This window comes from Desmodus rotundus, chromosome 2 (assembly GCF_022682495.2).
Source record: "Desmodus rotundus isolate HL8 chromosome 2, HLdesRot8A.1, whole genome shotgun sequence".
Taxonomy (NCBI): domain Eukaryota; kingdom Metazoa; phylum Chordata; class Mammalia; order Chiroptera; family Phyllostomidae; genus Desmodus; species Desmodus rotundus.
The window spans coordinates 10,755,602-10,824,151 of record NC_071388.1 but is presented as its reverse complement, the minus strand read 5'-3'; the positions used below and the strand labels follow the sequence as shown (position 1 = coordinate 10,824,151).

General features: G+C 55.0%; 3 protein-coding genes and 1 pseudogene across 5 annotated transcripts in view; 3 read left to right on the top strand and 1 right to left on the bottom strand.

Annotated features, from left to right (window-relative positions):
• LOC112308506 (adenine phosphoribosyltransferase-like) overlaps positions 1–276 on the top strand; it is a 957-nt pseudogene extending 681 nt beyond the window's left edge.
• Positions 1–4,528, top strand: part of SPATC1L (spermatogenesis and centriole associated 1 like) — a 23,391-nt gene extending 18,863 nt beyond the window's left edge. For both annotated transcript variants that reach the window (XM_045196685.2, XM_024560047.3), the window contains 2 exons: positions 3,413–3,564; positions 4,006–4,528. In XM_045196685.2, coding sequence (XP_045052620.1) covers positions 3,413–3,564; positions 4,006–4,332 — 479 coding nt within the window. In that variant the 3' untranslated portion in view covers positions 4,333–4,528. The remainder of the gene's footprint in view (positions 1–3,412; positions 3,565–4,005) is intronic.
• A 3,178-nt stretch (positions 4,529–7,706) lies between these two features.
• Positions 7,707–22,956, top strand: FTCD (formimidoyltransferase cyclodeaminase). The gene is made up of 14 exons (XM_024560034.4): positions 7,707–7,862; positions 8,649–8,832; positions 10,224–10,352; positions 11,250–11,338; positions 11,476–11,655; positions 12,796–12,933; positions 13,058–13,189; positions 18,359–18,420; positions 18,770–18,899; positions 19,010–19,171; positions 19,830–19,873; positions 20,082–20,220; positions 21,403–21,498; positions 22,674–22,956. Exons 1-14 carry the CDS (start codon positions 7,809–7,811, stop codon positions 22,758–22,760), a joined length of 1,626 nt encoding a protein of 541 aa, XP_024415802.2. The 5' UTR covers positions 7,707–7,808; the 3' UTR covers positions 22,761–22,956.
• Positions 22,957–26,485: 3,529 nt separating this feature from the next.
• Positions 26,486–57,244, bottom strand: COL6A2 (collagen type VI alpha 2 chain). 2 transcript variants are annotated; one of them, XM_024562510.3, is made up of 28 exons: positions 57,115–57,244; positions 43,823–43,962; positions 43,030–43,628; positions 42,767–42,787; positions 41,943–42,008; positions 41,317–41,370; positions 41,190–41,234; positions 40,862–40,888; positions 40,587–40,613; positions 40,438–40,482; positions 39,818–39,871; positions 39,345–39,407; positions 38,664–38,726; positions 38,315–38,404; positions 37,605–37,667; positions 37,023–37,085; positions 36,738–36,800; positions 36,286–36,348; positions 36,049–36,099; positions 35,679–35,714; positions 35,249–35,311; positions 34,890–34,952; positions 34,673–34,708; positions 34,357–34,402; positions 34,007–34,159; positions 33,373–33,825; positions 33,158–33,196; positions 26,486–27,593 (listed from the first exon to the last, which is right to left on the bottom strand). In XM_024562510.3, the coding sequence occupies exons 2-28, from the start codon at positions 43,932–43,934 to the stop codon at positions 26,995–26,997; spliced, it is 3,057 nt and encodes a 1,018-aa protein (XP_024418278.1). In that variant the 5' UTR covers positions 43,935–43,962; positions 57,115–57,244; the 3' UTR covers positions 26,486–26,994. The 2 variants fall into 2 exon arrangements, with proteins under 2 accessions (XP_024418278.1, XP_045052603.1); XM_045196668.3 differs by lacking the exon at positions 26,486–27,593 and adding an exon at positions 28,816–30,257.
• Positions 57,245–68,550: the final 11,306 nt, after the last annotated feature.

Genomic DNA, 68,550 nt, shown 5'->3' with positions numbered 1-68,550 from the left:
TCCGAAGGGGAGGAAACCTGCCCGCACAGTGTCCACCTCCTGTGCACGGGAACATGGGAAGTCTGACCTGGAAACCCAGAGGGACTCTCTGGAGCCAGGGCAGAAGGTGATAGTTGTGGATGACCTGCTGGCGGAGCCATGTGTGTAGCCCGTGGACTGCTGGACCAGGTGTGGGCTGAGGTGTTGGAGTGCATGAGCTTGGTGGAGCTGACCTTGCTGATGGGCAGGGAGAAGCTGGGGGCTGTGCCCTTCTTCTCCCTCCTGCAGTATGAGTGACCTTGGTAGCCTCCCCCCACGCTAAGTAGAAAAAAGGAGAGGGCCAGCCTCCATGGCTGCAGTGACCTCCACTGGCTGACAGCGGGTACTTGCTGCCCACCTGGACTTTTTTAATAATGTCCATTTCTGCAGTGAGTGACTTTATCCAGTACCCAGGGACCTTCCTGCAGGTTCTGCAGGTGTAAAGGCCTGAGCCAGTAGCCCAGGGCAGAGCCAAGCCCAAGCTGCTCAGGTTCACTTACAGTGAAATGAGAACATGAATGTAAAAAAAATGGGCAAAGAACTTTAATAGACATTTCCCCGAAGAAGGTATATAAATGGCCAATAAGCACATGAAAAGATGCTCCATATCACTAGTTGTCAGTGAAATGCAGCTGAAAACCACACGTCCACATAGACGGCTAGAATGAAAAAGACGGACAATAAAAACTGTTGCAGAGGATGTGGAGAAATTGCACCCCGCTGTGGATAACAGTCTGGCAGTTCCTCCAAAAGCTAAACACGCAGTTCCTGTGGGCCCCAGCAATTGCATTCCTAGGTATATACCGAAAGAACTGGAAACATTTGTCCACGCAAACGTTTTTATGTGAATGTTCACAGGAGCATTATTCATAGTAACCAAAAAGCGAGAACAGCCTAAACCCCTGTCCATACAATGGAATACTGATGAGCTGTAATTAGGAGCGAAGTTCTGATTCACACTGCAGCATGGATGGACCTCGGGAACATCGTGCTGATTGGAAGCTAGACACAAGGGCCACAGTCTGTGTGATCCCATTCATATAGAATGTCCACAATAGACGAATTTACGGGGATAGACAGCAGATGAGCGGTTGTGTGTGTGTGTAGAATTGTGAGTGACTATTATGGGGTGTAGGGTTTGGGGGCGTTCAGTGAAGAAAATGCTTTGGAAATAGATTGTGGTGATGGTTGTACGACTCTGCGAATATGGGAAAAACCACTGAATTGCATACTTTAAAGGAGTAAATTTCATAGTAGGTGAATTACATCTCAGTAAACACCACTGAAGTGACTGGGGAGGCACTGGGCCCCAGGCCTCAGTTCCTTTGGCTGTAAGCGGGGCCCCGGCCCTGGGAGGGCTCACCGTGAGGGTAAACAGAGTCAAGGACAGCTCCAGTGCAGGGCTGCGCCAGGTGAGGAAACCTCAGGAGGTCCAGGTGGAACCTCTCCAGGACCCTCCCTCCCTGATTGAACTCTGAGGCCCGAAGGCTTTGCTGGGAGCTGCTCCAGCTGCCCAAGTGGCCACAACAACACTTTCTCGACACCCTCACCCAGCGTTTCTCCCGGGCCCCGGGAACCTGGCCTCTGCCCGTGTATCTCCTGCTTCCTTGTCCTATGACCTTGCAACCGTCTGCCCCAACCCCCAGCCCTCACAGCCCTCATGTGGCTCTGGGTCCTATGGCTCTGGAGGGGCCCTCTGCCTGGGTCAGCTACTCCCCTGTGGCCCCTTCCTTTCCCCACCCCCACCTGCAGAGCCCACCTCCCCTGAGGCCTGGAGTGTCCCCAGTGTGCCTCCCCATTCAGCACCTGTGAGCAGGACAGGGGCCCTAGGGCCACTCAGTGGCCCATCTGTCAGCAGCCTGCCCAGAAAGGAAGAGGCTGCCGACACCTGGGCTTGATTAGCCTGTGCTGACCAGCTGTCCTGTTCCTGTGTGAGAGTCACTGGGTGGGATCCTGGGATGAGCGGTTCCATGGACACAGGATGGAGCCAAGGGAAGGTGAACAACGGTTGAGGTTGCAGGGAGAGCTGTGGCCCAGCCATGTAGGCCACACAGATTCCTGTGTGGGAAGTCCCCTTGGGTTGGTCTTGTAGTGGCCTAGCAACCCCCGGAAGGCCACAGACCCAGCAAGGGTAGGGGTCCAGCTGACCTTTTTGCATGGTGTTGGGGGCAGAGCCTCTGGTGGGCACAGGTGTGTGTAACAGGACCTGGGGGCTGGCTGTCCTCAGCACAGCACCCGGCCTGTGTACCCACTGCCAACTGTGCTGGGTTAACCCGTGGGGCTGCAGCCAGGCAACACCCTGGGAAGGAAAAGCTCTGGGGTTTTAGAAATGGACATGTTGTAAGCGTCTCCCACAGGGATGGAAGAGCAGAACCTGGAGAGTCTGTGCCCACAGGTTGGGAGGGGGGCTGCCAGGCGCCCACTCCCCGTTGTGTGGCCTTTGGGCTCCGGGTGTCTGACCAAGTCTCAGGCCGCCTTTCCTCACTTTGCATCTTTCAGTTTCGGAGGCATCTCAGTTTCAGCCACTGGCAGGGCGTGTTCACAGAGTGCGTTGGTCTGAAGGGTGTTGACACGCACCACGTTGTGTGATGGTGACTAGTGACATCGGGGCTGCTGTGGAGACGGGAGACTTGGAGGGGAAGGGTGGTTGATGTGACCGGTAATATCCGGGAAATTATTAAAAATAGAATCTCCTGCCAACCCAGCCATCCTCTGCATAAACGTAGGAAGGGAACCTTGTTATCGAATAAACATTAAGCCAGTCTGTGAGGCACTCAGGCTGCTAAGAGGGACAGAATCTCCCCTTTCACCAGCCAGGCAGACTGGACCCTTTACGTGTTACAGACGTGCTCTCAGGTCAACCCTAACCCCGCCCTCAGGTGATGGGAGACCCAGATATCCGTATTCACCTGGTCATAGGGCAGGGGTCTCCCTTGACCCAGGTGAGGGGCAGACTCCCTGGTGATGGGGGGACAAGAAAAACAATTCTGGGCTGTAAAACAGGCTTTTACATATTTACATCGATATCAAAGGGAGGGATGAAGCAAGGACTGAGCATCCCAGGTTTCCCAGGGAACGTGTTAAGAAAAGGGAAGAGAGGAAGGGTCCTTCCCCTTTTTGGCAACAGAAAATTCAGTCTTCCTTTAAATTAGTATTTGCCCTCACAGTAGGGGCTGGAGGAGGGTGCCCCCTACCATGATCAAGACCAGGGCCCCTGGGGAGCCCCCGCCAGAGGCTCCACAGACTTCACCAGGAACCCGCAGAAGCCACTTTCAAATAGGTTCTTTGCCTACAATGGATACTGGAGCACAGGCAGGAGGAAGGTGGGCGGCCCTGGACTCTTTGTGTGGGGGACCCCAGCCTGTCTCACCATCCTCCCCCCATTCCCTCGCAGAGATTCAGAGCTTCACCAGTGCGGAGAAGGATGGCCGCATCGTTGGGGAGATTGCCTTCCAGCTGGACCGGCGCATCCTGGCCTACGTCTTCCCTGGGGTGACTCGGCTGTATGGCTTTACTGTGTCCAACATCCCTGAGAAGATCAAGCAGGTGTGCCTCCCTGCCCTGGGGTCCCCTTTCTACCCTGGGACAGGAGACTGGGTGACCCACTGCCCTTTCACCTGTGGTACCCGTACAGCTGTAGCCCGGGCAAAGCTGAGGTGTGTCTGAGGCCCATATTCCACAGGGTGTGCTGAGCCCCTGCCATAAGTACCTCTGCTCTGTGGCCTGGGACAGTCTCAGGAGTGGCTCCTGGGGCCACGGAGCATGTTGGCTTCCTCCTCGTCCAGGACGGGGCCCTGCTCTTGTCCCTGACACTGGCTGCTGGAGGGGTGACTGGGCGGCTCACTTGCCATGGTGGGGGGCTTGGCTCTGGGCCTGTTTCCCCATCTATGAAGCTTCCTTTATAGAAATCTGGTCACTGTCCCTACCCTGGCTTCCCATGGGGGCTCCTGTGGCTCCGCCCCACCTGCCCATGCGCTGTGTCCCCAGACGTCCATCAAGTCCCTGGATGGCTCTGTGGATGAGAAGAAGATGCGGGAGCTGACACACCGCTACCTGACGCTGATGGCGCGCCTGGAGAAGCTGGGCTACAACCGCGACGTGCACCCCGTGTTCAGCGAGTTCCTCATCAACACCTACGGCATCCTGAAGCAGCGGCCCGACCTGCGCGCAAACCCGCTGCACAGCAGCCCGGCCGCCCTGCGCAAGCTGGTCATCGACATCGTGCCCCCCAAGTTCCTGGGCGACTCACTGCTGCTGCTCAACTGCCTGTGTGAGCTCTCCAAGGAGGACAGCAAGCCACTCTTCGCCTGGTGAGCCCGCGCCCCAGCACCCGCCACGCCTTTCCTGCAATAAACGTGTTTGTTCCAAACCCGGGGGCAGCCGTGCCTCCTGCGTGTCCCCTCCAGCCGGGGGAAGGGCCGTGTCTGCCAAGGGAGTGCCCAGGGCCACAGGCAGGAACGCTGTGCCAGAGCAGGCGCCCCATGGACCGGCCAGGCGCACCTGACGCCCACAGCCCTGCCAGCTGCCCACACCTGCGTGGCACTTGTCACACTTTATTAAATACATCTGTTTACTTGTTTACCTTTCCCTTTGGCTCTTTGAGGGCATGGAGAGCGTCTTGGTCACCCCTGGGGACACAGGAAGTACCCCTGGTATTTGGAGAATGAGGCCTGGACACAGCCCCCAGGGGAAAGGGCTGAGGCTCAGGCAGGGCCCCAGCCCCGAACCACAGACCACAAGAACCTTCCCCTTGAAAGGGCCAGAGGGTCCTGTCACAAAAGCAGAGCCTGAGGCAAGGGTGCAGGGGCAGGCAGGATGGCTGCAGAATCTGTGGGGCCCTGTGCAAAATGAAAACACAAGCTCCTAGTTCAAAGTTAGGAATTTTGAGATAGCTGTGGCAGAGAGTGAACCCAGGAGTGAGTGGGTTGTGCATCTGTGTGGCCAGTCACCCTTGCAGCTGGCCCAGGGCAGGCAGTTTATCTGGGAGATATTTCGGGGAAGCAGGGGCCTTCCACGGAAGTCAGGCCAGCCCCCGGTGTGCTGAGAGGCTCACTGCGCCTGTTTCCTGCCTGGGTCTGGAATGGGGAGTGCTGATCCCTCTCATTGGAGATGGTGATGGAAACCAGGGTCTGGGTGCCAGGTGAGGTCTCTGTTCCCTATAAATGGTGGAGCTTTTTGGGGTCCCCTATTCAGGGACTATTTATAGCACCTACTAGAATGTTTATGGTCTCACAACCCAGCGTCACGCCAGGTCCAATTCCTGCATCTTGAGTTCCAGCCGTGGCCAAGCCCTGGTGTGGGACTGGTTCCACGGGAAATGTACCACTGTTCCTGCCGGAGCCCTCCGGGCCGTCTCTGCTGCAGGCTACAGCGGGTAGGGGACCTCCTGGGCCCTGAGGTCAGGACCAGGGCCTGGTGTCGCCTCCTTTCGGGGGTTTGGCTTCAAGTGCAGGGTCTCCAGTCACTTTGTTGTGGGGACCAGGATGAAGATGTTGGGGTTTGAGGGCCAACCCGACTGTGGGGTTGCCTGCCCCTCGGTGCTCACAGCTCGGTGGTCCTAGACGCCCAGGACCTTAGGCCCCTGTCTCGGTCAGTTTGGGCCACAACAAACACCACAGACCAGGAGGCTTAAACAACAGACGTTCCTTGTCTCACAGTCCTGGAGGCTGCACATCCAAGGTCAGGGTGTCACTGGGCTGGTTACTCCTGGGGCCTCTGGCCTTGGCATGTAGACGCGTCTCCTGTGTCTTCACATGGCTGTCCCTCTGTGTGTCTGTGTTCCAATCTCCTCCTCCTCTTTTTTATTCTCTTCTGAGGATATGTTTATTGACTTGAGAGAGAGGGGAAGAGAGAGAGAGAGAGAGAGAGAGAGAGAGAGAGAGAGAGAGAGATGAGAGAAACGCTGATCGGTTGCCTCCTGTATGTGCCCCAGTTGAACCCACAACCTATGTATGTGCCCTGACTGGGGATCGAACCCACAACCGTTTGGTGTAGGAGATGATGCTCTAACCAAGTGAGCCACCTGGCCAGAGCATTTCCTCTTGTTATAGGGACACTGGTCTTGTTTGATGAGGGCGCACCCTTGTAACCTCATTTTAACCTAATTACCTCTGGAATGACCCTCTCCCCCAAAATAGTCACTTTAGGAGTTAGGGCTTCAATGTATGAATTTGAGGGCCACAATTCATTCCGTAACAGACCAGCATCCTCCCCTCCCAGCTGCTGGACACCGACCTCTGGCTGAGGGGCTCCTACCTCTTGGGGGTTTCTGTGGGTACACGAATGCAGCGCCAGGGGCCTCTGCGGGGAGAGGTGCTGGTGGGCACTTCTGGGCACCCCGGGGCCACAGGCTGTCTCCAGGCGAGGCCTGGCACCAGGGTGAGTTTGGAGAGCTGCCCTTGCTGGGCCTTTGGTGTTTGCCAGGGGGTGCTGAGGCTTGCACAGTCCCTCCGGGGATCCAGAGATGGTATAGTTGTCACCCGCAGTCAGCCGCAGTCAGCCAGGGGAGCCATGGCTGGAGAGGCTCCCCAGCCCCTGACAGTCTCTGGGTTCGCCTGTCTGCTCCAGGGTGGTGGGGCCTCTCCTCCTCTGAGTCCCCTTGAATCAAACAGCTGGGGATCTGAAGATCTGTGCACCTCCACGTCCTAGCCCCGTGGAGACTGCCGAGGTGTGAAGTGGCCTCAGACACTGACCTCTCTAAAGGCTGTGTGGGGTACCTGTGCCTGGGAGAAGGACAGATGGGGTGCAGCCTGCTCTTGGGAGGGGACTGTGGGGCAGCCATGTGATTGGTGGGCCTTTGCAGAATGAAATGCCCACCTTGATTAAAGAGCATCAAAAATTTTGCCTGGCTGGTGTGGCTGAGTAGATTGAGCACAGGCCTGTGAACCAAAGGGTCATGGGTTCGATTCCTAGTCACGGCACACGCCTGGGTTGCAGGCCAGGTCTCCAGTAGGGGCTGTGCAAGAGGCAACCACACATTGATGTTTTGCGCCCTCTCTTCCTCCCTCCCTTCCCCTCTCTCTAAAAATAAATAAATAAAATCTTTAAAAAAATCATCGAGAATTTTAAGACAGCACTGACCTGAGCAGAGCCCTCCGAGTACAGGGCCTTGTGCTGCTGATGGGGGTGCGTTGCCCCTTTGTGGGGAGCCCCTGGCCTGGGGGAGCAGCGGCCACAGCTGGGGAGAACCGGGGCCTGGCCTGGCCGGCCTGGCCCGCCAGGGCACCCACGCACCCGCACACACTCACTCCCCTCCCCCTCCCTTGCTGGGCCAGGCTGCGCTGGCCTCTGCCCGGAGCCAGGCCAGGGATGCAGCCTCACAGTGCCCTTCTTGTCCCTCGGACGCCCTGAGGCTTGGGTGTTTGCATGAAGAAACGGAGGCCCAGAGGGCCACCTGGAGGGTCATGAGGGAGGTCACACAGAGGGCCAGCTCTGGCCACGGGCCCGGTTGGGAGTGGACTCTCAGTGGACCTGAGGTTGAGGTCTGGTGGGGACTTTTCTCCACTGGGGATCCTGGTCACTGATGCTTCTTTCAGGGGTTCCCACCCTGGACAGAGTGATCCCTCCTCCTCCTCCAAAATCGTCAGCCTCACTGTGGGTCCTGGTTCTGCCCCGCCCAGACTGCTTGGTGTTTGCTGGGGGACCAGCCTGTCCCTCTCTCCTCACCAGGGCTGCTGGTTAATGAGCAGCCCGGTGGGGAGTGTAAAGGCGCTGCAGGACACAGAGAGCCCATCCTTCCTCCCCTCCTGCTTCGTGAGAGCAGTGCCCGATCAAAGATCAAGGCTCAGACCATGTCTCGCCTGGTGGAATGTGTCCCCAACTTCTCGGAGGGGAACAACCAGGAGGTGAGGTGCTGGGGGGCAGGCTGGGGGCAGCGCAAGGTGTGGGGTTGGGGACCCTCTCTTCTCTCAAAAGGGACCACCTCCTGTCACTACAGTGACACACATGCCCCGTGAGTGTGGGAAACAGAAGTGACTGACCTCAGGCAGGGGCCTGACCCCAGGTTTGGACAAATCACTTGGCCTCTTGTGAAAATGGGGCCCCCACCCCCCACCTACAGGGCCGTTTGAGGGTCCTCACCATAGTTCCTCCATCTTCCCCTCCCCACAGCTTCTCAGGTTGAGCACCGTTGTTACCCTCGGAGCACCTACGAGGAAACTGAGGCACACAGATTTCAGGCAGGCTACTGAGGGCCACAGAACAGTTCATACACTGAACCCCGATTCTAACCACGGGGCTTTTCTGTCACCTCAGAAGGTTCCAGGCCTTTCATGCCTGCCCTCCGATGCAGCTACTCCCACTGGAGGCCTCTTGGAGGGGCTGGAGCCCTGACCTCTGTGACCTGGGCCTACTGGTCACCTTCTTGGAGCCCAGGCAGCTCCCCTGTCTGTTCTACTTTCTGCCCCAGTTTCTCCTGGAGGGTGCCACTCATTGCCCCCTCCTCAGCAACTACAGCTGGCCGTGGGTCTCCCCAGGCTCCTGCTCTTTTGGGAATTCCCAAGTGCTCAGTGCCAGCTCGCTAGGAACACCTTCGGGTGGGTGGGGGACAGGAGAGAGACAGCCACCTCTGAATCTTCCATTCCCTCTTCCCAGTGGGGAAACCGAGGTGTGGGCCGGGCTCTCACCCCCAGGTGATTGATGCCATCTCCCAAGCTGTGGCTCAGACCCCAGGCTGCGTGCTGCTGGACGTGGATGCCGGCCCCTCAACCAACCGCACCGTCTACACCTTCGTGGGGCCTCCTGAGGATGTGGTGCAGGGGGCCCTCAACGCTGCCCGGACAGCCTTCCGGCTCATCGACATGAGCAAGCACAAAGGCGAGGGGGGCTATCTCTCCCACAGGGCATGGCCTGGGGTCTGGGGGATTGTCCTGGGAGGACCCCTACAGCCTCTGAGGGGTCTCAGACGCAGCCCATGGAACCTGCTGGGCCAGGTGGAGGTGCCTGGTGACTCTGGGCAGTGAGGCCCTGGGGGCAGGGGGTGAGGGCAAGGTGAACACTTGGCCCTGCTGGAAACCAACCTGTCAACAGCCTGCAAAGCCAAACACGTCAGGGTGGCAAGCAGGGTCCAAGGTCTCTGACCGCTCATGGGGGGAGGCCAGGCCCACAGGCAGGGAATTCACAAGTGACCACAGCTGGAGAGGAGATGGGGGCACATCTCAGAGTGAGGAGCTGCCTGGGGGATGGAGAGAAGTGCTGGGGAGTGCGGAGGGGTTCACCATCTTGAAGGGGGGCTGCTGGCTGGCAGAGGGGCTCAGCACAGACACCCAGCTGTCGGGGAGGGAGGGCAGGATGGCCGGTGCTGGGCCAAGAAGGCCCTCCAGCCTGGCCGGGACTCTCTGAGGGCATTGGCAGCCCTTTTGTGTTTCTTTGCGGTTTTTAAGGAGAGGGAAGGGCTTACATTGTTAACCCGAAAGTAAAAGGGCAAAGTGAGAAACACCACCACTCATTTGAGATCAAAGAGTAGTTGCTCAGGCCCTGGCCAGGTGGCTCCGTTGGCTGAAGGGCTGCCCCACACACCAAAGGGTTGCAGGTTTGATCCCCGGCTGGGACGAGTCGGGGAGGTGATGGATAGATGTTTCTCGCATCGATGTTTCTTTCTCTCTCTTCTTCTCTCTCTCTCTCTCTCAAACAAATAAACATATTCTATATTCTCGGGTGAGGATTTAAAAAAAAAAAAAAAAAAGAAAGACTAGCAACTCAGGAGGCACTGGTTCAGGCAGAAGCCCAGATAGTGTTCTGGTTAGGAGACACAGACAGTGGGCCTTTATGAGAAGGGCAGGGGAACTATTTCATCAATAAAAGGAAGTCAGTTCTATTGTGCAGGTAACACAGTGACACTGATTCTAAAGAATGTCTCGGTCCCGTAGTCCTAATATCTGCTTTCTGTTATCCTTGCAAATAGTTGTTTGGGGCACAGTGTTGCTTTGGGCCCAGTCCAAAAAGTTATTTTGCCCTGTTGTAACCTTCCAAATGTGCAAGGCAGTTCCTCTGGGAGGCAGCTCGGGCTGCATTTTGAAGTGGCTCCATTTATGTTATTTTTTACACAACACAGATGCCCAAACACTGGGGGCCTGCTTCTCCCAGGGTCCCAGTGGTCAGTGTGAACAGCCGGGAGTGTGGGTGGTGGGGCAGATGGGGGCCTGAGGGGGAGCCCCTGCCAGGCCCCCAGCTGGGCCTCCTGGTGCTCAGCCCCCATGTCTCTGCAGGAGAGCACCCTCGGATGGGTGCCCTGGACGTGTGCCCCTTCATCCCGGTGCGGGGCGTTGGCATGGCTGAGTGTGTGCTTTGTGCCCAGGCCTTTGGCCAGCAGCTAGCAGAGGAGCTGAGTGTGCCAGGTGAGTGGCCCCTGAGGAGGGGCACCCTGACCCCAGGGGCTCCCCCAGCCAGCCTCTCTTCACTTTCAGTTCCCATCAGCATCTCTCACCCTTCTCTGCTTGGGACTCCTTAAAAATGCAGATTATTCAAAACAAAACAAAACAAAACAAAACAAAACGAAAAACCCCTGCCACCAGTGAACTGACAGGGAAGAATATTTCTGCTTCCTCCATAAGGAGATAAAAGCATAGGGCGCCCCAGCCTCTGGGAGGCCCTGGGGTCTCACAGACTGAGGCGAGGAGGGGTGGGATGGGTGGGGAGCAGAGCAGCCAGTTTGTGATGTAATTTAGCAAGATGCGTGAATGGCCCTATCAATCTGTGCCTCTTAATGGAATCATCTCACTTTGGGGGATTAACCAAGAAAATGACTGGGAACAAATGGGGGCAAATTGGAAACAGAGTGTGCAGTGGACAGGGCACGTGAGCTCGGGGGCACGCCCCGCCCTACGCAGATTTGGGGGTAGCACACACCTGCCACTGTGCTTGTGCGGGCGTTGGGAGTTTGTGGTGAGTTTCCTCAACTTGTGGCCCTATTTATTGTACAGTGAAAATATATTTTAGAAAGAAATATGGATGCCCTCCCAGTAGCATGCCCTAATTCTCCTGGTCAGCCGATGGCTTTTGCAGGGACATCTGTATAGGAGGAGCAGAAGGGTGGGGCCTGCCCTGCCCCAGGGTGGGCAGAGGGGTGGTCCTAGCCCATGCCTAGTGTCCATCAGTGACCATCCACAGAGAAAGGGCACTTCTGGAGAGGCAGGAGCTGCGGCTAGTGAGCATGGCCTGCCTCGGTTCTCCTCTGGGAATGGGGGTCTGGACTGCCCGGCTGCCAGTGCCTGACCAGTCGGGCCCCCTTGCAGTGTACCTCTACGGCGAGGCAGCGCAGGTGGCCAGTCGCCGGACCCTGCCGGCCATCCGGGCAGGGGAGTATGAGGCCCTGCCTGAAAAGGTGCCGTGTTTTTCCGATGGCGGGCGGGTTTGGGGTGAACCCTGCAGGGGTATGTACCCTCTTCCTTCCCCCTCCCCCAACCCTAGCGGGGCACCCCTTCCATGGAGTGCAGCACCCCAGGGTGAGTCTTTCCACAGCTCAAGCAGGCTGAGTGGGCGCCCGACTTCGGCCCCAGCACCTTTGTCCCCAGCTGGGGGGCCACTGCCACAGGGGCACGGAAGTTCCTCCTCGCCTTCAACATCAACCTGCTCAGCACCAAGGAGCAGGCCCACCGCATCGCCCTCAACCTACGGGAGCAGGGCCGGGGGAAGGACCAGGTGAGAGGCAGCCAGGCTCACCTGCCATCACTATGGGCTGGGCTCGTTCCATGGGCCACCAGGGGCACAGGGAGAGGATCAGAGGCTATGTGGCACCATGGGGTGGACCTGCTGACCAGCCCAGCCTCAGAGTCCATGCCATGTGGGAAGAGGCAGGATGGGGTTCCATGTTTGCAATGGGGGAGCATTTGCTTTAAAGGGCATTTTCCATGGAAGCAGGCAGGGCCGTGCCTACTGGTAAAATACTGCAGCTTTTCTGTCCTGGAAGGAGGACAGCTGCTTTCTGTAGTCACTCTCAGATACTACCCTCGGTACTGTCAGGTCCCCCCAGCCACTCCCGTGTGCCCCCAGATACTCTTAGCGACCCCGACCCACCCTGTCTGCCACAGCAGCAGCTGTCTCCGTGGTGGAGCATAACTGCTCTAGAAAGTCTGAGTTGGACACGGGTAGACACAGGGACACCTGGTTAAGGAGGTGGAGGGCAACGCCCTGCTGGCCTGCTGGCCCTACCTCCAGAGGCCCCAGCTCCCCCAGGTCCCCAGCCCACGGACACCATTGTGTGAGCACAACACAGAAGCAGGGAGAACCCAAATCTTCCTTCTGCTCTGAAGTCAAGGTAAGAGGTGCCTCCTCAGATGGGCTGAGTCAGCCCAAGGATGAGGGGCCCAGAGCCCCTCTGGAGCGAGGGGTTCAATGGAAGGAAGGGAACAAATGGAAGTTTGGAGCTGTGTAGGGATGGCCTCAGGCTGGCCCCCGGGGCAATGTGGGTGGAGTGTTAACCAAGAAGCAGGGCCTCGTCTGAGCCTGGTGCCGTGGGGTAGGCATCCTGGAGCCTGGCCCTTTGGGGCCTCAGTTTTCCTGTCTCAGGCAGCCCCTTTCTGCTGGCTCCGATGAGAGAGTGGGAGAGTGGGGAGTGGGCCATGTGTAGCTTGGCCATCGGGCGCACCACACATCTGTGGGGCAAAGTGGGCCAAAGTGGGCCAATGCACCTGCCTGTGTCCTTGCCTGCCTTGTCCAGGCCTCTCGGGAGGAAGGGGACCCCTGGCCAGCTGGGGGATGCAGGGGCAAGTAGCTCTCAGCACCAGGAACCAGGAGGTGTTGGACAGGGCACGGGCTGAGAAAGGCTTGTCTCCTTTGCAGCCAGGACGTCTGAAAAAGGTTCAGGGCATTGGCTGGTACCTGGATGAAAAGAACCTGGCTCAGCTGTCCACGAACCTCCTGGATTTTGAGGTCACAGGGCTGCACACGGTCTATGAGGAGACCTGCCGAGAAGCCCAGGTGAGCAGTGGTGCCCCCTCCTGGTTGGGAGATCCCTCCAGGTGAGCAGGGCGGTGTCCCCACCACCCTCCTGGGAGTTCTCATGCCCAGTCCCCTGGGGGCTGATGCTGGCTGACCTCTGCAGGAACTGAACCTCCCAGTGGTGGGCTCGCAGCTGGTGGGCCTGGTGCCCCTGAAGGCCCTCCTGGATGCTGCTGCCTTCTACTGTGAGAAGGAGAACCTTTTCATCCTGGAGGAGGAGCACCGGATCAGGCTGGTGAGCTGTGCCCCCAAGGGAGGGATCTGCGGGAGGGTGGGGAGCAGGCAGAGGGCTGAGTGGGAGCCGTTGAGTGAACTCCAGGCTGCAGGAGCAGGTCTGGGTGCTGGCAGTGCCCACACATGGGCCCGCAGCCCTGTCCCTGGGGCCCGGACTCACTCCTCCTTTGTTTTATTGTCTGCGCTTAGAAGCTGAGACCACACTATTTGTATTTGGGGGGCACCATTGAGGTTTGCTTTGTGACCTAAAATGTGCTCAGTCTTGTAGAAATTCTGGCGGGAGGACTGTCTTTTGGCCTCCCTTTCTTCCCTGTGGTTCTGGAGCCACCTCACCTCCAGCCCCCTCACACTTCCAGGTGTGGGAGTGAATCTCTGGCACCTGGGTCCACAGACTTTTATGGTTCCACGTGTCCCACGTGACAGCTTTGCCTTGGGTTCCACCAGCCTGGCGCTCCTCCCATTTGAGTGCGTTTCTGACATTGAGCAACGATTGGATTTCTCCAGCAGTTTTTGTTTGGTAGTTAAAGTTATTTTTGAGTATTTGCCAATGTAGCGGGTGTGCCTGGACTTACTTTTGTCCTATTTTCAGGCATGTCGGGGTGTGTGTGTGGGTGTGTCCTTCTGGTTACTGTATATGGAAGTTAGTCTACTTTTTAGGTATGCTGGTGATTACTATTATAATTTAATATACTTACCTCTTTTCATTGAGTTCTTTCCATTTTAAAATTATATCCAAAATTTCAAATGTATTGATTTTTATCAGTACATTGACCACCTTCTATGAAAATGGAAAAATAAACACACAATATTTATTCCTACCTTTTCTTCTTTCTCTATTTCCTGAATTTTTTTGAGGTACCGCATTTTCCAGGGAGGTTCTTTTGGTGCTTAATTTTTTTTTATTATGGTAAAATACGCAGAACATAAAATCTGTCATCTTAACTATTTGTAAGCGTATAGTTTAATAATATTAAATACACTCATAATGCCGTGCAGCCCATCACCACCACCCAGGACGGGCTTTTCTGTGTCTGCAAAACATGTTGTGGGGAGTGTGACGATGCCCCTGAGCCTGAAAGTTGCTGGGTGGCATCGCCATCCTAACAATATGACACCCTCCGTCCGTGAGCAGGGACGCGTTTTCATTGTTTTTATGGCTTTAAATTCTTTCATCAGTGCTTTGCAGTTTTCGCTGTGTAAGTCCTTCCCCTGCGGGGCTGATGAATCCCTAGGTATTTTATTCTTTTGGATACTATTGCAAGTGAAGTTGCTTTTATAAGTTCTTTTTCAGATTGCTCATTGTCTCTGTATAGAAATGCAGCTGACTCATGTGTGTTGACTTGGTATCCAGCTACTTTGCTGAATTCATTTATTAGTCCCAAGTGGTTAAAGTTTTAAGTTTAATAACGTACTTACTCTTTTAGCACTTGGTGAATACTTAGGCAATGTCTGTTGACTTGGCAAAGAAAGACAAGAAGACTAATGCACTGTGAGAGCGGCCAGCTTTGCTCCAGATTTAAATTGTGGTGTTATTTTTACATGGTCACATGTATAGCCTTGACCTTCTGTACCCATATCCATGTAGGTTAATTATATTAAACATCCACAGATAACTAATCTCAGTTCTGTAAGTAAGGTCAACCAGTGCCTCTCATTTCCCGCCAGCCTCCTTGCTGGTCTGTTGGCTGGATCTCACAATAAGCTGATTTTTAATGAAAGGCTCGGGGTGGCCTTTCCGTGGGTTGCGGCATGTTTGGGAATGTCTTTCTTTCTGTGACTTTACTCTTGGGAGACAGTTGGACGACCAAAACTCCAAGTCACTTGTCTTTCCCTGGGAACCTTGTGGTCGTATTTGTAATTACTGCCTTTTGGAATTGGATGTCACTTTGGGAGGTCATCTCCCCGCTCGAGGTGACCTGTCCTTTCTCCTTGATGCCTGGCGGATTCCCCACTTACCCTGGGTATTCAGTAACGCTGTTACATATGTGTTGCTCTTAGTTATTTTATGTCATTTCCCCTTTGGAATGGTGCTCCTTGAGATTTATGGATTTCATTGTTACTTCCTTTCAGAAACACTCTCTTTTATTATATTTTTGACCCAGTTATTTGGTTCTTTTACTTCAGGGACACTGATTATATTGTAGAAGCAATTTCTGTCTTCTAAATATTCTATCTTTTCTCTACTTTCTTTCCGTTCATTTCCCCCTGGATTAATGTGTTTTTCTCAAACTTAACTTCAAGGCACTGGTACAGTTCATGGCCAGTTTATTCTCTTTCTTTTTTTTTTCTTTTAAATTCTCTTTGTAGCTTTTACAAAAGTTTGTGTAACTTTTCATTTTGGTGTGGTTTTGTACTCCCAGGAAAGATGCAGGACTAGTACCAGGGCCACTTTTCTCCCGTCCAGACTCACCAGGTGTTTGCAATTTGCTCCATTTGCTTTATTACTCTCTGTATTCACACATAATCATATTATTTTTTTCTGGACCATTTGAGAGTAGGTTGAAGACACTGTGCCCCTTTCCCGCTGACTTATTCAGGGTGTTTTTCTTAAGAACAGAACATTCCCTTACACAACTGCAGTATAATTACTCATATCAGGAACCTCAATATTAATACAAATTCTAGCATCTAATCTATAGGCTATAAATCAATTCCATCGGTGTCTCGATAATTTCCCTCACAGATATTCATCCTCTGCTCCAGGATCCAGATGACACGGTGCGTTTAGTTGTCAACGTCTTTGTCTCCTTTAATCGGGAACAGCTCCCCAGTCCTCCTGGCTGTTCTTCATTGACCTTGGCAGACTTTAAAGTATGAGCTAGTTGTTTTGTAAAGTGTTCCTCAGAGGTGCGGGCCTGTCGTTTCCCACGACCAGATGCGGTCACGCGTCGATGCAGGAGCAGCACAGCAGGGACGGGCCCTCAGAGCGGCCGGTCAGGAGGCCATGTGCCCGTTATCTCAGGGGATGACTTGCGTCCTTGGTTGAGGTGGCATCAAGACCCAGTTTTCCACTGCCGTCTTTCTGTTTTTGCGCTTGTAATTAGTTAAGTACTCGGTGGGGCGGGACTTCCAGGATCTGCAAACACCCCGTGCGTGACTCCCCAAATTCCAGCCACAGGTATCGGGGCCAGCAGTGGCCTTCTGGCTTCATCCCAGAAACAGCCTTCACCTGTGCCACCTGTAGGTATTCCTTATCGACATGTTTGATGCTCTCTTCTATTTTTTAACGTACTGCTTTCTATGGTTTAGCTGAAAGGTCTGGTTTTGCCCATTGTTCCTGCTGACTCTCCTGTGGTGTTTTGTGATTTTGGGGGAGGGGAGTGTGGGCTCTTTGGGACTTTCTCAGTGGTCGTTTCAGACTCCCGGGTATGATGTCAGTGTTTGCCGGTTAGATGCTTGGGAACACTGCCACGGGGGCCTTTTCATTTATTTTCTTTTTATCATAAAATTTACTTTTTATTAAGTCCATTTTATTCATTATGCTATACAGTTGTCCCATTTTTTCTTTGCCCCCCTCCTCCTGATAGCCCCATTCCCTCCAGAAATCTCCCCCTTACTTCATGTCCATGGGTCGTACATATAAATTCTTTAGCTTCTTCATTTCCTATACTATTCTTAACATCCCCCTGTCTATTTTTGTGCCTACCAATTGTGCTTCTTACTCCCTGTACCTTCCCCCCATTCTCCCCACCCCTCCCTGCTGATAACCCTCCATGTGATCTCCATTTCTGTGATTCTGTTCCTATTCTAGTTGTTTGCTTAATCTGTTTTTGTTGTTTAGACTCAGCTGTTGATAGTTGTGAGTTTGTTGTCATTTTACTCTTCATTGTTTTGATTTTCTTTTTCTTAGATAATGGGCCACTTTAGATGGAGTCTCGTGCTTGCTTCTTTGGATGCTCACGGCTTGTGAGCTCAGTGAGAGCGAGGCCCGCGCCTATGTCAGGGTGGCTCAGGGCCACGGTTTCCAGGAGAGATGGTTTTCTGCTTCCCCAAAGGGAAGGCAGAGACAGGGTTGAGCCCCAGCTGTGTCCTTCAGAGGGTTGCTATTCTGGTCCACGCTTGGAGATGTCGCCTTTCAGGGCTCTGCTGTCCGGTGCCCATTTGTTGAAGCTCAATCCTTCCCTCCTTAGGAGGGGCCACTGGAGGTGCTCAGGTGTCCCTAGGATGGACCCAGCCTTGGGGCGAGCAGGCCTTTCTGGCTCACCTTTCTGGTCCCTACTGGCCTTGAGTGATTTCCTTTACTCTCTGCCAGCTTAGCTGGGTGTTTCCTTTCATTTTACAGATTCGGTCCATCTCTCTGGGGTTTTGTGTGTCAGCAGGGCTTTGCCTACGATGAGTCCACAAGCACACTCTCCAAGGGCCTCTGCGCCTGTCCCCACGTGTTTGGAGACACCTCACGACCACCCGTGGGACCCTGCCGGCTTGTTCCTCCTAAGCAGCACTTGCCACCTTCTATTTTTATTTTTTATTTTTTGTGGAAATGTCAGCCTGTTTGGCTTAGAAAGAGCTGGGCCTTTGTTGCTGGCATACGGCACCATAAAGTGTTTTGAATGTTTTTTAGTGGAAGGAATTCTAATCTTAAGTGGGGATTGTTCCAATTTCATTTTGAGTTTAGGTAAAATTCACTCTTCCTTGCGTAACAAATCTTATGTTTAGGCAAAGCAGGCAGCTGCTAGGCTTTAAAGGCTAGTTAGTTGTTGACACCTGAGGAAATGAAACCTTGTCCAAAGAGGCAGTGCTGCTGGCCCTGTCCGCAACGAGCTCCTGCACCCGGTATCACCTGTGGGACAGGTGGGAAGGCCCTCGTGGTTCGGGATGAGGGCCAGGTGCTGAGGGGTCAAAGGGCCAGCTCCTCTCTCTAGACATCGGTTTCCCTCTGGAGTAACACCCATGGGCAAATGCGTCAGAGGGTCTGGCAGGGACGAGGTGCCTGCTCTGGGCTAGGGTCTCTCCCGGGTGGGCCCAGTGTGGACAGGAGCCAGCAGTGGTCGGCAGGGCCACTAGCAGGCGAGGGTGTGGCCGGCTCATCCTGGACTCACTCCCCCCACAGCGGCCGACCAGGGTGGGAATGCTGCTGTGAACTGTGGTGGGACTGAGCTTTCGGTGGCCTTCCTTATGTGTGGGGGGTGGGCTGAGGTGACTTGTCAGCCAGCAGCCCCTTCTTTTCCAGGTGGTGAACAGGCTGGGCCTGGACTCCTTGTCCCCCTTCAATCCTAAAGAACGGATCATCGAGTGAGCTTGCTCCCCCAGGCCCCCTTTGCCCCCCACCCTGCTGGCCTTCTCTTGGTCACTTATTCTCAGCAAACACCTGGGTGCCATCCGTGGGGTTGGGGGCTGGTTGGGGGGTGCAGTGAGGCCCCAACAAGGTCCCACTCTGTCCTCAGGGGGCTTCCAGGGTGATCACAGCTCCCCCCGCACCCTAGGCTGCAGTTGCTCTGCAAACTGGGACTGTGTCCCCTTTCTCATGTTGGTGAGGATGGGGTAGGGGGTGGGAGTTAAGGACCAGCGTCTAAGCCAGACCTTCCTTGACAGTCTGTAGTTACCACCCAGGCCCCATCCCTGTCCCTCCTGGGTCCCACAGATACCTGGTCCCTGAGAGCAGGCCTGAGCAGAGCTTGGTGGACAAGTCCCTGCATGCCTTTGTCCAAGAGGTGGGCGCCCGCTCGGCAACCCCAGGGGGCGGCTCAGTGTCAGCGGCCAGTGCAGCCATGGTGAGCTCAAGCAGGAGGAAGGGACGGGAGTGGGGACAGGGGTGGTGGGGGTGGTAGACAAGGACTGGGTGGCAGCAGGGGTCCTAGTCCCTCAACTTGCCCCTCCACAGGGTGCCTCGCTGGCCTGCATGGCTGGCCTGATGACCTATGGGCGGCGCCAGTTTGAGCACTTGGATGCGGCCATGCGTCGCCTGATCCCACCCTTCCACGCAGCCTCAGCCAAGCTGACAGCGCTGGTGGATGCAGATGCCCAGGCCTTTGGGGCCTGCATGGTGAGTGCCCAGAGGGGCCAGAACATGGTCAGTGGTGATCAGAGGAGAGAAAGCTGTGTGCCCTTGGACGCATCCAGGCATCCTTCAGGAGGGCAGGTCCTGGACACAGCCATGCTCACAGCACAGGGGGGCACAGACAAGGCGGCCTGTCTGCGCAGCTGTCAGAGAGCTTTGAGCACATTGTGTGGGGAGTGACAAGACTGGTGTGGCCACTCCCAGCAGAGGCACCTTTGGGGGAGGGAGGGACACAGTCTGAACCTTTATGTCTAGACTTTGGGGGCCGTACTGTTGCCTGGGTCATTTCTGAGCAGTGACTGCAGGCTGGGTGCTGTGGGAGGGGCAGGATGCAGGGACCTCACAAGACCCCTTTGGGGTTGGCAACCCTGCCCAGCTGCCAGCCCTTTCTCTCCAGTCCCTTAGTGCCCTCTGTGGGGTCCCTGAGCCAGGTCATCTTCCTTGATGGGGGCCCAACACCAAGAACTTTAAACCACGAACCCAACAGAAGCGCTCTTCCCAAAGTGATGTCTGTGCCATGTGGAAATGCCAGCCAAGTTGGCGATGTGGGCACTCTGAGAGGCTGCTCCCGCCCTGCCCAGGTCCCGTGTGGCCGGATCTGGCTTCCCCTCACCCCATGTGTTTCTGTGCTTTGTTCCGGCAGGAGGCGATGAAGTTGCCTAAGAGCACACCTGAGGAGAGGGACAGGTGGGTGTAGCCCCAGCTACTGTGGGGCAGGAGGACATCCAGGCTCCTTGAAAGGACTTCACTTCCAATTAAGCCATTTTCTGGGCATGCATTTGTGGTTAAAGAATGACTTTCCTATTGTGCGTCTGCTCAGAGCTGCAGGAGTGGGGTCCAGGGTGGGGTTCCTGAATGACCTGGGCTGCAACCCTTGGTCCCCTCTTGGTTCCAGACGAGCAGCTGCCCTGCAGAAGGGGCTGAGACAGGCAGTGGCCGTGCCTCTGGAGCTGGCGGAGACGGTGGCCTCGCTGTGGCCGGTGCTGCAGGAGCTGGCCCTGTGTGTGAACTTGGCCTGCCGGTCAGACCTGCAGGTACATGGTGGAGCCTGGCCTCCCACTGTGGTGGGTCACTGGGCAGTCACAGATGTTCATGGGTGTTTACCGAGTGAGGCCTGGGCGGGAGCCCGTCCCAGGTGGTCTTGGTGTGTTAATCTCGTTTGAAGATGGAGAACTCAGGAGTTTGCTTAAGGTTGCAGGACAGACAAGTAACTCAAGAGTCCACCCCTGACCCTCTCTGTGCCTCCCCCGCTCCCTCCTCCTGGCCTCCTGGTTCTAGGAAATGGGAAGACAGCTCTCGGACGTGTACACATCACACGGTCCGCAGCCCGTGTGCGGAGGGCTCAGGTCTGCGATTTCTGCAGCTCACACTCAGACCCTGCAGTGTGTAAGGTCTTTATAAGTGAGACACTTGTTTTCCATGTCTGGTCTTGAGGCTGCAGAGAAGTGTCCCCTCCTTGCCTGGGAAGGTGGCTGCATGGGATTTGTCAAGAACGGAAGCCACCTGGGCACAAAGGCTGTGGTCACCCCCCATGCCCCCATTCCAGGTTCCCCCGTGGGCATCAGCCTGAGCTCTCCTTGCCCTGTGGGATTCTGTGAACGTCTAACATGTTGGAGCTCATTGGTGAGGCCCCTACCTGTGGCCAGCTCCACCCAGGCCCGGGCACCACGCAACATTTGGTGCATCAGGTCAGGGAGCACTGTGGCCAGTGAGATGTGGGCCTGGGTCAGCTGAGTGTGAGCCTCTGCATGTTGGATGGCACGGGGTCCAGGGACCCTCTGGGAGGGCCATGCTCCTACCAAATGATGGGCCACCAGGTTCACTCCATCCCCCATCACTTCCACACCTGGGGTTTTGATCCAGGAGTGGGCCCAGGCTGCCCTGAAGCTGATGTGCTGGGAGGCTGGACCTTGCTCAGATAAGAGGGGCCTCCATTTCTAAGCTTGAAGGTGGAGAGTCAGCTGTGGTCATTAGCCCTGTCCTCTGGGATGACAAGGCTGGAGCCTAGTCCCTGCTGCGGGATGCAGGCAGGTGTCCTCAGATGGGCTGCCCAGCTGCCTCTGGGGGGCCCTCAGTGATCGGTGTGCTGTCATTGCTGATGAGGTGTGAGGGCTCAGAGGGGCAGGCATGCACCAGGATGCCAGATGCTGCTGCCCAGCCCAGGCCCCAAAGCACAAGACTTGCTGTCCCCTAGCCCTGTCCCTGTGGCCTTGCAGGTGGCGGCCAAGGCCCTGGAGACAGGTGTGTTTGGTGCGTATTTCAACGTGCTCATCAACCTGAAGGACATCAGTGATGACAAGTTCAAGGACCAGGTGAGCTGCAGGCGCTCAGGGCTGGCCCCATGGAGGGGCCTGCTGGAGCCCCTTGGGGCTGTGGTTTGTGGCCATGGTTTATAGCCGTGGGCCAGAGCCTCTGGCAACAGGCCTTCAGAGGAAGTGTCTGTCTAGCTTCCTGCAGGTGGACGAGGCCTGGTTGGAGGGCAGCTGTTGTCCTCTCTAGGGGTTTCTGTGGAGGCAGGTGGCAGTGCCTTTTCCTTCACCGTGGGGCTGTGTCTGGACTTGAGCCAGTCCTGAGTGGGGACTGGGAAGCTGCCGGGATTGGGGCCCCCGTGCCCTTGATGGAGCTGTGGCCTGGCTACCTCGAGACTGCCCACAGTGCCTACCTGACTAGTGGGGCTGCCTGGGCCCAGGGTCCCCTGGACTCTGGCCAGGCCAGACCCTGGCACCCGCAACACAGGGCCTCAAAGAACAGTTGCTCACCGACGAAGTTATCTCAGCTTTGGCATTCACTGTACTTTCATTGTTATTGTTATTGAGGTAAAATTTACAGAACATACAATTTTCCAGTTTAAAATGTACAGTTCAGGGATTTAGCATACTTAGAATGTTGTGAATTCACCACTTCTGTCTAGTTCTGGAACATTGTTGTCACTCCAATAAAGAAGACTCCAAACCCCTTAGCGCCCTGTTCCCCTGCCCCAGCCCCTGCCACCACCAAGTGGTGCAATTTCTCTCTGTGGTTTTGAGAGAATTGTTAAGAAGCTATTTCAAGGCTGGGACTGAGGGCACAGTGGCCTTTTCAGGGCCAGGCTCTGTCCCCATTTGCCTGGTCCAGCCACGCTGATGACGTTGGCCATCCTTAGGGAAGTCACTGTTTATCGCGTGGGCACTGAGTTAAAGGACTGACCACCTGAGCACTGCCCCTTGGGCCTTGGGAACAGAGCCCTACCCTTAGCAGTCATAGCTGAAGTGGGAAGACCAGGATGGGGGGGAGCCTGGGGCCTGCCTGTCCCCAAGTCTCAGGACAGAAGAAGAGCCCCTCCCATCTCCAGCAGGAGGCCTGTGGGGAAGCTCGGGATGGCCTAATCATCTGAGTGGACAGTCCAGGGAGCTTGGGCCAGAGGTGGCTCAAGGAGGTGGCAGGGAGAACCTGGGTCAGCAGGGATGGGCAAAGTTGCAGGGTGCTGACTGGGCCCCTCGTCTGTCAGGTCCGCCAGCGCATTTCCAGCCTCCTGCAGGAAGCCAAGACCCAGGCCGAGCTGGTGCTGGACCGTGTAGGGGAGCGGCAGGAGTGATGGCCAGGAGGGGCCTCACTGGACTCAGTGCCCCCAGCGCCCCCTCTCCCTTCCGATCCAGCTCACCTGACAAGACAGGGTGGCCTTTGGAGACGGTCCTTGTGAGGCCCAGATGGTGGGCATGGGGGTAGGTGGGGCCTGTCTGAGGTTGGTGGGGTTGCCCACCATCACCTGTGGCCTCTAGTAAAGTCACAACACACCACTGCCTGTGTACAGTGTTTGGGGTTTGGGGGAAAGGGCTGAGCCCAGTGGGCAGGGGTGGGCAGGGGTGGGGACTGGTGATGAGGGTGAGCAGGGGAGATGAGAGGAAGTGGGGGCAGCAGCAGCATGAGAAGACATGCTGGCTCCAGTGCCCCACGTGTGAGGTGTGATGGGGCCTGAAACCAGTCAATCGCCACTCCGAGCACCTGGGGCTTGGTGCAGGGTACCTAGTGACCTGGTGAGGTGGTCTTGGGGTTGAGCATGGGCACAGCCCCCATGGAGTAACAGGTTCCCTCTAATTGCGTCACTTCTGATGTAGGGTGGCAGACAGGTGTCTGTGGAATAGGGTGGCTGAGTCCCAGTGACATGCAGGGCCAGTAAGAATGAGGAGCAGCTGGTGTGTCAGAGTTCCTGGGGAGGTGATGGTCTGAGCCCAGAATGAACCCCCTGGGCAAGGGTGGCCCTACTGACCCACAGCCCTCAGCATGAGTGGGGGCCGAGCCCCTGCGGTCTAATGTCGAGCTGCCCTGGCTGGTGCATGAGTGAAATCAGTGCTACCTGTCCTTCCACAGGCCTCTAGCTGCTCAGTACACAGCAGGAGCGGACTCCCGTGCTTCCCAACACAGCCTGCTGTCAAACTCGGGGTTTTGCCCTGGGAAGTGGAAGATGGGCATTAGTGTAGTCTTGCTATCTTTTCTTTCTTCTTTTTTTATCCCAACCTGAGGACATGCTTATTGATTTTGGAGAGGGGAGAAGGGACAGAGAGGGAGAGAAACACTGATGTGAGAGAGAAACATCAGTAGGTTGCCTCTTGCACATATTCTGAATGGGGACTGAACCCACAACCTTGGCATGTGCCCTGACCAGGAATCAAACCTGTGAACTTTTGGTTTATGGGACAATGCTTCAACCAACTGAGCCACACCGGCCAGGGCTCACTATCTCCTCCTAGATCTGAGGGTGACCATCTTTTCATGTCATTAACGATCTATTTTCTTTTCTGAGGCGTATTTATGTGTGTTGCCTGCTTTTCTATTGGTGCCTTCTCCCGACTCAGCTGCACCTGTGGAGGTGGCCTCCTGGCCCCAGAAGGTGCCCGGCATGGCTACCCCTGGGAAGGAGCAGTTTGGAGATATGGGAGCGCCCCTCACACCTTTACTATGTATCTTCTGTGTAGTGTGTGGGGGTGGCAGCAAACATTCGAGGACTACGTCATATAAAACACCCAGGGCCGCTGTGGTTCCTGTGAGTGAGCAGGTCCGTAGGACTCGCAGTGGGAGCCAAGGGGACTTTGGCGTGGGGGTGTTGGTGAGGGAACATTGGCGAAAAAATGTTAGGGTGAGGAGGTTAGTGAGGGGATATGCCACTCTGGGGGACAAGAGCATGGCTGGTCCAGGCCCTTCGTCTTTGCTGGGTCTCCTTCACTCGTGTCCATTCTTCTGTGGGGACAGGATCATGTCCAAGTGGGGCCCGAGGGGGACAAGCAGGCAGAACACAGGGCCCTGCCAGCTGGGGCTGTGGTGGAGGGTCTGAGGGTGTCCCATGTGTATGAAGTGAAGGTTCCTGTATGAAACCATCATAGAACCCTAACTCCCACATCACACGTGACAGGCAGTGTGTCTGAGGGTCCCCGAGGGGCTAAGGGGTGGGCACGTGGGGCTCAGAGGGCAGTCCCAAGAGCGGGTTGGCGTCCTTGCCCTCTGGAAAGGTTGGGTGGAGAGCTGTGGACACCAGGACGGCGAGCACTCTGTGGGGCTTGGAGCTGGCCCGCGCCCTCGAAGAACCCCAACTGCCCACTCAGGGGTGTTGTAAGTCCCTTCCAAAGGGACAGATGTTCTTGCCTCCTGAGGGTCACAGGTTGAATGTGCGTGTGCCAGTGTCAGAGAGAGGGACATGCTTTTCCCTGCAGCGGGGACCCCGGGCAGGGTCCGGTGGGCAGAATAGCAGCTATGTGGGGGGGGAGGGAGTCTCTGCCTCCCACCACCCTTCTGACCCCTGGAAGTTCACAGGCATGCATGCTTCAGTCTGAGTTCTGGGTGGTCGCAGGGTCTTTTCCTTCTCTTGCTGGCAGTTTGTATGGCTCTTCGTGCGGTGGAGAAAAGGGGGTACAGGAGGGGAAAAATGCTTGGCTTGAAGCCCTGCCTCCAGCTGCGGCTATTGTAGGCAGACAATGAGCGATGGGGATGACTAACCTCCAAACGAGTTAATCACCCCACCAGGTAACAAACAAGGTGTCAGCATGTTCTGGGCTGAAGGGTGTCCCCTCCCATTCACACGTTGAAGTTATAGCCCCTGGTACCTGAGAATTTGCCCCTATTTGGAAATAGTCAGTGCAGATGTAATTAGTTAGGTTGAGACCAGTTCATACTGGAGTAGGGTGGGTCCTAATCCCAAACACTGGTGTCCCCATAAGAAGGGGAACTGTGGGCACAGACACGCACAGGGAGAACAGCACGTGAAGATCAGGGTGATGCTGACAAGTCAAGGAGCTACCAGGAGCTGGAGGATGCCTGGGCAGATCATTCCCGGAGCCTGCGCTGGGGCCTCTGGACCAGGACAACCCACTTCTGTTGTTTCCGCCACCAGCCTGTGGTGCGCAGTTTGGGCAGCCCCAGGAAACTGTGAATGGTGAGAGCAGAGCATCTGCATGGGCCCCAGTGGTTTAATGGGGCGCTTCCCGAAGGGGGAGCTTAAAGACCTGGAAGTCTGAACAAGAAGTCACTGAGGTTTCCAGGGAAAAAAAAAAGAATCTGTCCATCTAAATAACCACAAAACAGCCTCATGCAAACCAACAAACATTTTTAAGCACTTTGGCCCTAGTTTGAGGATAGGGGGAGATGTCATTGACCAAGTAGCCCTGTTTTCAGCCCAAAGCTGACTAGACAGGTATGGATTTCATGGTTGACGCTGTGAAAATGAATAAAGGAAAACTCATCAAAATCGGGGTGGGGAAGCCCTGAAGGGGGTGTCCTTATGCAGGACCACCCACTGCCCACCCCACTGCTCTCTGTAGACTCCAGCAGGAAGAAGCTACCTTTAGACCATTTTACTACCCAGGCAGGAGGAAGTTTTTCTCCTTGCCCAGCAACAGCCCAGCCAATGAGAAGCCACCACCAACCTGAACTCTCACTCTCCTCCAGTGGGTTTCTGCTCATAACTGCCCCTCCCAGTTCCTCCTTTTTGGCTATAAAGTAAGGCTCCGCTCCTTTGTTCTCTAGCTGGCCTATGAGTTTACCATAGTTTGCATGTCCCGAATTGCAATTACTCTGCTACTCCCAAAGAAGCCGTTTTTGCTGCTTTTTAAGGTTGACAAAACTGCCCAGTCTGTGCGCTTTGGGACAGGGTGGACAGTCAGAGCTGGAGGTAGCACTTGCTCCTACGAGAGGTCAGGCCAGGCACCATCTCCACATAAGTGGGGGCAGGGGTTGGGAGTATGATAAATGCTGGTGGGCATGGGGACTGTCTGAGAGTCTGGTTGGCCTCTCACGAGTCCCTCGTGGGCACAGACACATGGAGGCTGGGGATCAGCAGGTGGTTCAAAGCCTTTATTGGACCGGGGTGTGTGCATACAGGGACATGAAGGACCTGCTGTCACAGCTCTGATGGAGGTAGGTGACCTCCAGAGGTGAGGCGGAGACCTGGGTGCAGGGCTAAAGGGCTGGCAAGGCTGGCAGAGCGCCTTTGCAGGGTGCTGGGGAGGTGGGCGAGAGTCCAGGGATGAGGCTGGGCTGAAGGGAAAACTGGGCCTGTTGATGAGGGTCTGATGCACACCCCGGGAAGCCTCCAGGACTGGGGAGCGTGTAGGTAGTAGGGCGTCACTGGATAGAGAGGAGGGGCGTGGGCAGCAGTGCCCAGGGCTGCAGGACCCCCAAAGAGCTGGGGATGGGGGTACTCCACTCCTGACTTCACACCCACACCTGGAGAGCTCGAGTCTGCCGCATTCCGAGCTCTCTCGGTGGGAGCTGAATAGCACCACGGACAGGAGGACAGCGCCTGCAGGGCTGGGCTGCAAGCCGGGATGGGGTGAGGGGTGCTAGCAGATCCAGCGGATGAACCTGTCGAAGAAGCCCGGCTGGGACAGGCTCTCGTAGTCCTTCTCACGGAAGATGGCGGCCGTGTCGCCCAGGCTGATCTTGGAGAGCACGTCCATGTCCACATCGCCGCCCACGGCCACCACAGTGGGCACCACGTTCTGCTTGCGCATGGAGTGCACCGCCTCATCCAGGCTGTTGTTGCCCGTGACGCCGTCCGTGAGGAACACAAAGGCCAGCTCGGCATGGCGGCGCGCCCCGGCCCGCGTGCCGAGCACCACCTGGTTGATGGCGTGCACGATGCCTGAGCCCACATGCGAGAAGGAGTTGAGGTAGCGCGCATTCTCCAGCGCCTCGTGGATGACCGTCAGGTTGGAGGTCAGAGGGAAGGCCACCTGCTGCTCGCTAGGGCCCCCGAACTGCAGCAGCGCCATGCGTGCGTTGAGTGGGTCGTCATCCCTGCGCGCCAGCGTCAGCCGCCGGGACACTGCCTCCACAAAGCGCTGGGCCTTGTGGAAGTTCTGCTCCCCTAGTCGCTCGGAGCCGTCCAGCAGGAAGACGATGTCCACGGGCCGCTGGGTGCACTGGGCCACATATAGCTCTGGGGGGAAATAAGAAGGGTGGGCAGGGGCGACCCAGGTATGGCCCCGCTGGCTCCGCCCTGGCCCTGCCAAGACCCAGCCAGGCCACAACCCCACCCAGGTGGTCCAGCCCACCCACTGGAGCAACGTGGACTGCTGCATCTTGGGGCACTGCACCCAAAGTCACTGCTGTTGGGAGCCCCCCCAACAGCCCCTGGGCAGGGGCCTGGAGTTCCACACTGTTGTCTCCTCAGACCCTCACTGGCTCTCCTGGTTATGCCTCTACCAGGAAATGTCCCCAGACCTGACGACATAAGGCCCTTTCCACCCTACAAGCACCGTCTCTGCCTAGTGCCTGCTCCAGGCTGTCCAGGAAGAAAGGGGTCAGCAAAGCCCCTTCACTTGGCCCAAGAACTGGACACCCTCAGAAGAGCCACAGTCTGTTGGGGAGTGGGGGTGGGAGAGGGGCAGGGTGGCTGTTACCATGTTTGCAATTGTGTAAAAAAAACACTTGAAGACCCCGCCCCGAAGAACCCCAGATTCAAGGACCCACCTGTGGCTCTGATCCCCAGAACCCCCTGCCCCAGAGCTGCCTGGCACCAGCCCACCAACCACATTTCTCCTGGCCCTTGGAGCACTGGAAAGAGAAGGAGCCTGTGTCCCCTCTGACTGGACAAGGCTTTGGTGGGCAGTGGGCACAAGTGTGGCCAGACCCCTGCAGTAGCCTAGGTGTCTCACTGCTACCTGAGGAGAGACCCCCTTGCCGCCTTCTGGACGGCTGACCAACCAAGGACACACTGGACAACGTGGGGGCCAGGCTGCAGCCAGGACTGAGGCTGGGCGTCTGGGGGTTGCAGGTACCCGCATATCCTGAAAACCCATCCCCCACACACGTGGGACTACCTGGTCCAGAAACGCAGCCAGGCTCCTTCCTCAACACCTTGCTCGAGACCTCAACCCTAATTGCCACCGGGGCTGGGCAGGGACAGGACTGGTCCTCCCACTCTGGGCCAGCTCCTCAGCCCCATAGGCACCCCTCCTGGACATGGGGCTGGAGAGGACTCTGTTCACAGCCCAGGTCTGCCCATCCTTGGGGCTGGCTGCTCGGGGGTCCCATCAGGAAGGAGGTCCTGACCCGCAGCACCCAAGCCCGGGGGCCTCAGCCCAGAACCGGTCTCTGCCGCGGCTCCCACCTGCGCGGGTAGAGCAGCCAGCAGCAGGCCACCCCAGCACACAACCGACCACAGCAAGGCATTCGCATTCTTTGTTTCTCAGCTTTTATAGAACATTTAAGATGTGCTCACAGCTTCTACAGGACACCCCAGATGGGTGTGTCGCTACAAGGTGCCAGGCGCCAGCAGACAGGATGCTTTTCTAAGGAGCTTATTGAGGACATAGCTTATTTTCATGGCAGTGCAAATGAACAGCAGCTTCTGTTTTAAATGTACACGTTCTGAGCGCTCTGACCCCAAGTCCCACAAGCAGGCAGACGTGTGGGGAGGGGCTGGTTTGGGGGAGGTTTTCCTCAACATGGGCACAGAGGCCACAGGCTGAGCCAGGGCTGTTGGGGTGGTCAGAGGACTCTGCTGGTCCCCTTCTTTCCCCACACTGACCCCTACCCACAGCAGGGGTCCTGTGCAGCAGGGAGGTAAAACCCTGCCTGTGGGAACCGGGCTAGGCACAGACAGGAGTGGGTACAGGGGACCCAGCCCAGGATGAGGCCTCCTCTCTGTTAATTGGCTTCGGGGGAACCAGGCCCCTGGGGCTCTGAGCATGCCTTTGAGATGGGGTGCCTCTGCAGTCCCCCGAGGGCCTGGGGCAGGTGGAGAAGGAGGAGGCGGTGCCTGTGGTCCCTCTCCAGCTTGTTGGCCAGCAGCTATGACAGGTTTGCCTTAATGGGTGACTCTTAACGACCTCAAATGTGTGAGACAGCTCAGCTAGATTGGGGGTGGTGGGGTCGGCCGAATACTGTCCCCCCAAAATGCCTACATCCTAATCTCAAAGCCGGCGAATGTAACCTTATGTGGTGAAATAAGGATTTGCAGATAGGGCTAAATTACAGACTTTGAGAGGGGAGATTGTCCAGGGTTACCTGGTTGGCCCTAAATGCCCCCTGGGTCCTTATAAGGGAAGCAGAGGGAGGGTAGGCGACAGAAGGGAGGCCATGTGACCACGCAGGCAGCTAGGAGCTAGGAGCGGCAACAGGAAGACCCTCCCTGGAGCCCCTGGAGGGAGTGTGGCTCTGCCGACACCTTGGTTTTGGGGTCCGACCTCCAGACTGAGAGATTGCTGTTGTCAGAGCCCCCAGGGCAGGCAGGCAGCCTGGGGAGCGAATGCGGCCCTGTCGGGGCAGCTCTGACCTCTCTGAACATTGGCAGCCCTGTGGCTTCAGCAGAGTGCCAGTGCAGTCTCAGGGTCACCCACGATGTCCCTGTGCACCAGCTTAAAAGTGTCAATGAACAGCTCCATCCATTCCTGCCGCTCGCCTCCTGTGGCGAACTTGGCCCGCTCAGCGGTGTAGACCAGCACGGCCACCAGCCTGGAGTAGGCAGCCGGGTCCTGCGTGAGCTCCGTGGCGTTTAGCAACTGTTGGATCTGGGGGATGGTCGAGGGGAAGGAGGTGTCCGGGCCCTCTTCCGTGCGGAGGAAGGTGACCGGGGGCACATCGCCAGGCCGCGGTCCATCTGCGGGGCATCCAGAGAAGGCTTTAAGGGACGTGGTCGGCGTGAGTGGGCCTCCAGCCGCCCTCCTTGGGCCTCTCTCCTTGGAGGTGAGTTAGAGCCAAAGCCAGGAACGGGGCCGAGGCTCAGCCAGGGGTTGGATGAGGAGACAGGGACACTGTAGTGCCAAGGCTGTGGGGGCCAGCAGCAGGGCACGTGCCGAGGAGATGGAGCAGAAGGCCTTCTCGTCCCCACAGGCCTTGGGAACTAACGACAGGACTCTCGGCTCAGACTACTGCACTGAGACCTGAGCAGATTCTAGTACGGCTGCTGACTGCTCAAGGCCGACCCTGGGATGGTGAGCCCCGCTCCTTACAACCCTCCATGTTGCCAGGAGAACTCACTGCGTGCTGCAGCCCAAACGAGAACAGGGTCCCTCTCAGAACGGTTAGTTTTGAAAGCCTGCAGTTATAAAACCTTCTCTGCCCATCGAGACGTACATTTTCACCCACCCAGAATTGTCCCGTTGGGGACCCGGGAGCGGCAAGCATGGTAAACACTCGGGGACACTCTTGCCCTCTCTCCCAGCCCCTGGAGGTCCGGGTCTCACTTCCGTGGGCACCGGGCCCCAACCCGTACCACTGCCTCCTGTCCTGCAGGGCTGAGAAGTCTCCCCTGGGCCCCCTCTCTCCTGCAGTAGTGATCTCAGAGTGAAATTTGTCTTTGCCGCCTTCACCTAGAGTCCAACTCTTTGACACTCTTGTGGTTCTGGCACAGTCAAGCTGCCCCGGCCTGGTCCAAGCCCAGGCAAGGCTGGGCCTCTGGGTAGGCAGGGCCGTTTGGCCCAGAAGGTCAGGGCCATGCCAGAGGTGGTGGCACTGCCCTCCCCATGCCTGCCAGCGCCTGTTTGCAGCCCCCAAATGCTGAGGACGCCGCCCAGCCTGCCATAGCACAGTCTGCATGTCACGGCACATTCTATAGTCACATCTGCTTTCTTCTCTCTGGTCACGATGTCTGTTTTACTTGGAAATTTCTACTTCCTGACAGGAGGGTGAGCCTGTGAGTTTGAGGGTAGGTAGTAAAGAGAATGCAGGGAGGGGGCTTCAAGGGCCCCATTCCCTTTCTCTGCCAGGTCCTGGGGGATCAGGGCAAGCAAGGTCACTGTGCTGGGGGCCAGCATTACTGTAACGCAGGAACCAGACAAAGGTGTCACAAGAAAGGGAACTGCAGCCTGAGATCTCTCCATGAGCAGATATAAAAGTCAACAAAAATCAGCAAATCGAGTCCAACAACATAGAAAAACACACTCCACGACCAAGCGGGGTTTGCCCCAGTCTGCAAGGCTGGGTCAACATTGGAAAATCAACTACCACGTCCGCCACACCAACAGGCTGAAGAAGAAGCTTATGATCACATCACCAGCCCCAGACACGCCAGCTGACAAAGCCCACTCATCCGCGGGGGGCTTCGAGGGGTGGAGGGACCTTCCTCAGCTCGGGCAGGAGCAGCTACAAAGAACCTCAGCTACCACGGAACGACAGTGAGGTCAGGGCCGGGGTGAGGATGCCAGGCACTGGGGTTTGGGGTCTGGTTTCTGCCCTAGAGGGGCCACGGTTACTGTGGGACCCACCCCAGAAGGCCTGCGGTGCCCTGGGGGCAGGACACAGCCTGTGGGCTGAACGGGTCTCAGTGTGGAGCCAGGGCCCCTTGACTCAGGAGGGTCAGAGCCCTTGGGCAGCATCTCCAGTTTGGGGTGGTTCTGGCCACCACACAGCTGTCCTCAGCTGACTCAGGAGACCCCAGGCCCAGGTGGTCTCTGGGATGACCCCACAGCTTTGTCACAGAGACGACTTCGAGGAGCATTTCCTTGGAAGTTCTCTGTCAGAATAAGTGGGAACCCTGGCTCCCAACTCAACACATTCCTTCCCAAAGATACCTCAGCACCTTTGACCCTGCCTGGTGGGCCCCAGCTGCCAGCCAGGAGCCCAGGAATGCCTCTGGTTTCAGGCACAGACGTGGGTGTCCTCTGCGGATCGCCAGCAGGGCCCGCACCCTCTACTGCGGCCCCACCTTTCAGAGCCAGCTCCGGCCCTTGCCTCAGGGCACCCTGGGCGGATGCCTCTCACTCAGCTGCAGAGGGGCCAGCAAAGGTTCCAGGACCAACAGGGGCTCAGCTCCTGCCACCCCTGGGGCACCTGCATGGGTGCTGTGGCCCCAGTCCCTGTGCAGCTGCAGAGGTGTCAGCACGATCCCAGAGGAGTGACCATGCTGTCTTGCCCCTTCCTGCCTCTGGCAGACTCCTCGCCCCTGGAAGATGTCTTGGAGACAACCTCTGTGCACCCCAGGGCTCCAGCCACGCACACAATGCTCCGTGTGGGGAGGGGCACGGTCCCCTAACCCAGAGCTGGAGTCAGCTCCCAAGGGAAGATGGATGAGCTCTCGGGGTCTGAAAGAGCTAGCACAACAGCCTCCTGTGACTGTGCACACTTCACCTCCCCCAAGGTTTTAAATTAGCCATTTTGTTTACTGGCTCCAGGGCTTCTGCCTGGGGCAGCCGGCGGGTTTGGAGGGGGGTGAGGGGTGGGGGGTGGGTAGGGGTGGGTTAGGCCCTGAGTGTCTGTCTCTCTCGGGCAGAGGAGACCACCAGGTCTGAGCACCTGGGCACCAAGAACAGGTCCAGGCCCACAGCACCTGCCCCCTGCATGTGCCAGGTGGGTGGACCACTGAAGCCCGCTGAGCCCTCCAGGCCCCTCCTCAGACCTGCTGGGGCCAAGGGGACCGAGAAACCCAGGGCTCTGGGCTGAGATTCCAGTCTGAGGGCTTCTCACTAAGGAGGGGCCCCCACAGTGCACTTCCCTATGAGACCCACTGGGCCCTGGTCACTGCTGGTCTAGGGAGGGGCACTTAGCAGCACCACGTGTTACCTGTTTGGCAGGGAAGGTCCGGGCACACGATCTGGGGGTCTAGGAGAGAGGAAAGGAAGCCGGGGGTTCTGGTCAGGCTCTGCTGCCCAGGGGGGCTGGGCTCCCTCAGTGGCCCACTGACACCCCGGCCACTTCCCTCCTGAGGTCCCCTCCCCTCCCGCAGGGACAAGGGCTGACAGGCCAGGGGGGAGGTGTGAGGCCCTGCTGCTGCTCACCTGGGCACAGGACGTCCTCCATGTCATCGATGAACTTCTCGGCCACCAAGTCGGAGAAGAGGGTCATGTTGCGCACCTGCTGGGGCTTGTCACACGCAATGGAGTAGAGGTTCTCGCTCTCGTGCTTCTCGTGGAACATGTCCCCGATGCCGATGGCTGTCACTGTGACATCATGGTTGCACAGCGCCCGCAGGTTGAGGTCGTCATCCCGGGGGTCGTGCCGGCCGTCCGTGATGACCACCGCGAACACGCGGGTCTTTTTGCGCCGGCTTTCCTTGATCAGCTTGTTGTAGGCGAACTTGAGGGCCGAGGGCGTCCAGGTGCCGCCCGCGATCCACTCGAGGTTCTTGACGGCCTCCTTGAAGCTGGACAGCGAGTCGATGCGCTCATCGTCCAGCTGGATGGCCTCGAAGGTTCCCTCATGGCTGTACTGCACGACGCCAACTCGGGTCCCTGTGGCAGCGGCCGGGGGTGTGAGGGGCTGGCCTGAGCCCCGTCACCGCCTGCACTCGCCACACACAAGTGGGGGCCTTGGGACCCTCAACCAAGCCAATGTCCCTCCCAGGACTGGATCTCAGGACGTCCCACCCGCTGGTCTCCCGCCCCTGCCCCTGCCCCTGAGGGGGTGGTTGACCTGTCTCGGACTTGGGGTCCTTGGCGATGGCCCCCAGCCTGTTGACCACGTTGATGACGAAGTTCTTCTCCAGTGTGAAGTTGGTGTAGCCGATGCTCTCCGAGCTGTCGATGACGAACACCACGTCCAGGGCGCCGCACCTCTTCTCACAGTCTGCAGGCCGGCGGGGGGCGAAGGCTGTGGGCACTGACCCAGGACTGGGGTGCGCCCCCCAGCCCACCGGGTGCACGGTCAAGTGCACAGTGGGGAACAATACCATGGGGGGAGGGCGGGGCTCAAATGATGGCCCCGACCCCTGGGAGACAGCCCGGGACTGCCCAGCAACACCGCCCTGTGGGGCTGAGACTCACCGCAGCACCCACACGTCTCTCGCACGTAGGTCATGACGTCACACTCCTGCAACACAGGGGTCATCCCCGCTAGGACAGCGACCCAGAGGGATTGGAGGGAGCTGGGGTGCTGTCGCGGGGAGAGTCTGTGGCCCTGCTCCCCTTGCCTCTGACCTCCCCCTGCCGACCTGACCCTAACTCATCCCTGCTGACCTTGCCCTCTGACCTTGCACTAACCCCACTCCTGCTGACCTCACCCTTTGACATTGCCCTTGCTGCCCTAGCTTTTTTGGTTTTAGGAGAAAGGACATGGACACCATCCCTGGGTGACACCTACCGTGAGGCCGGGGTCTCCGGGGGGGCCAGGCTCTCCCTGGAGGAGGAAGGATGACAGTGAGAGGCAACTATTGTCGCAGGCGAGGCTGGGCAGGGTCCCTGCACACTGACCCTGCACTTCCACCACAGGGGCAGAGCCCTGTGCTTCAGGGTGTGTGCTGGCCCGGCTGGCCCAGAGACTGTGGCATGAAGGCCACATGGACCTGCGACTGACCTACCTCAGGTCCTGGGTCTCCTCTCGACCCCCGAGGGCCCGGCTCACCAGGGGGACCAGGATCTGCCTGAGAAGAAAAAGGACAGGTGGGCTTAGCAAATGCCTAGGTGGTCCCTGTACACCTCCCTGGTTCCCGGGACAAAGAGAGGCAAAGAGAGAGAGAAGGAGGGGGGAGGAGAGGGGAGGAGACAGGAGTGGGGAGAAAGGATTTGGGGTGGGGGGGAGGAAGAGTGAAGAGAGATGAGAAGGGAGGTGGAGGGATGAGGAGGGACAAGAGGGAGGAGGAGTGAAGAGAGATTAGGAAGGAGGAGTAGGGAGGAGGGGGGAGGAGGAGGGATGGGGATGGATGGGAAGGACACTTACAGTTTCTCCCTTTTCTCCTTTCAGCCCTGGTGCTCCTTTTACTCCGAAGTCGCCTCTTCCCCCCTGGGACACAGGACGCACAGGTTAGGTTGGCAGAGAGGACATCTGTGGGAGAGCTCTGCTCGCCCCCACCCAGCCTCCCAAGACCTCCGGCGAGTCTGCGGAGTCTGCCGGGGACATGGGGGTGCTTTGGAAACGGGAGGACCTGTGCTTGGCTCTTAGGGTCCGTTAGATGGCAACAGCGCAGGGCATCTCAGGGGACCGCAGATTTTGGGTTGACAGAGACTACACTCAGCCAGTTGGCTACCACACTCAGCACTCAGCACAGGGCAGCTGCTGGTGGCCAAGCATGAGGTGAGGGGCATGGCGCTCCAACCACGGGAAGCAGGGCACGGGCCACCCCAGGCGCGTGCAGAGGGGCCCCACGTACCTGAGGGCCAGGTGAGCCTGGTTCGCCTTTGTCTCCCTGGAAGAAAGGAGGGGTGCGAATTACTGGACACAGACCCCAGAGAGCTGAAGCACTGGCCCCAGTGACATAGCCGGGGACCTGCAGGTTTTATGCAGCCCCTTTCCTTCCCTCGTGGTGGTCTTAGTCATCATAACCTGTGGGTGAATGCGGCCTGCACTGCGTCCAGACAGTTCCTGGGGGACCTGCGTCTGCCCCTGAGGTATGCCTCTCACGCCCCCTCCACACCCTGTGCCCCTGGACGAAGTCCCTCCAGGGAACCAATGGGAACCTTCAGGGCCTTCCCAGCAATGCCTTCCCCTCCCCGAAGCTCCCATCCTATGCCAGGACTTACAGTTGCTCCTCGGGGTCCTGGGTAGCTGATTCCAGGCCTGCCAGGGTCTCCCTGGAGGAGAGGTAGGCCCATCAGGGCAGGTCCAGTGGGAAACACGAACAGTCATCATGGACTGAGGGCTGGCGGGGCTGGGCTTTGGGGAGGGCATGCTTCCCTGCAAGGTGAGAACTACAGCAGCTGTCCTGCCCCCTGCCGGCCCCCACCTCTCTAGTCCAGCCAGGCTGGGAGGGGGTGTACCTTTGGGCCAGGCCGTCCTGATTCTCCACGGGGACCAGCATCACCAGGGTCTCCCTGAGATCCCTGAGGGCAGAGAGAAAGAGGGGAGTTGGTACAGACAGACCGACTGCGTCCAGCTCTGACCACCAGGGGATACTGCCTTGCTGCCCTGAGGGTCACTGCCTGGCTCCTTTTCCACATGCCCCCTCGGGGCTCCCAGGCCCCACCCCTGATTCCTGCTAACCCCCTACCCCCCACCTGGTAAAGCTGTACCGTTCAGGGCAGGACCAGGATGTGAGGTGCATGGGAACCCTTGGCTCCTGTCCCACTGCCTCAGTTTACCATGGGGACAGTGTCCTGCCGAGGACAGGAGAACCCAAGTGGCACTACAGGGCAGGGGAGTTAGACAGTGAGGCTGAGGACAGACAGGGGCCCCAGAGCCTCAGGACACTCCCAGGTGTTTTTCCACTGACCTGCTTCCCGGGCTCCCCCAGAGCCCCCGGGGGACCTCTGGGTCCAGGCAGGCCTCGGTCTCCCTGGAAAGAAAGGGCACCACAGAGACCCTGTCATCAACCCTGCAGACACTGAAGGGTGGTAGGGAGCTGCTGCCCTCCAGGAGGTCCCGGGCATGGCCTCGGTCCTTAGCCCTGGCCACAGCGGCCCTGGCAGGGGCTGCAGGGAGGGAAGGGCAGGGCCAGGGGTTCCCAGGCTCAGGTCCCTCCATCCAGGGTGCTGGATGCCGCCTGCCCCCAACTTACCTTGGCTCCTTTGCTGCCGATCTCCCCAGCCAGGCCCCGGGGCCCCTCGGAGCCAGGGTCACCCTGCGAGAGGAGATCCCAGTTATCAGGGGTGTGTGTGGGAGGGGGTGCAGCAGGAGGGCATTAGATTTTCTGGAGAGGACCCCAGTTTGTGGAGGTGATGTTGGAACAGCAGCCCTGCCTCTTGCAGCTCAGGCAGGATCACCACCCGTTCTCACAGGAGGGGGTCTCCCTCAGCTCTTCAACCACACCTCACAGGAAACTCTGATTCTGCCCCAAAGACAGGACACCCTGCCCCAGCTACAGGAGTGTGTGTGTGGTGGGAGCCTGTGGGTAGAGCAGTTGGCAGCCTTCACGGCTGTGCGCTGTGCGTGTGGACTTGGCCGAGCCCCACCCAGGTTCCTCTGCAGGCAGTGCAGGTGGGGATGCCCTGGCTGCCTCTCGCCTTCCCAGACCTTTCAGGGAGTGTCCCCACTGAGATGCCCTGGGGTCACTTTCGCTCCCCTTTGCCATGGGACTGTCGACCAGGCGCAGAGGCAGACATGGCGACAGCACCCTCGCTTTCCCGGTGCAGACACTCACCTTCTCGCCTTTGCGGCCATCACTGCCTGGGCTGCCCTTGGCTCCAGGGTCTCCCCTGCGCCCCTGCAGAGAGTGGGCGTGTGGGTGTGGGCTACAGGGGGACACCACACTCTGCTCTACCCATGGGGACTCTGGTTTTGGGGTCTGGAGGCCCCTCAAGAGGGCCTCAGCCTAGACCCTCATCCTCTGCCCTATTGGTGTGATCCCAGCCAAGGACTTAGGAAATAATGGTGGGGAGGGGGCTCCCGGTCAGCTGTCAGTCCAGGTCGCCTTTCAGCTAACGTGATTGGGACCTGGGTTGGACTGGCTTTCAGTGCAGCCGCTCAGCTCACTTACAGCACGGGCCAGGCCAGGTCTCGGGATGCACCCCCTGGAGGACCAGCCCTGGGATTGGGCCCCTCCCACCCTGTGGCAGGGCACCCTGGGGCTGGCTTGGTGGCATGAGGATGCTTATGTGGGACCTACTGAGTGTGTGCCTGGGCCTATGTTCAGCCCTCAGGGGTGTCCTGCAGGAGGGCAAGGTCGGGGTGCTGGGCTACTTCATGGGCACTGAGTGTCTATCAGGGATGTGGCTGAGCTTTTCCTCCTCTGCAAGGGGCGTGTGGAGGAGACAAACTGGGGACCCTCGGGCTCAAAGGGGCCCAAGCAGGGCACTGGGCAGGCAGTGCTCTGGACCCTGGGCTTGAGGGTCCTGAGGGGTGTGAACTCACTGGCTCGCCTTTGCGTCCTCGGGGCCCAGGCCCGCCTTTGGCCCCTTTCACGCCAGAACTTCCTGGGGCTCCGTTGTTGCCTTGATAGCCCTGTGGGGAGGTGACAACTCAGCCAGGTGGGATGACCTGGGCCACATGAGCAGGCTGGGCCTTACTTGGTCAGGTGGGACTGGGTGTGACTTGGGGAGTGGGTACTCAGTCACTGGCCGAAGGACAGTCTGGTTGCCTGCTCAGGGCATGGGGCTGGTGCGGGTGCCTGCTCTCCGTCCTTCCCCCCACTTCTGATGGTCCAGTGGGCACTGCAGTGTGTGGCTGGGGCAGGAAAACAGGGACCTCCAGGGGCACTTGCCTTGCTTCCCTTGGCCCCATCGTCTCCTGGGGGCCCTCTGCGTCCCGGGCGGCCAGGATCCCCCTGGAAGGGTTTGGAGAAATCAGCTTCACGTCCCTTGGATATGGGCTATGGGGCAGGACTCTGGAGGGGCTGGGGGCACATGCCTCTCCTACCATGTCAGTGGAGCACACTCTTGGGGGACAGGGCTCCCCATTCAGCTCCACAGGTGAATGAATCAGACACGGCCCCTGTCTGAGGCTGCTGGCCAGGGGAATGAATACAGGTGGGCAGAGGGATACCTCAGGTGGCCCAAGAGGCAGAACCCCACAGGCACCCAAGAGCCTTCCACAAGAGCCCCCTGGAGGCCTGGCAGGAGGGTGGGCTTGTTACTGTGGCCATTCAGGCACCGTGCAGCTGCGTGAGCTGTGACACAGAGCTCTGAGTTGGACACAGTTGGAGAGGACCTGAGAGGGCACCCCATAGCCCCCTCAGTGTCGGCACCCACAGTTCCCAGGCAGGACACTCCTAAGCTTCCTGCCCCTGACTGCCTGCCTTGTCTGCAGGGATAGGCCCTCTCTGCTGTGCTTCTCGGCCTAAGTACTTCCCCCAGAGGCCCAGCACGGCAGCAGGGAGGAGGCCACCTGGAGGGCAGGGATCCCGGTCTGCTCTGGCCGCCACCACATGGGCTAGAACACCTACCTTGGCACCCTGGTCTCCGGGTTCCCCAGGGCTGCCTGCGTCCCCTGGGTAACCGTCGAGGCCCTGTGAGAAAATGGGGAGAGAGTCTATCTGGGTCTCTTGCTGAGAGCTGCCCTTGGGGTTTCCCCACTGGTCAAGGCCAGCTGACACCAGTCCCAACCCCCACCCGCATCATCTGAATTGGTTGGATGCCCCACCTGGGTCTCGGTGGCAGAACCCGCCAGACCTGGGCGGAACAACCAGATAAACCTCAGAGCTGAGCTGTCAGGACTCTGGGGAGCAGCTGCCCCCGAGGCCATTTCACCCTGTTGTAGTCCCAACCCAGTCTGGTCCCTGAGCAGGGGCAGGGACGGCAGGGCAGGGCTGAAGAAAGCAACCAAGCTCAGGGCTCCCAGTCCCCCACCCCCACCTGGCGCTTGGCGCCTGCACACGGTTTTAACGTTAATGCGAAGAGGAGCCAGGGCCGTGCTTACCCGACTCCCGGCATCTCCCTTGCAGCCAGGGGGTCCGATGCGTCCCAGCTTGCCCTGAAATAGGGTAGGGGAGCAGAAGATGTGCCAGGGGCGAGACTCAGGGGATGATGCGCCAACGACAGGTGTAAATATGACAGTGTGACAGGTACAGGTGCAGTCCGTGCCAGCCTGCGAGCACTGGGCACACGTGGGCTAATGTGTGTCTTAACGGCTTGGCTGTCACGGTGGCATCTCTGTGGGAGCAGGACAGTCCCTGACTGTGGCCCTGGCACAAGTGTCCAGAGTGCCTCCTCCAGATGTGTGCATGCCTGTGTGCACCTGTGATGTTTGTGTACACGTGTGCCTGTGTGTGAACTGCCACTCAGGACAATCTGGGGTTGTGTAGAACAGGCTGGAAAGTTCCTGCAAGGCTGGGCCTTGGTTTTCAGAAGCAAGTGTCCATTCCTGCCCTTGCAATGGCCTCATTTGTCCTGCGTCTGCAGCATAGGCACAAACTGGGACTGCTGAAGCCACACACTGTGGGGAGAGGCCAGGTCCCAGGGAAGGACCGAGAGCCTGTGAGATGCTGCCATGCACGATCCCCCTGCTCGGCTAGTGATGCAGCCCGAGGAGCACTCTACCTTCTGTCCATCAGTCCCATTCTTGCCCGGCAGGCCGGAGGCACCCTGGAGGAAGAAGGGAGAGGGGACTCTTGTCAGCCCCGACCGTCATCCCTTGGAGGAGCAGGAAGGGAGGGTGCCCTGCCCACCTGGCCCAACATGTGGCTTACCTTCCGCCCATCAGCTCCAAATTCTCCCTGTACAGAAGGAAAGTGAGGCTGTGAGCTCAGGTCTGCAGCACCACAGACCCCCCCACCTTTGGGGTCCAGTTCTGCCCTCAGCCAAACGCGAGGCCAGAAGGACCCCAGAGCAAGGCCACTACAGCACAAAGCCATATGGTGCCCCCAGCAGGAACCGCAGGCTCTCCGAGGATGCTGTGGGGAGTTGGGGCCGAGGCTCAAGCAGACGCTGGGTGGAATCTGGCTACTCGGAGCTGGAATCTCACCTTCTCTCCTTTGAAGCCAGGAACACCCTGAGGTCAGAAGGAAAGGAAAGCAGCATTATGGGGGGGAGTGTGTGTGCGACCCAGCAGGCCACCAGAGGGGGTAGTGGTCACCAGCCTCGGGAAGAGAGACAGGACGGGCTCAGGATAGACGCTGGGTTTGGGGACAACACTCAAAATACTGAGGTGCTTCATTTCCTTGAGTTAGGGTTGGGGAGGCGGGCTGGGCCAGAGATATCCTGACCCTGTGGGCTGGTCCCACTTGGAACCAGGCAGCCCGTGGCTTGTCCCAGTGTCCCCAGCCAATGGGGCAGGGCTGGGCACAACTTGCCTTGGGTCCTGGGAATCCGATAGGGCCTTCAATGCCTGGGTCCCCCTGTGGAAGAAGAACAAAGGGCCATGGGTATTATTCCAGCCTGGAGAGCAGGGGCCGCAGTCCTGGGTGGGAGGACACTCACCTGTTGTCCCTTCTGACCAGGCTCTCCTGGCTCGCCCATGTTGCCCTTGGTGCCCTAAGAACAGACAACAGAAAAGGGGTAAGTTGAGGCAGGGAGGAGTGGGGTAGGCCACGAGGGACCCTGTCTCTGGCTCCTGGGAGGTGGAAGAGTGACAGTCTCGGTGTCAGTGTGGCTTGGCTGCTGGTCCCACCCAGTTGACAGCGGCAACGCCACATCAGGATATCTCAGAGTAGGGTCAGCGGCCCCCAAGAATCCTGGCGCTGTCGGCCCAGGGCCTGCCCTGGCCGTTTCTCTGAGCTCTGAAGGATAGTGCAGGGCTGGGGCGCCCACCGGGCCTCTCTGCTGCAGCGGCTCCGACTCCGCCCTGGCCGGGGCAGTGCCCACCCTCACGCTGTCTGTGACACCAACTTGTTTGCTTTATAAGAGTATTTTAATGGCAAATCTTAATTTCAAAAATGTCCCTAACTCTCCTCAAAATGTCATTTAAAAGGAAGTAGATAAAATGGAATTTTAGTTCCTTCAGGGTCAGTGTTGAACCCATCAAAGTGTAGTTGGCCCTAAATTCATAGTTCAAGAGGGTTTTGGGGGCTTCCTGGCAGGGCAGACTCCAGGGCTGGGTATCTTACCTTCTGTCCGCGGTAGCCTTTGGGGCCAGGGGGCCCAGGGATCTCTAGACAGCTCACCTTGTAGCACTGAAATAAGAAGCAAGGGACAGCATGAGGGCAGCGTGACAAGTCCAGCGGGGAGGGAGGGAGGATGCTGCCCAGGCCCCCAGCCTGCTGGGGCAAGCCATCCCAAGCACAGGTCTGGAGAAAGGACCAGAGTCAGGAGGCGCCCACCAGGGCAGGGGTCTATATATGCTCTAGTCCAGCCTTGGAAACAGAGGCTGGGCTGAGTGGTGACTAACAGGAGCAAGGACAAAAGAGCGGTTGGCCAGGCGCCCTTGTGCCTGAGTGTTACACCACTGTGCCGTGCGAGGCTCTTCCAGGGGAGGGTGTGCTTGCAGGAGCCTCGCTCAGTGGGAGGCACTCCTCCCCAGCCTGTGAGCTGGAGCTGGGCGCACAGGCATGGGGGGTGTCAGGCACCCGGGGCTGCACATCCTGTGCTGGGCATCGAACCAGCCAGCCGTCTTCTCTTGACCTGGCTCAGGCGGAAGGAGCTTGTCAGTCCAGGAGGCCACCCTCAGCCTCAACGCTCACCCACTTGGCATGTGCTTCATGGATGACCCTAACTCTGACCTCCTGGGCTCAAACAGCATGGTTTGGATCAAAAGCCATCGTACCAAACTCAAGAGTCTCAGGCCCTACATGGAGCAGAGGGGTCTCTCTCCCTGGTGCCCAGGCAGTGCCAGGGAGCTGGCAAGGCGAAGTGCGTAATCTCTGCTGGGTCAGCCCCTCAGAGGGCTCAGGGCACACCCAGCAGGGCTGGCAGGGACAGAAATGCCTCTCACCTCTCCATAGGCCTCATGTTTCTGCAGAAAAGACAGAGAGAAACCCTGGTTAGTCACGAGTTGGAGATCTGGGCTGCTCCGCATCTGGCAGGGAAGCCAGGGTATAGGAGCAGGCGGGCCCCTGACCAGGCTTACCTCACTCACAGAGGGTAAACTGAGGCTGACGCCCAGTGATCAGGTCCCAGGGCTCCTGAGCCCACCCAACACCCCATGCTTGTGGGTTGATGGTGGCCCTGGGAGTATGGGATGCCATGGCTGCTCACCATGACCTTGATGATGCGGTTGATGGTGTCCTGGTCGATCTCGGTGGAGTCTGGCCGCATGGTGGCGTAGTTGCTGCGGTAGAGCTCGTGGGGCGAGCTGGCGATTTCCCGCAAGCCCTGCTCATTCAGGTTCCGGTTGGGGGCCACAGCGAAGAGCCGGATGCCTTCTTCGCGGGCCCGCTCAGCCTGCAGCTTGATGCCACCGCATGGGCTGCCAGTGACATGGCCGTCGGTGATGACCACCGCGAAGTTGACCACACCCTTGGTCCCCTGCTGCTGGACCTGCCTGGTCATGTTGCCGAGGGCACAGTCGGTAAAGGTACCACGGCGGAAGGAGCGGATGCCCTGCAGGCCCTTGATGAAAGAGGCCCGGTCGCTCCCTGGCGGGCTGAACACCTCCACCTGGTCGGAGAAGTGCAGGCCGCCGTAGCGCCAGCTCAGGTCCACCTGGTCCAGGTACAGCTCGTCCTGCAGCTGGCTGATGAACTGTGGCACAAACTGCTGCATGTGGTAGAGCAGGCTGTCGGTGGGGGACTGCATGGTGACGCTCTCCGAGGTGTCCAGCACAAAGTACACGTTGACGGGGCAATCAGCTTTCTCTGCAGGACACGGGAGGAGTGGTGCGGCTGCACTTGCAGGACCTGCGGTGGGCCATCCTGGGACCCCGTGCAGGTTGGTGGTCCTGGGCTCTGCTTCACGCGGGCTACACCTGCACATAGGGCCCTGGCTCCCCACCAGCTGTCCGTGCTGACCCCTTTGCTCACCACAGGAGCCCCAGCCCCCACGGCTATACCTGGACAGCTGCTTCTCTCTGAGGTTTCTGGTGCGAGGACCTGCTGCTGCTGGGCGTGCAGAACCCCCAGGAGCCCCCAGAGCAGGAGGGCAGAACAGGATCCCCGGAGCATCTTGACAGCACCCGTGGTCCCTGACGTCCTGCAACAGGGAGGAGTGGCTGCTGCAGAGAGCTCCCTTCCCTCCCCCCAGAGCCCTCCTCCCCAAGATGGTGGAGGTGGCACACACAGTGGGTCAGCCAGCACTGGGCTCAGGGACCCCAGGTGGGGGGGGCACATATGTTTAGTGGGTGCAGAGACTGACACCTTTGGGCTCAGTTCTGGGCGGGATTAGCTCATTCACCATCATCCCTACCCTGGAGGCTGGGTCTGGAAGACAGGTAGATTCTCAGGAACTCGAACAGTTGACCACATTGTGAGAACAGAGCAGCAAGGACAGGGGAGGCGGGGTGCTGGGGGCAGGGCAGAGGGTCAGCTTGGGCTGACTGGGAGGAGAAGCATCAGGGGAGGGGTGAGAGAGGCCCAGGCTGGGGTTGGGTGTGGGCCTTGGTAGTTGATTCCATTGCCCAAATGACCCCACACTGATCAGTCAGGGAAAATGGCCTCTGGGATGGAATATAGGGGCCAAGAGGCAGACAGGCCTGGAGGCTGGCAGGCAGTGGGTGTTTGGGGTTGAAGGCCTTCCCCAGAGCCAGTCACTGTGCCCAGGCATGTTTCCACAGATGTGAGCTTTCCCTGCCCCTCGCTGCCTACCATGCCAGGCCCACCCTGCAGCCTCACAGTCTGAGAGACCACCTGGAGGCTGGGGCGGGTGGGCCGGCTGGGCTTTGGGGACCAGATGTGAGAGGAATGAGGACTCTCTGTGGGAAGGTGGGGAAGGGACACAGCTTGGCTCTTCTGCTGGGGACCCCTGCAGCCCCCAGCTGCCTCTCAAAGCCCCCAGAACACTCTCAAGCAGCCTTTGCAGAAGCGCTTTAGGGGAAGAACTGAGGCCTCCAGCCAACAGCTGGGGGAGTGAGCCATCTTAGAGGCATATTCTGCGTCCCAGTCAGGGCTTCAGATGACCGTAACCCTGGCCAATACAGACCATGGCTGCACCTCATGAGGGCCCTTGAGCTGGAGCCACCCAGTCAAGCCCCTCTTAAATTCCTGAACCAAATAAATTATGAGATAGTAAATGCTTCTTGTTTTAAATTGCTCAGTTTTGAGGGAATTTATCATGTAGCAATAGATAACTAATAGAGGCATCAAACTCCCCACAGTATTGTAGACAGAAGACAATGAGATAATAACTTTGGAATTTTGAGAAAAACAAAATGAACCAACAATGTCTTCCCGTCAACTTATCTTTCAAGTACAAGAATCAAAGTCTCAAGTGAAAATGGGCTCAGATCTACACTGCCTACATACCAGTGTTAAAAAAAATTCTGCAAGGAATTTCCGCAGATAACAGAATACATAAAAAGGCAAAGAGACTTGAGAAATACCATAAAACGTAGAAAATGAAGGGAAAAAGAGTCAGGAAGCATAAAATTAAATGCCAGAAAAATGACAGAGATCAGTTGTGACAATGAACGTGAATGGTTTAAACTCTCCTGTTAAAGAGAAACCTTCCGCAGTTGAGTAAAAAAAATGAAGCCCGTGTCAATGACGTCTGTGAGAGTCACCCTTTAAATTGAATGTCACAGATGGTGCGAAGAAAATGAAGCAGGGCGAGGCGGGTGCAAATGAAGAAAGAGGGGCAGTGTTGTGTAAGACTGGGTAGCATTTACAACAGAAGAATGAGGGATGGCGCCAAGGGACAGGTAAAGGCTGCAGTCTAGTTATAAAGCTTCATGTACTAAATTTCACAATATAAGTTGTATAAACCAAAACCTAAAAAATTGAAGAAAAACTTACAAACTGAAGTAATGGTAGAAGACTAACGCGCCTTTTTAAGTTATTGACAGATCAGAGGAACAAAAAACATATAGAATATGAATGTCAATTTTTATAAAACTTTGAGAGTAACAAGTAGGGAATATATATACATATATATTTTAAAGATTTTATTTACTTATGTTGAGAGAGAAGGGAGGTGAGGGAGAAAGAGAAGGAGAGAAACATAAGTACACGAGAGAAACATCGATCAGTTGCCTCTAGCACACTCCCAACCAGGGGCCGGCCCACAGCCCAGGCATGTGCCCTGACTGGGAATTGAACCAGCGACCTTTTGATTTGCAGGATGACACCCAACCCACTGAGCTACACCAGTCAGGGTGGGAATATATATTCTTTAAATTTTTTTACAAAATTTGGTCCTAGAGTAAGCCACAAGGAAAGCTTCAATTTATTTTTTTTTAATTGGAAATTGTACAGATCAAATTCTGTGAGTCACAATGCACAAGAAGTGGGTGCCACTGATAGGACAAAGAAAAAAATCAAAACACATGAAAAATTAAAAAAATGCTCTCTTATAAAAACTACATAGAAATTAGTAACAATGGGAATGTTACACATAAAAACAAACTTGAGAAAGCCAAAGCTATAATCAGAGGAAAATATATAGCCTTAGATACTTTATGTTATAAAATGAGAAATTAGCAAAACAAGTTAGGCATGTAATTGAAGTAACTAGAGACAAAAAAAATTAACAAGATGAATCTCAGGAAAGCAAGAGAGAGAAAATAATAAAAAATAAATCAATTGATTAAAAAGTACTCAGACTAGAATAATAAATAGATCTAAGAGCTGTCTCTTTGAAAAGGCCAATAAAATAGAAAAAATTTTTTAGCAAGTCTAATCAATCAGTACAAATATGAAACATATAAATTTAAGAATAAGTAAAATAATATAATATACGAGGGAGGTTTTTGTGGCTGTTTGTTTTTAGCAGCCATACCATATGCAGCTCTAAGCTAATACATGTGAAAGACTATTTCCTGGGAAAAGTTTTGAAAACAGGTGAGGAATTGTCTAGACTCTGCCCTAGAAGGAATGAACACACTGGAAGGAAATATATCCCCAAAGGCTCTGGCCCAGGGAGCTTTTGAGTGATTCCTTTGTATCTTCTAGGACAAACACATATCTGCTACTTAACCTGCTTTAAGACATAAAATTATAAGCTTCTTTTCAATTAATTTTTAAACTTGGCAAAACTTGAGACCAAAAGTTGATGAAAGAAATCTCTAAAAGGAGCTCTAAAAAATTTTTAATTAATCTTAGAAAGTAAAATCTGGTAGCATATTAAGGATCACTATACCAGAACAAAGATTTAGTTATAATAAAAATACAATGGTGCAACACTAGGGAGTAATTAATGTAAGTCACTTTAGTATAAAAAATAGAAAATTATTTTCTGCTTTAATAGAACCCCCAAATGTCCATTTCTGATTTTTAAAAAAGACAAGGAAAAACTTCACAACAAACTTAGGTGTTGGATTAACATTATAAAGTATATATATTTCAAATTTAGACCCAATACCATATCTTACATGAAAACTAAAATAGAGGTTCTTTTCTTTGTGGGTCACAGACCTTTTTAGGATTCTGGACAATTTCACCTGACACAAATGCACAGATATGTGTATATCAGAAATCATATCCTTTAAGAATTCAGGGAGACCATGGACCTGATCCTGGATTAAAAACTCCTGCACTCAAAGAATACAAAAAAAGAAAAAGACAAAGAGTGTTCATCTCCCTCTATTATTCAGTGTTGTGTTGGAAGCCAATGCAATAACACACACACAAAAAAAAACCACCAACAAAAAAACCCACAAAAAGCCCAAAGTATAAACTTGGAAAGGAAGAGATGGTAACTACCCTGTTTAAGATGGGACTGTCTACCTAGAAAACCCAATGAAATCAAGGGAACATAGTTTAGGGGAGAGAGAAGAAGGTGGGGAGAGTAGAATGCAGTGAGGCAGTTAAAATTGTGTATACACACACACACACATATGTTCAAAAGCTATACATTTTCTTCTATTAGCAACAACCAATTAGACAATGTAATGAAAAAACCAGAATTTAAACTAGCAAGGAAAAACCACATAAATCCAAGGAATCAACTTTTTAAAAAATCTATTTTTAGAATGTGCAAGACTTAAGAAAAACTAAAAAGTTTTCTAAGGAACACATTGGAGAGATAAATCTTGGTTTTGGATGAGAAATACAATATTTAAGAGTATCAGTACTTCTGATTAAATATAAAACTGCATACAAATTTGATTAAAATCTTCAAGAAATGTTTTTGGTTTTTTGCTCCTATGTATTGACAAAATAAATCTAAGATTCATCTGGAAGCACAAGTAAAGGTAGCTCAGGAAAATAAAAAATAAAGGGTGACGAGGAAACACGCTAGCAAGTGCAAATGATACCATCGACTTCTGGGGATTAAGCATTTGTGGTTTTGGTGCTGGAACGGGGCGACTGACCACACAGCAGTGGGCACAGCAACACACACGAACTGAAGAAATGAGACGGTGGCCTTCAGAGCCGGGAAAGCAACTGGGACAAGGGCTCACAATGTGAGCAGAAGTAAAGGTAACCCCACCTCACACAGGACACCCAAATAAACCTCAGCAGAAGGAACCGAGTGCCAAACACGGACCAAAGAGTCTGAAGAAAACAGAGAGGATGAAATGACAGCGTAGTATCTTCCATAGTTGTTCTCCACCAGACACTGTGCTCCATCACTTAGCCGCCCTTGGACATAGACACCATGACAACACCATTTCATAGAGGAGGGGACTGAGAGGAAGTGCAGGCAACTCGTCCAAGGTGTTCAGCTAATGGCTGAGGTCCAAACCCAGGTAGCTGGGGTCCAGGTTTCCACTCCTGATAACTGGGCTTCCACACATGACCTTCATCACAACAAAAGCCAAACAACAGACTTCCCAAGTCATGATCAACATGTTATATTCTTAAGGTTTAAAATTTCTGACGGCCTCTTATTAGGTGTGTACATGTTTATAATTGTCATATATTCTTGCTGTATTGAACCTTTTATTAATATATAATGTCTGTCTTTGTCTTTTGTTATTGCTTTTGATTAAAGTCCATTTTATCTGATATTAATATAACCACCCCTGAATTCTTTTGATGCATGGAATAAACTTTTCCATCCTTTCAACTTATTTGTGTCTTTGGATATAAAACGAATATTTGTAGAAGGCAATATAGTTGAATTATTAAAAAAAATCCATTCTGCTAGTCCCTGTCTTTTGATTGGAGTGCTTAACCATTTACATACAACTAAAGGAACTACTGATAAGGAGAGGCTTACTTTTGTCATTTTGCTATTGTTTTCTATGTGCCTTATAGCTTTTTTGTTCCTTGTTTTCTGCATCACTTTCTTCTTTTGTGTTTAGTTGATTTTTGTAGTGAAACATTTACATACCTTCTTCACTTCTTTTTGTATATATACTTTAGGTATTTTCTTTGTGAGTACCATGAGGATTACCTTTAACATCCTAAAGTTGTTACACTGTAATTTAAATTTATGTAGCTTTATTTCAATAATGTACAAAATCTTGGCTGCTTTAGGAGCTCCATCCCTAGCCCCTTCAGTTATTGATGCCACAAAATTACATCTTTTAAAAATTTTTAATTAGAAACATTTTTTTCTAATGCACTTTACATTCAATATTATTTTGTATTACTTTCAGGTGAAAATGGCATCTTTATCTACTGTGTGTCCAAAAACATAAACAAATATTTTTAATACATTAGTCCTTAAATTATGTGGAAAACAAAACGTGAAGTTACAAACCAAAGTTACAGTTATACTATCTTTTGGACTAATAATTTTTTTAAAGTGTTCATTTCTTAAATCATGTAGAAAACCAAAAGTGGAGTTCCACATCATTGTTACAATAACAATAGTTTTTTTTATAATTGCTCATGTACTTATCTTCATTGAGAACTTTATTTCTTCACACGCTTCAAGTTACTGTCTAGTGCGCTTCCACTTCTCCCTGCAGGGTTCCCGGGGGCATTTCTTGCAGCGAAGTTCCTGTTTTAACAAACTCCCTCAGCTTTCTGTTTATCTGGGAATGTTTTAATTTTACCCTCACTTTTGGAGGACAATTTTGCTGGTATAGGATTCTTGGGTGACAGTTTTTATTTTCTTTTAGTATTTTGAATACATCAGTCCACTGCATCTAATCTCCAAAGTTTCGGATGAGAAATCTGCTAATAACCTTATTGAGGACCCCTTGGATATGATGAGTCATTTCTCTTGCTAATGTCAAAATTCTCTCGTCTTTTGAGTTGTATTATAATGTGTCTCAGTGTGACTCTTTTTTAGTTCATTCTACTTGGAGTTCGTTGATTTACTTCAATGTTTATATTTATGTTGCTCATAAAATTCGGGACGTTTTTGACCGTTATTTCTCCAAATATTTTCTCTGCTCCTCCCCCTGCCCCATGTCCTTCTGAAACTCCCACAACAGGTATGCAGGTCCTTTAGGCTCTGCTCACTTTTCTGTAATCTTTTTCCTTTCTGTTCTTCAGAACACTGTCTTATCTTCACCTTCACTGATTCTTCCTTCTGTCTGTTCATATGTCTTTGAATCTCTCTAATACATTTAAGAAATTATAGTTATTGTACTTTTCAGCTCCATTATTTCTAGATTCTGTATAGGTTTTCTGTTTCTTTATTGATGTTTCCATTTTGTTCAGGCATTGTTTTCTTGACTTTCTCCATGCCTTCCTTTGTTTTAGTTCTTTGAGCATCTTTGATGGTTGTGGTAAAGTCTTTGTTTAGTAGATCCACCACCAGGTCTCTTTCAGGGCCAGTTTCTGTTGGTTTATATATTTTTTCCTTTGAGTGGGCCATACCGTCTTGTTTCATACATGTATGTCTTGCAATTTTTTGTTGACAACTGGATATTTGAATCTAAGAATGTAGTAACTCTGTAAATCATATTCTTTCCCTTCACTAGGGAAATTGAAGGGAAATTGCTGGTTGTCTTTATTTGTTTTTGTTTTGATTGTTGTAGGCTGTCTCTGTGCCAAGGATCAGTCTGAGATATAAATGTAAGATCTTCTCAGGTCTTTCCCGAGCCTGCACCTTCCCCTGGGTGTGTATATGCAGTTGTTTTTGAATGTCCTAGTCTTCAGTGTCTGGCTCCCAAAAGGAGAAAAAGAAAAATAAATGGGGGGAAGATGCCAACCGTTTAAATCCCTTTGAAGTAAATTCAGCTGGAGAGGAAAGGACTCTCAGTGATGGGGGAAATGTAACAACAATGGCAGCCTCAACAGGTTTAAAATAAATTACATGAAGTATCTTCTCTGATCATGATGAGATAATGTTAGAAGTCAGTAAGAGAAGAAAAATGGAAACATTTATAAAACTGTGGAGGTTAAACAACTCACTCTTAAACAACCAATAGATCAAAGGCAATATAACAGGAGAAATTAGGGAATACTCAGACATTAATAAAAGTGAAAACAAAATATATCAAAACCTAAGAAACACAGTGAAAGTATTGCTAAGGGGGAAATTTACCGCTCTAAATACATAAAAAACAAGAAACATTTCAAATTAATAATCTAAGTTTACAATTTAAGGAACTAGAAAAAGAACAACAAACTAAACCTAAAGATAATGAAAAAGGAAAGACATAAAAAAGATTATAGCGGAGATAAATATTAAAACAGGAAATAGAAAAAAATAGAGAAAATAAATGCAACCAAAAGTTGGATCTTTGAAAAGACCACTATCAACAAACCTTTAGCTAGATGGACTGGGAAACAATAGAGAAGATTCAAATTACCAAAATCAGAAATGAAAGGGGGGGCTTTACTAGCAATTCTACAGAAATAAAAAGGATTATAAGAGAGTACTATAAGCAATTGTATGCCCACAAATCAAGTAACCTAGATAAAATGGACAAATTCCTAGGAACACAAAGCCTACAAAGGCCAAATCATGAAGAAATAGAAATTATGAACTGACTTATAAGTAGGAAGGAGGTTGAATCAGTAATTAAAATCTCCTGACAAAGAAATCCCTGGACATGATGGCTTCACTGGTGAATTCTACCAAACATTTAAGGAAAATCTAGTACCAATACTTCTCAAACTTTTGCATTTCAATTCGCCAAACTTCAATTTAAGAGGAGGGAATACACTCTAAGTCATTCAATGAGGCCAGCATTACCCTTATACCAAAGCCGGACAAAGACGCTACAAGAAAAAAAAACTAGAAACCAATACCCCTTATGAACATTGGTACTACAACCCTCAACAGAACATTAGCAAACAGAATTCAGTAGGATAGTAAAAGCATTAATCACCTTGACCAAGTGGGTTTTATTTCTGGAATGCAAGGATGGTTCAACATATAAAAATCTATCAATGTAATACACCACATTAACAGAATTAAGGAAAGAAACCCTTATAATCATCTCAATCAATACAGAAAAAACCTTTGATAAAATTCAACACCCTTTCATAATACAAACATTCAACAAACTAGGACTAGAAGGAAACTACCTCAATATAATAAAAGCCATGTATGAAAATTCTATAACAAATATCATCAAATATCAATGGCGAGAGATGGAGCTTTTCCTCTAAGACCAGGAACAAAGCTAAAATGCCCACTGTTGTCACTTCTACTCAACATAGTATTAGAAGTCCTTGCCTTAGCAATTAGGCAAGAAAAAGAAGTAAAAGGCATTCAAATAGAAAGAATGAAATAAAATGATCTGTTTACAGACGATATGATCTTATATGTAAAAAACCCCCCCTAAAGATTCCACAAAAAGAAACTTAGAATAAACAAATTCAGCAAAGTGCAGGATTCAAAGTCAACACTTAAAAAATCAGTTACAGTTTTGTACACTAACAATGTGCACTAACAAAGGAAATTAAGAAAACAATCCATTTACATTAGCATCAATAGACTAAAATAGGAATTATTGTCACCAAGGAGGTGAAATATTTACTCGCTGAAAACTATAAAGCATTTCTGAGAGACATTAAAGATATAAATAAATGGAACGATGTTCCATATTCATGGATTAGAAGAGTTAATAGTAAGATGTCAATAGCACCAAGGTGATTTACAGATTTATGCAATTTTTACCAAAATCTCAATGTTGATTTTTACAGAAATAGAAAAATCCTTTCTAAAACTAATAAGGATTCTCAAGACACCCCAAATAGCATAAAAAATCCTAAAAGAAAAGGACAAAGCTGAAGAACTCACACTTTCTGATTTCAAAACTTACTACAAAGCTACAATAATCAAAATGGTAGTAATGGCATAAATCAGATAACATAGACCAATGGAACAGAATAGGGAGTCCAGAAGTAACCCTCGCACATGTAGCGAAATGATTTTCAAAAAGAGGTCATGACCATTCAACAGGGGAAAAGACAGTTTATCGGCAAATAGTGCTGGAAAAACTGGATATCCACCTGCAAAAGAATGAAGTTGGAGCCTCACCTAACACCACACAGAAAAATGAACTCAAAATGGACCCATAACCTAATGTAACATCTAAAACTATAAAAGTTTAGAAGAAAACACAGGGCAAAATCTTCACAACATTAGATTTGGCAACGGTTTCCAGGATACGACACCAAGTGCACAAAGAACTACAAAAACAGACAAATTAGCTTTCATGAAAATTAAAAAGAAAATTATGAGTAAAAAAGCAACCTCCAGAATGGGAGAAAATATTTGCAAATCATTTTTTCTGATAAGGGATTAATATCCACAATACCTAGAGAACTAAAAATCAACAATAAGAAACCCCCAAACAACCTGATTCAAAATGAGCAAAGGACTTGAATATACATCTCTCTAAAGAAGAATATCCAATGGCCAATAAGCACACAAAAGGATGCTCAATATTACTATTAGGGAAATGCAAATCAAAATTATGAGATACCACATCACACTCATTGGGATAGCGACTATAAAACACCCCAGAAAGTAAAAAGCGTTGGCGGGAAAGTGGGGAAACTGGAATTGTTCGCTGGGAATGTAAAATGGTAGAGCTGTTGTGGAAAACAGGATGGCGGTTCCTTAAAAAAATACAAGTGGATTTACCATACGCGTATGGTCCAGCAATTCCACCTCTGGGTATATACTCAAAAGCATTCAGAGCAGGGTCTCAAAGAGACAGTTGTACACCCATATTCACAGCAGCACTACTCACAATGGGTGTGACATGCAAGCAACCTACTCGCCCAGTGGTGGGTGAATGGATAAGTATAATGTGGTCTATACATACAACGGAATATTATTCAGCCTTAAAAGGGAAGGAAATTCTGACACCTACTGCAACATGGGTGAGCCTCAAGGAAATTATGCTAGTAAAATGAGCCAGTCACAAAAAGACAAAAATTAACGATTCCAATTATGTGAGATACTTATCTCAAAAATCGTAGGCAGGAGGTGGAATGGTGGCTGCCAGGGGCTAGGGGAGGGGCTGGGGGATTAAGTGTTTAATGGGGACAGATTTCAGTTTGGGAAGTGGAAAGAACCGCAGAGATGGATGGGCACAGCAATATGAATGTACTTAATACCATTGAACTATATGCCTAAAAATGGCTAAGACAATCCATTTTGTTATGTGTATTTTACCACAATTTTTAGAAATTGGGGGGAAGCTCTTACAAATTAGTAAAAAATCAGCACCCATGAGGCACCTGGGGAAATCGTTACCTGGCAAGTAACACTAGAGTCAATAATCAAAAAATATTGAACCGCACAAAAACCAAAGACACGCACAGAAACCAACAAGGCGGCATTCCTCATTTATGAAATTGGCAAATAACAAAAACGGCAGTGACACTGCCCATCGTCGGTCTCTCGTGATGGACGCCAGGGTCCTTCTCCACTTCTCTGGTGGGCATGTGACAATGGCCTTGAAAAAGTGCTGACACCTTTCACAAGTTTCGACCCAGACTCTGCTCTCCTGGGAGAAGGGGCCCGTCACAGCTGGCCACTTCCCATCTGCTTGTCACAGTGTCTACAATGGGCCAGCACCACTGGGGTGGCTTGGGGCTTTGACACGGGTGAAGGCCCCAGTGGGTCTGTGGAGAATGCTGCTCTATGACATGGCCCAAACCCAATGTGCGCCCTCAGAAGGGAGCCCCCCACCAGCCTGTTCAGTGAGCTGGACCCCAGGATCCCAGGGTCCCCTTTGGCTTTGCACAAATGTGCAAGAGGAACCACAAGAGGGGCTGACCCACTGAAATGTGGGGCCATGTTTAAAAGAAATCAAACTATAACATATGCGTTCTTCCTGAAACAATCACAAGAACTAGTTTTCCCAGGATTGTACAGTGTTTCGTGGCTGCAAACATGATCTACCCACACCCCGTGCGCCTGGAGACCCCCCTAGCAGCCCTGGCAGGTAAAAGGGCAGGTGCTGTTTATTCGTCCTGACCTCATTCTACAGGTGAGAAACCGGAGGCTGAAGAGGAGGGTGGGAGCGGCCCGCGCCCTTTGCTGAGGCCCCGGAAGAGCCTTTGGGTCCAGCTCCTTCTCCCAGGCATTGGCCATTCCTTTTCTGTCCTGGTCCATGCCTGTTGGGGAGCTCGTCTGATGCTTCTCTGCTGCCCAGGGCTCCCCACACACCTGAGGGACCACGGGTAGCCCCTTCTACAACAGAGCTACCAGTGCCGGCCGGCAGTGCAGAGTCACCACTGGACGTCGGTGTACACTGCCCAGTGCGAGGGACCTGTGCCCCACCTGGTCAGGTGGCCCAATGGATCAAGCCCAACTTTTGTCCTGGATGTTACCTTCCCTGTGGCTTCTCCCACTGCAGATGAGCCCAGCAACTGGCCCAACCAGCTGTGGTCTGCACAGTCCTCCCAGGTCACTTTCATCGGCACAGCGTGGCAGCTTCAAAGTGGCCAGAGTGGCCCAGGGGCCTACTGAAAGCCACGACCAGCCAAGGGGACACACCTGGGCTCTGGGCACCCAGCCCTCAGGGTACCAGGGAATCAGGAGATTCTGAGCCATGTGTGCCTGGGGGCCCAAGCCCTCTCCCCTGTCCCACTCTCCTGCTTCTGAATGCCTGAAGGAAGGCACACAACTTTCCTCCAGGAGCCCCAAATGCCTGTCCCGCCTCTTGGCCTTGGATGTTAGGCAAATGTAAGCTGGCCTTCTGGCCAGAAGTCCTATATTGAAAGGAAAAAAAAAAACAGGGAAATCTGTGGGAGCTGGCTGTCTCTTCTCTGGGTACAGGGCCATATCCCAGGTGGGCACTGGGTGGAAGGTGGGAACACCTGAGCCACCACACACTGCTGTTTTGTGTGTTGTTACTGAGTTACTAGGGTCAGTAGGCCGCTCAGAGGCTGCCCCCACCCCCTGCCCTGAGAGTGCTGGGCCCCTGGAACTCTGCTAGGATGGGAGAGGAGTCCTGGGTGGGGTGGGGCCTGGCCCAGCAGGGAAGCCACCACAGGCCCCGTCAGCTGGGCTCCCCTCTCACCCCCTGTGACTGCCTCTTGGCCCCCTGCTTGGTCTCCCAGCCGAGTTTGGCGGAGGAAGCTGGGGAGTTTGGCGGAAGAAGCTGAGGTGTGCAGAGCTCCTCCAGCTGCAGGGAATGGGGGAAAGGCTCACCCTGAGGGTAAGGGTGTATGACCTGCCTCCCTCCCCACCCTGTTCCTACCCTTGGGGTTTTGGAGACGGCGTCCTCAATCTATCCTGGCCACTCTTCCCAGGAGGAAGAGCACCCTTAGCCCAGGGGAGAGGGGCCAGCACCATTGGAGACCCTGTGCCCAGTTCCACATCACAGTGGGGGTGGTCTTCCCAGGGGGTCACTTGGACCCTCAACCCTCCTCCAGGCCATAGACCTCCCAGGCTCTCGAATAGATCTGAGTTCAGATGCTGAGCCCCTCAGGCTCTGTGGCAACTTCGGGAGGTGGTGAGGTCCCTGCAGACAGCCCCAATTCCTGCATCTTAGGAGTGAGCCCAGGAATAGGGAAGGAGTCCCCTTCCGAATTGCGTCCCAGAGAGACCAATCGTGGGGGTCAGCACGCAATTAACTGGGCACCCCCTGCTCCTACCGCAGAGGCAGCTAAGGTGTGGACATCAGGAACTGTGATCGGGGGCCGAGCGGTTGAAGTGGGGCCGTGAAAGAGGGCCCGTTACTGTAGGGACACCGTCCTAGGAGGGCCCACACTGGGTGCCCTTGGGACCCAGGTCCTCCGCACTCCAGTCCTGTCCTATCGGGCAGGACTTGCTAACCGGCGGGATGCGGCTCCAGGCGGCTGTCCGGGTCCCAGGGCCAGACCACACGCCCCCAGGCAGAGGGTCCCGGTCCCAGGGTCTAGGGGTGCTTACCTGACCCTGAGCGCGTGCGCGGGGCGCCCTCGCCGGACACGTCCCGAGGAGGCTACGGGTCTTTACCGCCGACAGTCGGCGCCGAGAGGGCAGGAGGGAGGGGACAACGGGAGGGGCCGCGGTCTTTATACCCACCCCGCCCCCTCCCAGCCCGCCCCCAGATGCGCGGCCACCGGGAGGCGCTGCGGCCACGCGTATGGGCCGGTAGAGGGTAGCGCAGGCTGAGGGGACAGTAGGGGGGACACGGGAAGGGCCGAAAGGGAGTGGGAGCGGAAAAGCCCCCCTCCCGCTCCCGAGACGAGGCTGGGGCACTGCCACTTCTCCAGAAACAGTTCCAGGCGAAGTCAGAGGCCCCCCACGACGGGCCGGTCGGCCTGCTGCCCCCGCCCCACTTCCCGGGCCGCGTCCACTCCGGGGTTGGGGACCACGCCCTGCACCGAGGGTTGATGAGGGGCGACCTGCACTCCCCCTCGAAGGGGCTGCCCCTGGCTGCTGCGCCGCCGGGGTGTACCCCAACTCAGAGCCCCCAGCTCAGTGTCTCCCTACTCAAGCACAGGGTGGGCTCCGGCCTTTCTCTGTCCGGGGACCCACAGCTCCCGCAACGCCACAGGTCGGAACATGGGTCCTTCCTTGGTGGCCTCCTCCAGCGCTGCGCCCCCTTGGCTGACAGGGGCGAGGTCAGAGAGTAAGGGCCTGGTGGAAAGGCTGGGAGGGGCGAGGGTAACCAGGACCGCAGAAGCCTCAAGTGCTTTGGGTGGGGAGTAAGGGCCGTCTTCCTTGCAAGAACCCCACGGGTACCCTTGGCGCTGGGCCCCGGGGACACTGTGATGTCCCTACTGTGATGGGGATCCCCACTCTGGACTGTGGAGCGGCAGCCCCCCAGGACAAGGGCTTCCCCTTGAGGTGAGATGTTGGCAGGACCGGGGGCTAGGTCCCTGTGTTATGGGACAGAACCGCAGCACCATCCTTGGCTGGGGGCGGAGCGGGCAGCACACTGCAGCTCCAGCCTTAGATGAGCAACTCCGCAAATCTCTGGTTCCGTGCTCTCCCACGGAAAGGAGACCCCAGAGCTTCCTGGTCAGCTCTTTGGGCCCCTTGTGTGCACACCCTCTGGTCTTCCTGACCCCCTCTTTCCATCTGCGCCCTGATTCTGTGTCCCTGGGTCCCATCTCCTGGCCAGAGAGTAAGTGCCAGAGGCAGGGGTCTGTCGCGGCAACCGCGTCCTTAGCGGGTCCGGCAGTAGTGGCTGTTCAAGCAGAGGAGGAGCAACCTCCTGTGTGAGGAGGGACAGGCTCCCCTGGCTCTGCTCTCCAAAGTCCTGTGAGTTTGCCCTGGTCTCCCCCCTGTTTCTAGCTCCCACAGCCCCTCAGGCTGGACATCCATCAGTGCCCACTGTGCCTGGAGCCAGGAGGCACTGGAGAGGCTGTGTGTGTGTGAGTGTGCAAGTGTGTATGGAGTATGTCGGCGTGTGCCCCTGTGAGTGTGAGCGTGCACGTGTGTCTGTGTGTCCTGACCCAAGCTCCAGCGCTGCTCCTGGGCACACGGATGGGGCCTGCGTGCTGCCCCCGTGTGCTGCGTCCTGGGTCCACCTGCCTCTCACAGGGCCGCGCTCCCCTTGGGTAGGAATACAGGCCCACTCCTTGAATTAGGGATTCCTTTGGCTCTGTGTGCTCCCATCAGCCTGCCATTCTTCCCACCCAGCCCCCACCTCCCCTCTCTCTCTGCCCTTCACGGGGCTCTCACCTGTGGTCTGCAGGCTCCTCCCTGGGTCCTTCGCAGCCATTGCCCCACAGACCCCTAGTCGCATTCAGTCCTGCCTAGCTGCCTCCGCAGAGAACCCCAGTGGGCACAGGGCATGCAAGAGGGGGTTCCTGCTGGCTCATCCACCACTGGCAGGTGAAGGGGACACTGTTCTTGTTGGTGTGAGAAGTACAGGTAGTTCCTGGAACAAGGTGGAGGCCCAATTGCTAGATTTTACCAGGGGTGACCTGGGAAACCGTCCCTGTGGAAGGGGGCAGCTGGCAGGTATGAGGACTCAGTTGTTTTCAGGGGCAGTGGGTGGGCTGCTGAGTTGCAATGATGGTCCTGCAGAGGGATAAGGGGAACCGGCGCAGCTGCTCAGTAGTGAAGGCTCTGAGTGAGGACCAGAGGCCTCTCCGGCCTGGGGAGAAGTCCCATCTCTGGCAGAGGACATGAAGAGAGGACTCCGGCTGCAGGTGAGTTTGAATGCTCACTGACGCCGCTCTGTGAAGGTCAGGACCCCAGCCAGGATCACTGAGACCCTGAGACATGGCCTGGGACATCCAAGTGGAAGCCTGAGGACATGGATCTGCAGACTCCTGACCTCTCAGAGCCTTTGGAGGGCCACCCCTTCCTCGTAAGAACCAGCACTTCCTCGGTGCGAGAAGATGCTGAGCCCCTGCATCCCACCAGGTTCCCTCATCAGATGCCACCCCACCCCGTCCTCTGGCTGCTGGTGGTGATCAGGGAGATAGGCTGACATAACCTAGATGGGGACATGCTGGGCCTGGTCAGGGAGGGGAGGATCTGCCAGCACGCAACTGCAGGAGCCAGAGGCACCCTGGGGAAAGATGTTGGGTCACTGACTCAGGGGCCGGTGAAGACGGGAAGGAAGCATTAACTGACTTGGAGGCACTTTCTCGGAACATGGAACTTAATCCCCTGGCAAGCTCTTCAGGCCGTGAGCGAACTTAGTTCTGGGGAAGCTGACAGCCCGTGTTGAGCAGAGAGGACATGTACAAGCTGCTCTGGTGGGTGGCCAAGGAGGAACGAAGAGGCAGGGGCTCCACTAGGAAGGCATGGCCCTCTCTGTTCTTAGACTGCAGCTAATTTTTTCCATCCGGAAGTGCTGACCACAGAGGTGGCCAGTCACCAGGAGGAGGGACCAGGCCACACCTGCACACACATATACTGTAATATCCTCCAAGTCTCCCCCAAAGAGACCTACAACATTTACCGGGTGACTGGACACTGGGGAAAGGACTGGCAAGACATTTCAAGGACAACTGGACACTAACACCTGGAGACCCAAAATGTCCTCATGGCCTCCCTGTTGGAGGAGGGTCCAGGTAGTAAAGGGAATCCTGGCTGAAGTGTTGAGCACTGTGTGTCCCCTAGTCAACAGACCACCCAGTGGTCATTTCCCTGGTCCCCAAGTGCGCCATTGCACCTGCACACTGGAATCCTGGCCTGTGTGCTCCAAGACATTGCAGGAGGGGCATCCGAGGGTAAACCTGGAACTCTGCCCCCTCCACAGCTCGGGACAAGCACAAACAACACGGTGTCCCTGGAGCTCAAGGCCTGGAGGATGCAGCTGTGGTGGCCTGTCACATCTCCGTCAGGTCAAGGGCTGGTCTGGGCCTTGCAGAGAATGTCAGACCCTGGACGGTGACCCCAAGGCTTCACCAAGTGGCAGCCCAACTGCATCTGCTGTGCTGGACGTGGTGTCCTTGTCACAGCAGATTAATAAGACTGTTGATTAGCAATTACACTCTTTTTCATCCCATTTAGAAAAGAGGATTAGAATGGTTTGCATTCACGTGGGAGGGAGAGAAGTACTCATTTACAGTTGGCTTCAGGGCTGTGCTAACTTGCCCTCTGTCCTAATACAGCCTGAGGAGACCTTGACCACCTGGACACCCACAGGACACACGACAGATCCGTTATAGCGATGACATGGGGCTGACTGGGCAGGACAAGGGGAGGAGCCTAGTGTGCTGGAGGCCAGAAGGCCCATGTGCCCCGGAGGGTGGGAGACGAGCTCTGTAAATCCAGGGACCTGCACTTCAGGGGAGTTCACAGGGGTCTGGTGCTAGAGGGTGTGCTGTGATAGCCCCCCAGAGTAAAAGACTAATTGCCGCATCCTGCACCCCCGACTTGAAAGGAGGGAGCAGAGCGCCTGGTAGGCATTTTGGGTTCCGAAGGCAACACGGCCCACTGTGAGGAATACTGCTCTGGCTCATATCTCAGGTGATACAGAGGCATCCGGCTTGGAGGGGCCAGGAGCAGAGACATCTGTGCGGCTGGCCCAGGCTTGGTGCTTGGACCACGCCACGTAGAAGGTGTCAGTGTGGGAAGAGATGCCCCGCGGAACTCAGGGTGAGCCAGGGCTCTGCAGCAAGGCTGTGCACCTGCAGAGCCTTCACCTTTAGGGAAACCCTTCCTCCTCCTGGGCAGGGCAGCTGTCGCCCCTAGCTTCTGCCCTCGGGACACCAGGCTCCAGCTTTCAGTTGGACCCATCGGGGAGGCTAGGCACTTGCTTTCGACCTTGCTGGGACACTGCTCTTCCTATCCCTTCCTTCTGTGGGGGGATCCAGTGGTAACGGCTGTCCGCCCCCCATGGTGGGTTTTTGTTTGCCTCTCCACGCAGTAATGAAAGCACCAGCCACACAACCGCTTCATGCCTCCTGAGGGGCATGCCATGCAAGACACTGCCCCTGCCCCTCCGTGTAGCTCCCTCCTGCCCTCTGCCAGAAGGGAAACAATCTGGAGAGCTAAGTGACTTTCCCAAGACCACATGGCCAGCTGGGGCAGGGGCAGGCACAGAGCGAGACCTGTGCACATTCACAGGGGTCCTGGGACCTTGGTGTTGCCCCTTAGGTTCAAACTGCAGTCCATCCCACCCTTGGCTGTGGGGTAACAGTGAGCTCTGCAAGGTGTGGGATGGACCTCAGACCACAGCAATGACACCAGATGCCTGCATTTCTCTGGAAACCAACAGGGCCTCCCTCGGTGGCTTTACTGAGACAGCCTTAGAGGCACCAGACTCGGCCTTCCAGTCTTTTTATTGTCTCCTCTCAGACCAGATTTGTTCTCCTCGTGCCGAGAGGTAGGCTCATTCTGATGTTCTAGAATGCTGGTGGGCTTGGTCTGCTCCCTTCTCATCCTGCTCCTCTTGGGCTCACAATCACAATAGCACCCACGCTGCCCCCCTTGGTCCTATAGGCAAGGGCAGGACAGCTCAGGGATTCTGAGGTGCAGAGAGATGGAGAGGCACCCAGGGAAGCCCTGCCTCCGTCAGGTGTGCCGGACCCCGGGGCCTGGAGGCCTTCAACCAAGCTGCTCTCTGCTTGCAGGGCCTGTGAGGCCAGCTGCCTGAGGCACATGTGTCCCACGTGAGTCGTCCTGCTCCTGGTTTCCAGCAAGGAAGCCCATGCCAAGATCATGTGACTGTGCCTTTTCTCTGTTCTGCGGCGTGTGTGTGGGGACATGGTGCACTGACGACTAACACAGACACACCTCCGTGCTCAGGAGACCAACTGCTACCTACAGAGACATGTGCGAGCCATCAGCGCAGGAGCATTCTATATTGGGCCTGTCAGCCGGAGGAGCGCTGAGTAATGCCATTTCCGTCTGTCTGCCCACACGCTCTCAGGCCAAGCAGGCGCTAAGTGGTTCCGTGTGGACCAGCCCTCTGCGGCTTTCTCATGCTCAGAACATCTTGTGGGACTGTTCTGGGTAGCAGGGAGTTGCTCGTACACCCTCAGAAACACATTTATGAGGACCTTTCAGAACATGACTCTGCACTCACATTTTCCTTTGCTCTCGCTTGGGTTTGAGAGTAATTTTCTTCCCCCACCTCCCCGCCACTGCCCCCAGTGCTTCTCGCCGTTCTCCAGGGACTACTCAGAAATCACAAACCCCGCCGGTATCGGGCGCGGGGCAGTGTGTCACTGTGTGTTCCAAGTCAGTGGCAGAGCAGCTGGCTTTTTTCTTTTAAGCCCAAACTAAGTCACTAGTCTTAGCAATCTCACCTGGTCCTGGGCAGCGGGCCCCTGGTGCTTTGGTCTGCTTTCTGACAGCACTTGCACGTTGTGAGAACCTGCACCGGTGACTGCTCGCTTCTTCAGTGGGAGCCGGGCTGGAGGCCGCGCACTGGGGAGAAACCCTCACGTGGCAGGCGAGGGCGCCCAGGGACAGGGAGGTGGAGGCACGCGTGCTAGTCGGCAATAGCTGCCTCCCGGGTGGAAAGGGGCCGTGAGCGTCTGGTGGACTCAATCCAGCCACGATGATGCACCCAAGGGGTCTTTACTTCTCCTGCATGTCCGGCCTTGGGCATACGGTCATTTCTTGGAAAGTGAGGCCGGCCCGAGGGTAGCAGCACCCCACTGTAGTGTCCGAAGACCTCCCCTCACTCACCTGGGACAATCAGATCCTGTGTCAGGAGGGTCTCACAGGAGATGATGATCATAGGGGAGGGGAGGGCAGGTGGGGGGAGAAAATTTCAAGTCTTTGAACTCCTTCCCCCTCCACCAGCTCTGAACATGTCTAAACTACATTAAGTTAGATTACAAATATTTCAAAATATTTATGTCTCCTGTAAAGTTCCTCTTAACCAGCTGTGCCGTACTAAATGCAAAGGGTCACCAGAAGGTCATGCAACTAATTTCTCCACTGGCTTAGGAAGGCCATCCTGGACACTCCAGGGGCTGGCCTGGCCTGGCCTGTCGGGTGTGAGAACGCCGGGTAACCACACCACAGGACTTCGCACTGGGAGTCCCCAAGGGGGCAGGGTCACCAAGCCCCCAAGTCTGAGCAAAACTTTGTCTGTGTGCATTTTCCTGGGACAAGGGCCTGCAGGTCTGGCCGGATTGATTCTCAAAGGAACATGTGACTCTAAAGACGTTGCACGCTTGCGAAAGAACTGGGACTCAGCAAAACACACAAGAGCCGGACGAGCAAAGATTGACCTTTCTGTGGTGAGGGCCGGAGGCATCGTGCTCATCACCTTGACCACTGCCGCGACCTCCCTGCTGCTGTCAGTCCTGCCGCCGCTGTCACCACCACCCTCATCCCCATCAGGACCACCGCCAGCCCCGTCACCACAATCCGGTATCTGCTCCTCCATAACAAACCATCCCAACACTTAATGGCTTAAAACGGCCATTGTATTTGCTCGTGTTTTTGGTGGGTTGGCACTGGGCTCAGACAGCGGGACAGTTCTCCGGGTGCTTTACCGGAGTGCCTTCATGTGGTGGCCGTCAGCTGGAGGCTTAGGCGACCTAGGGTGGCATTACTTACAGGTCTTGTGGGGCCAGGGTCTTGGTTCTCCTCCCTGTTGCTTCTCTAGAAGGATAACTCAGACCTGCTTTCACGGTGGCAGTGCTGCGGCCCAATGGGAGCAGCAGTGAAAGGTTCTTGAGATGCAGGCTCGGGAGCCGCACCACACACTGTGCCGTGTGCTGCTGGTCAAAGCCAGACGCCAGGCCAGCCCGGACTCGGGAATGGAGAACTGGACTCCGGCTCTTGTGGGATGAGACCACAGCTAGTCTGTGTCACCTCCTACTGTAGCCTGTGTCACCTTCACCTAGCCTCCCCAGCCTCTCCACGGGGCAAGATCTGCCCATGCCAGGGGCTGGGGTCTTAGACAGACATAGCTTCTGTTCTCATGGGTCTTGCTACGCAGGTGAGGACGCAGACATAGTCACGGCGGGCAAACAGTCGTGGTGTTGTGCTCCTGACGTGCTCCTCAGCTGCACGCGCCACGTCTCGAGGGAGAGACAAGGGCAGGGGTCCTGGGTGTCTGGGGTTCTCCTACCTTGGGGCAGGAGGCAGGGTCTCCGTGTGATGCAGGGGAGCAGCGTGCCTGCCTGTAGGACTGTCTCCTGTAGAGCCCTGCTGCCCGATATGGGGGTCAGGGGGCAAAAGAGCCCCTTGGGCACCGGGAGCTGCTGTGCGCCAAGTGTTCCCTGGAAACTAGGAACACTGTCTGGAAGGGACACTTGGGGCCACCTGGAGAGACACTCATTTAACAGACCCCAGCCCCTCTCCTCCACTCAGGGCCAGGACTCCGGGACTGTGTGACCCCCAACCCCTCCAACTGCAACACATCCCGAAGTCAGGAAGGGCAGGAGGCTGGGACAGAGTCCGTTTCGCCCTGCGGGGTTTTCTGGGGACGCTTGGACGGACTCCCCGGCCTGCGCCCTCACACGGCCTGCTGCCCTCTCCCCTCCCTGTGGGCTGACTCTGGGAGGGAGACTCAGCGACATCAGCCACAGAGAAGAATCAGTTCCCTTTGATGGAACCACTTTTTGGCAGGAAGAAATTTTAAATTGTTGGACAAATCAAGCCCTAAACAGAACCAGCTTGTCTGAGGGTTAACAACCTTGAGAGCCAGAGCGAATGAGCAGCCCTGACGAATTCCCATAGACCTGCACTTGGGGCTGAGCTGCCTTGTGGGTGGTGACCGGAACGGATTTGTGAGTTGGAAGCGACTTCAAGGGAGCCTGATCCAGGGCTCTGGATCATCATGGTGCGGGGCGTTCTGAACTGCCGCCAGGGCCCAGCAATTTCCCATCAGGATCAGGGACTCCCAGTGCCAGGAGGGGCTCAGGCTCAGCCACCCTGGAAACCCAGAGCCTCCCCTGCCTGGCCTTTGGCTCTTGAAGGCCCTCCCTCGTCATGAGCACAGGGCCACCATGGATGAGGTGCCATGAGGCTAGCAATGTGCCAACCGCCCTCCCTCTCTCAGCCCGCTCAGTCACCCACACACTTAACCTGCTGGGTGTGTGTACATGGCGTCAGGCACAGGAGGGACACTGGCGGTCACCGCTTCCATCTGCAGGGGAGGCAGCGCCATCCAGGGCCTTGTGGGCGCACAACCTCACGTGGGAACGATGCTCTTGCAAAGAGGTCCCCCCGCCACTGGAGATCTAACCTGTGAAGCAGCCTGTGTCCTGCTGATGGGGCCGGAAGAGGCTGCCCCGACCTGAGAACAAGGTCCCCTGGGCTGGGGGTCAGATGGGGGCTGGAGGGGCAGGAAGCTGTTAGTGGCCCTGGAGGGCACAGTGGTGCCTGGAGGACATGAGTGAGTGGGTGAGAGGGCCAGGGCTCTCCCTGCAGGACGAGGGACCAGAGCACTGGCCAGTCTGCTGGCCCCACAACTGGGGGAGGCCTCCTAGGGCCCTCGCCTTCAGCGCCGACATCCGAGCCACGGCTGATCCGGGGCGTGTGGACCCGGAAAGCCATTCCTGATGCAAAGCCACCCAGGTCCCCATCTGCAGGCGCTCCTGCTCCACCCTCTCAACCTGACCTGAGGAGGAGGGCTGCCCTCCTGGGGGTGGGCTATTGCACTGCCATGTGGGTCAGAAGGGGCTGAGGCTCCCAGCTGGTGGCTGTTTACCCAGGCAACCTGGGCGGGGGAGCGCCAGCAGCCTGGGCACCGGCCAAACTGCCAGTCCCACCCACAACAGAGGCCCCCGGCAGGGCTCCCCTCTCCCCTCCCTGCTCAGGGTACCCCTCTCAGGGGTTGGGGATGGGAATCTTCTGTGGGGCCTAAGAGAAGCGTAACACGGCTGTGGGTGAAACAGCCAGAGCTTCCCTCCCCGGACCAGCTGAAGTGACCACAGGGATTCCTGTATGACACACTTACTTTCCAGACCTGGGTTACTGGGCTGCATTAGTCACTCCAAGGAAGTGTTCCGGGAGTGGTGGGTCCAGGTGAATGTGTCACGGCTAATTTGTCAGGAAGGGATTTGGCCGTTTGTGAGTAACTATGGAAACAAACACACACGTTTTCGGCAGCAAGGCCCTCCATGCGGACACGGTGGGGGGAACCTGCGGCTCATGCCTTTGTGTCTCCTCCTATTAAGTGGTCCCAGGGAGGTCACCTCATTCCCACGAGGCCTGTGGGGTCTGCACTGGCTCATACCACTGGCGGTCTCGGTGTCCCCTGCAGCCTACCCTGCCGGGGCCCAGCTCAGGGTCCAGCTTCTTCTCGGGTGGCCCCTGGAGTCAGACCTGTGATAGCCCACTTGTAGGTGCTGTTAAGGCGGCCAAGCAGTGACCTTAGGATGGGAAACCACCTGATCACGCAGCTCAGAGACTCAGCTGCAGGAGGGGGGTGCAGGCAGGAGGGAGTGCTGAGATGCGGGGGGCATGCGGAAGGAGCGGCAAGGGCCCCACGTCGACAGGTGGTCAGAAGACCTAGCCCTCCAGCTGCAGGAACCGGAACTCGGCTAGCAATCCTCAGCGAGCTCACGAGACCGTTCTCTTCGGGGTCTCCGGTCAGAGCCCCAGCTCGGTGGCCACCTTGATGTCCATGTGCGAGGACCATCTGAGCCCAGGACTTCTCACTAACAGACTGTGGCCAAGAGTGGGCGCCGTTTAAGATGCATTTCGTGGAAAACTGATACGCTCCCGGGTGTTCCCCCCACCACGCCCAGGGCTCTCCAACCCCTCTTGAGGCCAGCAGTCTCTCGTGTGTGCCCTGTGCGTGGAGCTGCGTTCAGGACCCACTGGACAGCACCTGGGGACCTCGCCAGCCTTCAGGCTGCGCCCTCCCGACATTCACTGGGTGTGCTCCCAGCTCCCAGCAAGAAGCTCACGTTCCAGAGAGGACATACAGACGGCCAACATGTACGTGAAAAATCCTGGTCACTAATCACCAGGGAAGTGCACATCAAAACCAAAATAGATGCCACCTCACACCTGTCAGAATGGCTACCATCAGTAAGTGAGCAAGCACAAGTGGGCCGGCATGTGGAGAAAGGGAACCGTTGCACACTGTTAGTGAAAACGTAAATGCACGCAGCCACTGTGGAAAACAGTATGGAGATTCCTTAACGAATTAAAAATAGAGCTGCCATATGATCCAGCAACTCCGCATCTGGGTATTTATCTGAAGAAACCCTGAACACCAATTCAAAAAACCATATGCACTCCTATGCTCATTGCAGCATTATTTCCAATAACCAAAGTATGGGAGCAACCTAGGCGTCCGTTAATAGACTACTGGATAAAGATCATAAAACAAGAACGAAATCTTGCCACTTGTGACAACATGGATGGACTCCTTGAGGGCATCGGCTGAAGGAAATAAGTCACACAGAGAAAGACAGATGCCGTACAGTTTCACGCGCATGTGAAATACAAAGAACCCAAACCAAACCAAAACACAACGACTGAGCTCACAGATCTGAGAACAGCCTGGTGGTTGCCAGGGGCGGGGCGCGGGAGGTGGGCGCAATGCGTGAAGTGAGTCAACAGGTACAAACTTCCAGTTATAAAGTAGGTAAGAGCTGGGATAAAACGTGCAGCATGGTGACTATGTTGTATATTGGGAAGTTTCTAAGAGAGTAGATCTTAAAAGTTCTCATCATGAGAAAACAAATTGTGACTGTGTGTGGTGACGCCATCCACTTATTACAGTTACTGTTTCACAGCACACAAACATCGAGTCATCACATTGGACCTCGGAGACATGCCGTCCGTCAATTACATCTCAATTTAAAAAAGCGCAATGACAAGAAGAGACAGCTAATCCTCAGCCCGCTGGTAGTGGTAGGGCTGGGAAGCCACGGACAGGTGGGGGCGGGCAAGGCATTTCAGCTGTGCCTCCCTCCAGGACATGAGAGCGGTGACACAAGGAGGGGCTACAGCCAAGTACGTGTGTTTCATCAGGGACGCAGCTCGTGG

Bases quoted from the DNA above. Each gene is read 5' to 3' on its own strand.
- FTCD (XM_024560034.4), top strand. From the start codon at position 7,809: ATGTCTCGCCTGGTGGAATGTGTCCCCAACTTCTCGGAGGGGAACAAC. The intron at 10,353-11,249 runs GTGAGTGGCCCC...GCCCCCTTGCAG, and splicing joins AGAGGAGCTGAGTGTGCCAG to TGTACCTCTACGGCGAGGCA. The intron at 19,874-20,081 runs GTGGGTGTAGCC...TCTTGGTTCCAG, and splicing joins ACACCTGAGGAGAGGGACAG to ACGAGCAGCTGCCCTGCAGA.
- COL6A2 (XM_024562510.3), bottom strand. From the start codon at position 43,934: ATGCTCCGGGGATCCTGTTCTGCCCTCCTGCTCTGGGGGCTCCTGGGG. The intron at 42,788-43,029 runs GTGAGCAGCCAT...TCTTTTCTGCAG, and splicing joins ACCGCATCATCAAGGTCATG to AAACATGAGGCCTATGGAGA. The intron at 37,086-37,604 runs GTGAGTGTCTGC...CTCCTCTCGCAG, and splicing joins ATGGCCGCAAAGGCGAGAAG to GGTGACCCTGGCTCCGAGGG.